Source organism: Heterodontus francisci, chromosome 1 (assembly GCF_036365525.1).
Source record: "Heterodontus francisci isolate sHetFra1 chromosome 1, sHetFra1.hap1, whole genome shotgun sequence".
In the NCBI taxonomy this organism is placed as follows: domain Eukaryota; kingdom Metazoa; phylum Chordata; class Chondrichthyes; order Heterodontiformes; family Heterodontidae; genus Heterodontus; species Heterodontus francisci.
In genome coordinates, this window is record NC_090371.1 from 172,678,746 (window position 1) to 172,730,606 (window position 51,861).

General features: G+C 45.9%; 1 long non-coding RNA gene and 1 pseudogene across 2 annotated transcripts; one reads left to right on the forward strand and one right to left on the reverse strand.

The window, feature by feature from the left end:
• Window positions 1-5,574: 5,574 nt before the first annotated feature.
• On the forward strand, window positions 5,575-36,133 carry LOC137349223 (uncharacterized). 2 transcript variants are annotated; one of them, XR_010969306.1, is made up of 4 exons: window positions 5,575-6,082; window positions 18,218-18,363; window positions 24,323-24,480; window positions 35,788-36,133. It is a non-coding gene; the product is annotated as an uncharacterized lncRNA (long non-coding RNA). The 2 variants fall into 2 exon arrangements; XR_010969302.1 differs by having other exon boundaries at window positions 5,575-6,034.
• Window positions 11,436-11,570, reverse strand: LOC137377771 (U2 spliceosomal RNA; annotated as a pseudogene).
• Window positions 36,134-51,861: the final 15,728 nt, after the last annotated feature.

Consider the following 51,861-nt stretch of genomic DNA (forward strand, 5'->3'; position numbering starts at 1 on the left):
TGTTGGCTGTTGCAGTGATTATGTAAATGTGAGGTCGTTTCCAGAAATGTTTAAAGTTGCTAAAGTCCTGAGTTCAAGGATTCTGCACAAAGCATTTGTGCCCAGATATGGGTTCAATTGTCAGTATTGCCCTTGGAGTTCAGCATGAAAGGGAAAATAAGCAGAGGTGACGCAGAGCAGGACAAGGGACTGGAAGAGGGAAGAGGAGGAGGAAGAGAAGGGCTCTCGGCAGGAAGCCATATCTGCCCAGGATGTTCAGATAGCAATTCTTCTACCTGAACCTCAGCTCAGAACAGCGTGCCAGATATCTCTGCTTCACTAAGGACAGCCTCACTGAAATCTGCCACCCTTTGCAGCCTCAAAGCAGCAGGAGGATGGTATTTCCAGTGGCAGCGAAGGTGATCATTTTAATGAGCTTTTATGCATTGGTCTCCTTCCAGGCTGGAGCAGGCGATATTTGCAACATCTCTCAGTTTGCTATCCACTGTGGCATATGGGAGGTCACTGAGGCTCTGAATTCCAAGAGAGCTGAATAGATTTTAGGTGGAGTGAGCATGTGGCTTTTTGAGGACTGTAGGCTCCCCATGGTGCAGGGTGCCCTCGATTGCACCTACATTCCTTTGCAGACATTGCACATCAACTCAGCTATACTGCAACCTGAATGTCCAGCTGGTATGTGACGTTATGCAGTGTATCATGCAGGTTGATGCCTGGCATCTTGGCAGCAGTCATGATGCCTTCATTCTGTGGCAGCCCACTGTGCCATTTTGGATTTGGAAATATGATAGCAGACTTTGGAGTGCTTAAACAACTCTTCCACTGCCTGGACCACTCTGGAGGAGTCCTGCAATACTCATCAGAGCGCCTGTCAAAATTTGTGGCACTCTGCTGCTTGGTACATAACCTCGCTATCACAAGGGCATAGCCCTTGCCACCAACTATATGGTGACCAGCTGAGGAAGAGGAGAGGTTATGGAAGGGAGGAGGTAATCAACATAGCTCCTTTCTTGCCATGCTATTGGTGATTGGCTCATCTGATTGCAGTAGCAGAGAATGCAACTCCAATTCACCAACAGTTCCACAACTTCCCTTCTCTCTGTTACTATCACAGCTTTTGCATGGCCATAGTGCAAAAATGAATATTCCAAACCAAATTTATTAATCAAACTATGCCATCTTACATGCAAATGCCAATTAATCACCCTTGTGCATTCCCTTAGTGCCTGTCTTCTTGTGCCTTTACCTACCTTAGTGCTCCTATGCAGTATTACCCTAGTGGCTGCAGCATGGCTGATGAAACATAAGTAGGCCAATTAGGCTCTTGAGCCTGTTCCGCCATTCAATGAAATTGAAGGTGGTTGACTTTTGAGTGGCAGCAGTCTGGGCTGGTTGGCTGAGGGGCAACAGCAAGGACACTAGTGGAATGGCAGTGGTATGAGGACGATTGCTGTCATCCTGCGAGTGGATTTGCAGAGCCACTGCTACACATCTGGGACAGTTCCTCAGCAACCCTAGTAATCTGTAAGGCCCTTTTGAACAGCGGTAGCCACAGTTATGGCAGCAACTGAGATTGCATGGGACAAGTCTGAACCTATATGGCAGCAAGCTGAACTTGCATGATTCAGTCTGAGCTTCCACTGCAGCATCCAGACATTGGGTGGTTTCTGCTTGTGCTGCAATGGAAAGGAGACATTGGCTATCAAATGCTGCATCATGATTGGGTCTACAAGTGTGCAAAAGGAGTTGACCACCATTTCAACACTGGAAAGGATAGACTGCAAGCTCTGAGCAAAACATTGTACCAAATTGATGCTGGACTCCTCCATGTTCCTTGGCATTGACTGGAACCTTTCTGGCAGGCATGTCAATTTACCAAGCATTTCATTGTGTATACTATCAGCCTTCTTCTGTAGGCCGCATCACTGAAGCCTTCATCTGAGTCCTCTGCAGCAGCACACGTATGCGACCTTGTCCTGCAATGTGCTGGCATCTCTGCTACCATTGTCCTCTGCCCTAGCTGCAGCGCACTTTTGCCTAGTGTCTCACCACATGCAGAGCCCATCTCTAAGCTGCCCTTTAAAGGATATGTAGTGTCAGCATCTGAGCTGGTGGCTGTGCGAGTGAGAGTGAGTGATGGTGTTTATTCATCACTGTGTTCACAGTCTTGCACCATTGACTGGCCAGGCTGCAGTTCTTGGGGACCTGAAAGGAGAAATGCACAAGGGGAGTGCTTTGGTGACGTGGGGGATGGGGGGAAGCAAAAGATGCATGCTGACATCATCTGCAGCTTGCAAATCAGAAGAGATTGTGGGATGAAGGGGAAGTGAGATGTGAGAAGAAGGACTAGGTGTGAGGATACCATCATCTTTGATGGTTTCAGACTACCACTGACCAAGGCCTCAGCCATGGCTGCTCCAATGGTGTTGCACCGTCTCCTCCTTCGGGATGAGAATATGCGGCTATGCCAGTTAGGTGCTGCTGCCTCTAGTTATATTCCACTTTGTCCTGCAAGAGAGAGGGAAGTGTGTCCGGGAGTGTGGGACAGTGTGTTTGGGTGATATCATGGCTGCACAGCTGGGAGTGTGAGCAAGCTGAGATGTGGGTGTGAGGCTTGCAGTAGTGTTAAGTGTGTGAGGGTGATGTGAGACTATGAATGTTAGGTTTGAGTTGTGATTGATAGAGATTGTTGGGAGGTGCATTGAGAAGTGTGTGAGGCTAGTGTTGCAGATGGTGGGATATGGCATTTGAAAATACATTCACTGACTTTGACCACTTGTGTGAGATCATTAAACTGCTGGCAGCACTGTGGGTCCTTGGGGCTAGACTCCTAGCATTGACCGTCAATCTATCTGCTCCTACTGGAGGGCCTCCTAGCCCCCTCTGGACAGATCACAACTCTCCTCCTCTGCATCTCCTGCACCAAGGCCACCCATGCAGCATTGGAAAATCTTGGAACCCACTCTCTGCCATGTTGTGCCATTCTTCTGCCTCTGCCAGATCAGAATTTGTTGTAAAATGACTTCTAGCACCTGCTCCAGCTACAGTGCACCTCCACTGTAAGAAGTACAGGCTAGCTTCTGACGATTTTGCACCCCCTGTTTAGGCATGCAGGCACTCAAAAGTGCGCTTAGTGCTGGCTGCATATTACAGTCATTTAAATGAGCAGGCAGCACTAAGTTTGCACGCTGCCTGCATTAGAAGCAATGGGTTCAGGTAATCCCACAATGCGATCCCTCTGCTTGTTTTCAGACCCTGTCCAATTTTGTGGCCTTTGTGTTTTTGATCAGGTTTCAAGCCAATGCAGGGTATTAGTGCAAAATAGATAGATAGTTTTCCGAAAACACTTTGGACTAAAGCTATCCAAAGTTACCATATAATCCGGGTTAGGATTTCATTGCAGTACTGAGGGTGTGCTGTGACGAGTCTTCAAACTATGTCCTGTCCGCCTATTTAGGTGAACGTGAAAGATTATTTGAAGGAAAGGTGAGTTCCCTTGGTGTCCTGGCTAATTTTTATCCCTCAACCCATTTACAGCCATCAGAGAGAGTAGACTTTGATGTCATCAATCTGGGACCCAAATATAAGGGCTGTGTGCTAATCCAAAGCATTGCCCAGATCTCTATTTCTTTGGTCATGAAGACACTACCTGCCACGAATGAGGCATATTAATTTCATCATATGAACATTAATTTTAAACTGTTGCTGGAAGGAAGAGATGACTTGTTTAAAGTGATCAGCAGTGGCTGGAAAACATTTGCATACTAAGAGGCAGTGTCTGGACACAATAGAACAGCTCCCTGATCCAATTAACGCAAATGGATTTTGATCACCAGACACTGAAAGCCAGCAATCCGCTAAGATGGAGAATCCACAAATGCAGAAGTTTGTTAAAACAGCTAGTCACATGACTTAACCTGCTGGCCCAAATTTTTGTTTGAACTGCTCACAGGACAGTTTGGGTCAGATTGCAACTGAACTCGGAAGAAGAGAGCCTCTCTCCTGGCTAGCTCTCTCTCTCACGAATCACTGGATCCACAGAGGTCACTTAAACCTCAAGAGAGAAAAGACTCCGAAATCGAAGCAAGTTTTAAAGCGTGCACTGGGCCCCAACAAAACAGCAAGACTTACTGGCAATCAAAGACTTTGCATCAAACTCAAAGGACCATAAATAAATCCCAGCTATTGCCTCAAACTTTTCCCCTTTATTCTTTCTACTTTTCTGTCTCTATCTGCATGTATGTTTATCACGCATGCATGCTAGCGTGGTCACATCACGTATTCGTAGTCATTAACTGAATTAGAGTTTAAGGTTAATAAACTTCCACCTTTCTGGTTGTTTTCTTTGCCTTACAATTGGAGAGCAGTGAACAAGGATTTACCTGGGGGTGGGGGGTGGAGAAGCTAAAAACAGTGTTTTTAAAATTAAACTCTGTTACAGTTAAACCAGGCAAAGGCTGAGAGGGAACCCCTGACCTTTCTCAACTGGTAGTAACACTTTATATATTTATGCTGCTGAATATTTATTACAACACAGAATAATAAGGCATACAGATAAAGTTATTTCCACTTGTGAGTGAGACCAAAACTAGGGGCCATAAACATAAGATAGTCACTAATAAATCCAATAAGGAATTCAGGAGAAACTTCTTTTCTCACAATGATGAGAATGTGGAATTTGTTGCCAAATGAAATAGTTGAAGCAAATAACATAGATGCATTTAAGGGGAAGCTAGATACATACATGAGAGTGAAAGGAATAGAAGGATGTCAATAGGGTTAGTTAAAGTAGGATGGGAGGAGGCTTGTGTGGAGTATAAACAGCAGCATAGACCAATTGGGCCGAATAGCCTGATTCTGTGTTGTAAATTCTGGGTAACCAACTGTAAAAGCTGATTATGTGGCCATTGCTTGTTTGTGGGACTTGGCTTTGTGCAACTGGCTGCCACTAAATAAACAGTGATTAACACTTCAAAAGTAAACGATTAAAATAAAAGCAAAATACTGCGGATGCTGGAAATCTGAAACAAAAACAAGAAATGCTGGATTCACTCAGCAGGTCTGGCAGCATCTGTGGAAAGAGAAGCAGAGTTAACGTTTCGGGTCAGTGACCGAAGAAGGGTCACTGACCCGAAACGTTAACTCTGCTTCTCTTTCCACAGATGCTGCCAGACCTGCTGAGTGAATCCAGCATTTCTTGTTTTTGTGTGTGAAAAGTAAACGATTGCCTGCTTTGGAATGGCCTGAAAAGACTACACGAGCTCAGAGTCTACCAGATTTAGGTTATGAGCAGAGGCTCAGGTGCTTTTCAACCTTTTGTATTTGAAAACCAATGCTAAAACTAAACTGCAGATACTGGAAATCTGAAATACAAACAGACAATGCTGCAAATGCTCAGCAGGTCAGGCAGCATCTGTGCAGAGTTCTGAAGAGAGATTATTGACCTGAAACATTAACTCTCTCTCTCTCTCTCTCTCTCCACAGTTGTTGGCTGACCTGAGTATTTCCTCATTTTCTGGGTTTGTACTGGAGCTGTGATTACAATGAACCCTAAAAATAAATACCAGCAGAACCTTCCAGTGCACTCACTGAACCTCTATCTGAAGTGAAAGACTTGCACACAGTATATCCACGGATTATACGTGCTTTTTATTTAACACAAAATTTAGCAACAGCTGCCCCCTAAACGTCACAGACACGGGTTTATTGCGTCTGCTTTGGTATTTGAGGCCAGTTATGGTGACCAGAAGCTGACTGCCAGCCTCAGATACCTCACCAGCTGATACCTGCTCACTTGTTACCCTGTGCGCACAAAACAGGTCGGTCCTGGAAAATGTTACAGACACTTCTCAAGTTGCTTAAATACAGGAACAAAAACTTTTCCATTTTCCAGCGGCGCCGGGGCGTGTTGAACAGGTCAGTGAGAAGGCCGAGAGACATGTTCATGCTGAGAGAGGAGATCCGAGTGTGAGCGGCGCCGACAGGAGCTGGTGTGGAGAGCGGGGATCAGATCAGACCAATCCGACACCGGGATAAGGTAGAGCTACCGTCCAAAGTTACATGAAAGAAGCCATTGACTTCTCTGGTGATTAAATAACTTTCTACTCAAAATGGAATAATGTCTAAACCAGTTGTGTCATTGTTATTCCGCTAGGGGTTAATGCTGGTGCCGCTGGAGAGTCGCACTTTGGCTCCAATAGCAATAGGGTGGGATTTGGTCTCTTGTACATCGCCCGTGTGGAGGCAACCATGATCAGTTCATAGGGGTTAAAAACAAACTTAATTTATTTTGATCTTTTTTTAATTTCCAAAATATACTTTATTCATAAAAATCTGTAAAAAAAAACACTACATTACCAAACAGCTTCAAACAGCACCAAGTCAAAAATTACAAACAGTGCAAAGGAGGTCCGTTCCCTTCAATACAATCATGAGTGCCTCACAACCCTTCCATTTCATTGTCATGCCAGATACATTTTTACATTTTACAGCACACAAAATTTTCCCGATACAGTTCGAGGGGTTTCCCATGGATCCAGCCCCTCGGTTCAGCTTGGTGGGAGGACCTTGCACTGTGGTCTTTCCCCATTGAGCCTTTGCTGCGGCTGCCCCAAGCTTTAGTGCGTCCCTCAGCACGTAGTCCAGGACCTTGGAATGTGCCAGTCTGCAACATTCGGTGGTGGACAACTCTTTGTGCTGGAAGACCAGCAAGTTTCAGGCAGACCAAAGGGCTTCTTTCACCGAATTGTTAGTCCTCCAGCAGCAGTTGATGTTTGTCTCAGTGTGCGTCCCTGGGAACAGCCCGTAGAGCACAGACTCCTGTGTTACAGAGCTGCTTGGGATGAACCGCGACAAAAACTACTGCATCTCTTTCCACATCTGCTTTGCAAAGACACATTCCAGAAGGAGGTGGGCAACCGTCCACAGCCACCTCGAGGGCACTGTGCGGAGGGGGTGAGACTTCGGGCGTGCAGGAAGGATCTGACAGGGAGGGCTCTTCTCACCACCAGCCAAGCTACATCTTGGTGCTTGCTTGAAAGTTCTGGTGATGAGGCATTCCGCCAAATAACTTTGGCGGTCTGCTCGGGGAACCATCCGACAGGATCCACCATCTCCTTTTCCCGGAGGGCCTTGAGGACGTTTCGTGCAGACCACTGCCTGATGGATCGGTGGTCAAAGGTGTTTTTCTGCAGAAACTGCTCCACGAAGGATAGGTGGTATGGCACGGTCCAACTGGATGGAGTGTTCCGCGGCAATGTGACTAGGCCCATCCTTCGCAGCACCGGAGACAGATAGAACCTCAGCATGTAGTGACACTTGGAGTTTGCGTACTGGAGGTCTACACACAGCTTGATGCAGCCGCACACAAAGGTGGTCATCAGGATTAGGGCCACGTTGGGTACATTTTTCCTGCCCTTATCCAGAGGTTTGAACATCGTGTCCCTCCGCACCCGGTCCATTTTGGATCCCTAGATGAAGCGGAAAATGGCTCGGGTGACCGCCACAGCGCAGGAGTGAGGTATGGGCCAGACCTGCACCACGTACAGCAACAACATGAGTGCCTCGCACCAGATGACCAGGTTCTTACCCACAATGGAGAGAGATCGCTGCTCCCACATGCTCAGCTTGTGTTGTACCCTGGCTACTCGCTCCTCCCAGGTTTTGGTGCACGCCCCGGCCCTTCCGAACCATATCCCCAACACCTTCAGGTAGTCTGACCTGACGGTGAAGGGGACAAAGGATCGGTCAGCCCAGTTCCCAAAGAACATAACCACAGCAAGAGCGAGGCCAACTTTGGCTCCCGAGGCCAGTTCGAACTGGTCGCAGATGCTCATCAGTCTGCGCAAGGACAGCGGATCCAAGCAGAAGACGGCGACGTCGTTCATGTACAGGGAGGTTTTAACCTGAGTGCCTCCACTGCCTGGGATTGTCACCCCTCTTATGTTCGCATCTTTCCTAATAGACTCAGCAAAGGGTTCAATACAGCAAACAAACAAGACAGGGGAGAGAGGACAGCCCTGTCTGACTCCAGATTGGATCGGGAAACTTTCCGATTCCCACCCATTGATTGAGACTGTGCTACTGATGTTTGTGTAGAGCAGTTTGATCCAATTGCAGATTCCCTCCCCAAACCCCATTTTGGAAAGCACGTCCATCATGTAGGTGTGTGATATCCTGTTAAAGACCTTCTCCTGGTCCAGGCTGATGAGGCAGGCGTCCACCCTCCTGTCCCGTACGTAGGCGATCGTATCCCTGAGTAGCGCGAGACTATCAGAGATCTTCCTGCCGGGTACAGTACAGGTCTGATCGGGGTGGATCACCAACTCCGGAGCAGGCTTGACTCAACTGGCTATGACTTTGGACAGAATCTTGTAGTCAACATTAAGCAGTGAGATGGGCCGCCAATTTCTGATTTCTGCCCTCTCCCCCTTCCGCTTGTAGATGAGGGCGATGATGCCTTTCCTCATGGATTCTGACATGCTGCCGGCCAGGAGCATACCCTCGTATACTTCCAGCAGGTCTGGGCCGACCCAGTCCCACAGGGCCGAATACAACTCAACCGGTAAGCCGGCGCTTCTGGGATTTTTACTCGTCTCGAAGGACTCGACGGCCTATGTCAGCTCGTTAGCGGCTTGTCCAGTCTCTCCCTCGTGCTGTCATCTAAGACCTCTGTGATAGATGACATGAAGGACTGGGAGGCTCTTCTGTCTGTGGGCTTCGCGTCGTACAGCCCAGCATAAAAGGATTTGCTGATCCTTAGTATGTCGGACTGTGAAGACGTTACCAAGCCATCCTCTTCCTTCAGGCTGCTGATCACAGAGCTCTCTCTGTGTACCTTTTGGAAGAAGTAACGCGAGCACGTCTCATCCTGCTCGATGGAGCTGACTCTGGACTGGAAGATGATCTTGGAGGCCTCTGTGGCAAAGAGTGAGGCCTGCTGGCTCTTCACTTCTTGGAGATCCTCCTTGACCTCGACCCCCATCGACTGCAGCCGGAGCAGATTTTGCATACTTTTCTGGAGTTGGGACATTTCCCTCTGTCTCTCTCTCGCCCTCTGAACACCTTTGAGGATAAAGAACCTCTTGATGTTCTCCTTGATCGCCTCCCACCAGTGAACTGGAGACTCAAAGAGGGGTTTCACGGTCCTCCAACCTTTGTAATCCCTTTTGAGTTCCTCTACGTTCTCTGGGGTTAGCAGTGTAGCATTGAGCTTCCATGTCCCTCTGCCAACCCGCTGGTCGTCCTGTAAGTGACAGTCGGCCAGTAAGAGGCAGTGGTCGGAGAAGAACACCGGCTTAATGTCGGTGGATCTGACCGTCACAGCACGGGACACAAACAGGAAGTCAATCCTGGAACGGGCAGACCCGTCCGATCTTGACTATGTGTATCTACGCTGCGCTCCATCTGCAGGTTTGCTGAAGACGTCATGCAGTTTGGCATCTTTAACTGTTTCTATTAGGAATCTGGACGTGGCGTCCAGTTTGCTGTCGTCTCTGCCGGATCGTCCAGCTGCATCGATGATGCAGTTGAAGTCACTGCCTAGGATGACCGGCCTGGATGTCGCCAGCAGCAGTTGGAGCAGCTGGAAGACGGTCAGCCGCTCGCTGCGTTGTACTGGGGCATACACGTTGATCAACCGGAGCGGAGCGTTGTTGTACATTACATCTGCTATGAGGAGGCGACCGCCCACCACCTCCTTAACTTCGGAGATGGTGAAGTTACCTCCCCGCAGCAGAATACCCAGGCCAGAGGAACAGCAATCATTACCTCCTGACCAGATTGATGGCCCCTGGGACCACCATCGCAACCACTGCCTGTAGGTGCTGAGGTGTGGTATTCCACACTCCTGCAGAAACAGTAGGTCGGCTTTGACTTAGCGAGGTAATCCAAAGTTGAAACTCATCGCGTAGTGGATTTAATGCTATGCACATTAATGGAAGCAATCCTTATACCCATTTTTTTAAAGTTAGTTGTTGCTTCCCATACCAATTGTCCTTGCTAGTCCCAGTCCTTCGGGATGTTCCTGCATACCCATAGTGTGCGCAAGCTGTTTCACATTTGTTGGGCTCAGAAACCCCTCCTGGTTTTTCATGTAGGGGTCGTTCCGCTGGGATGACATAGGGGGGGTCTTGTAGGCAGCAAGGATTGGGTTGTCTTCTGCTGTTCCCCTCTGTTTCTCCTCGAAAACATCACTGCTCCCGGTTTCCCGGAGCTGAGGTGCGCTGGCCATGTCGTTAGGTGTGGCACTTTGGGGTTGGGGCACGCCGGGCCCATCACAGCTTCTAGTGCCTGGGGGCTGGGGGGTTTTATCTTCCAGCTCTTTTGAGTTCTGCCGCCTCTTTTGAAGGGGCCGTCGTTCCAGCACTTCCCCGTCCAGTCAAGAGGAGCTGCTGTAGTCTGTCTCAGACGGTAACCTCCTCTTGCCACTGGTTTGGGTGGTGGTCTGTTCCGCTTTTGGAGGTCTTTTCTTTGTGGTTCTCCTTTGTACCACTTGCCGCTGACCTGTTTGTCCATCTGCTGCCTCCTCCTCCATTGTCTGTGGAGGAGGGGTTTCCGGGCGCAGGGTAGGTGCTGGGTCGCTGGTCTCGGCTACCTCCCCTTTCTTCTCCTTCTCAGGGATACTATCCTCGCTGCGGAGAAGGTTGCTTGTCTCCTTTCCAGCACCAGACGCCTTCGTCGAACCTTCTCCCGGCCTTTCCTTGGACCTTGCTGCCTGAGCATAACTGAGGCAGCGTTTGGGGCAGGTTTTGTAGAAGTGGCCTGCCCCACCGCACAAGTTGCAACACTTGCTCTGCTTACAGTCCTTGGCCTGATGGCCTTCCTCCTTGCAGTTCTTGCAAACAACCATGCTGCAGTTAGCTGCCACGTGACCAGATTTGCCACAGGTGCAACAAACTCTGGCTGCCCAGCGTAGACTAAGAAGCCTCGACTTCCCCCGATAGCGAAGCTGGAGGGAGGATGGATGATGCCTCTGTTGGCATCGACCTTCAAGGTCACCTCGACCTGCCGCTTGCCGGTCCAAATCCCAAAGGGGTCCTTGACATCAGTGCTGCTGCCGGCCACCTCGACGTACCTGGCGCGAATGGTGAGTCCATCCACCACCGGAACATGGGGGTTGTAGAGGTGAATCGTCATCACCCGGTCACGTTGTGACGGAAGCGTGAAGAGCGGCTCCGCTGTGAGGATCGACAGTGGCGCCCGGTCCCCTTTCTCCTTGAACACCTTCAGGAACTTGATGCATCCCGCCACGTTCCGGAACGTCACGTCGAAGTATCCACTGCTGGGAAAATACTGCAGGCAGAAGATGTCTGTAGCTTGAAATCCACAGCAATCGATGAGGATTTTCTTGATGAAGAAGGTGCGATCGACCGGTGCATCTCCTTCCTTGTCCTTCACCACCGCCCGAGTGGTGTTCCGCACTCCCTGGCCTGAAGCTCGAAGTTTGTTTATAGCCATTTCACTCAAAGCCGACCCAGGATCAAAAGCCACTGATCATGCTTTCTTCTCCACCAAGTAAGTACTGATAAGAACAGATACTACACTTGATCTTAGCCAAAAGGCCGAGAAGCGATAAAATCAAAACACTGCGTCTGCTGGAAATCTGAAATAAAAACAGAAGCACAGAAGAATCACAGAATTGTTACAGTGCAGAAGGCGATCATTCGGCCCATTGTGTCTGCACCGGCTCTCCAAAAGAGCAATTCACTCAATTCCATTCCCCCGCCTTCTCTTGAATGCTTCAATTGAACCTGCCTCCACCACACTCTCGGGCAGTGCATTCCAGACCCTAACCACTTGCTGCGTGAAAAAGTTTTTCCTCATATCACCTTTGCTTCTCTTACTAAATACTTTAAATCTGTGCCTTCGTGTTCTTGATCCTTTTACAAGTGGGAACAGTTTCTATCTACTCTGTCCAGACCCCTCATGATTTTGAATACCTCTATCAAATCACCTCTCAGCCTTCTCTTCAAGGAAAATAGTCCTAACTTCTCCAGTCTGTCTTCATAACTGAAATTCCTCATCGCTGAAATCATTCTCATGAATCTTTTCTGTACTCTCTCCAATGCCCTCACATCTTTCCTAAAGTGTGGCACCCAGAACTGGATGCAGTACTCCAGCTGATGTTAAACTATTGTCTTTTATAAGTTCAACTTCCATAACATAACACAGTGCATCGACCGTTCATCAGAACCTTTAACAGTTCTATTGAAAGGTCACAGTAAAGCCTGGCTACCCGACCCGAACCCGACTACATGTGTTGGGTTCGGGTCGGGTTGAAATTCTGAGTCCAGCATTCGGGCTCGGGTCAGGTCGGGCTGGACACTGCTTCCGGGAAGTCATGGGATCAGGCTTACCCATGATTCCCCACATCTCCAGCTGCAGGAATAGCCTGCTGCCGGAACACATGAAGGAGATTCGTGTCGGGTCGGGTGCAAAATAAAATTAAAGGGCTCGGGTTGGGTTCGGGTTGGCTGTGGTCGGGTCAGGCCCGGCTTGGGTTTTGATTTTATACCCAAGCCAGGCTTTAGGTCACAGACCTGAAACATTAACTCTGCTTCTCTCTGCACAGATGCTGCCAGACCTGCTGAGTATTTCCAGCACTTTCTGTTTATATTTCATTTATTTGGCCTTTCTTATGTTTGGAAATGGACATTTTCCATGGGAATACAAAGTATGAGTAATTTTTCTGCTCAAAAGTAGCTTTTCTTTGAATGAAGCTGAACTGCTAAACCACGTCAGAAATTATATTAGTCATACTGATTACATGCATCCCAACAGTATCTCCGTTGCCCTGGGTTGTAAAGCTGTTTGCATTTGCAGCTTGCTGAAATCATTGTGATTCAGTGTAGGATTTTCTGTTGACTAATTTGCATTTTGTGTTAATCATTTCCATCTGATCTTGTGTTTGCCAGGGCATTTACCACACGGACAGATGTTAGAATCATTGTCTTGTTTTCATTGACTTTTGACAAATCCCAAGATTTAAAGGAAATGAAGTCCTCTGTTTCTCCATATCTCCACATCCTTGCCAATGGTGTTACGTTTCTCTTTGGATGACAAGACAGTATGATCAGCGCACACATATTGGAGCCTCAGATAAGCTTTGGATCACTTATCCGCTCCATGACAAAGATGAGTCTAACATTCATCTTCGTAACATCATCTGATTCTGATCACTCCTCAGCTCATCTGCTGCTGAAACCCTCCTCCATGCCATTGGTGCCTCTATACTTAATTATTCCAATGTCCTCCTTTTCCGGCCTCCCATTTTCCACCCTGCATAAACTTGAGTGCATCCAAAGCTCTGCTGTTTGTATCTTGATTTGATCCAAGTCTCATGCAACCATTATCCAAGTGCTTGCTGATCTGGTTCCCGATCTGACAACATCTCAATTTTAGAAGCTTTATCTTTCCATGGCCTTGCCTGTCCCTTTCTCTGTAACCTCCTTTATCCCAAAACCCTCCGAGGTCTTTGCACTCCTCTGATTCTGGTCTCTTCCGCATTCCTGATTCACAAAGGGTTTTGGCGGGTTGGAAGAAGCCAATGCCGGATTTCAGCAGAAATTTCTCATCCTTGGTGGGCCGGATGGAAACCTTCGGTGGGCTGGATTCTGGCCTGCAGGCCGCATTTTGACAACCCTAATCTACAAGATGCACTGCAGTAATTCGCCACGCTTTCTGCAACAACACTTTTCAAGCATGTGGCCTCTACCACCTAGCACAATAAGGGCAGCAGATACATACACTACCACCTGCAAGTTCCTCTCCAAGTCACATAGCATCTTGACTTGGAATAAATCTGCGCTGCTTCACTGTTGCTGGGTCAAAATTGACTGCAGCTTCCAGAAACCCCACACAAAGTTAAGCTTTGTTTAATGAGATGTAACTGAGTTTCTAACAGTGATCTGAACAATGGATCTGGCCCTGAAAAAAATACTGAAATGTTGCTAAATTTCTGATAATTTACTAGATTTTTTAAAAAGTTTGATATTTCAGCTTCGACCTTAACCCCATGAGTATGACTCAATCTTTATTTTACTCCCTGTAGAAACATTTAAAAAAAGGGATCGATTATCGTGCTTTTCATTTTCTTGTTGGCTGGCTGTGAATATTTTTAACTGTGATTGGATGCTTAGACAGCTTGATAACATCACTGCAGCTGGATGCTGGGAATCCACATTAAACAACGCTACAATGAATTGGACGTTAGGAGAGGCAAAATTCTCACCACAGAGTTCGCTAGATCTCTCAGCACAGCTTTCGTGGAGGCTGGCAGCGATCTGTCACTTCGCCCCTGACCACAAATTATGGGCAATTCTTAGCATTTGTATTCTGTTCTAGCTGGCAGCCTCTTAGTGAACTGTACTGTACCCTTTATTGCCTTAAAATCCCATGTTATGGCCTTATCCACATAATGTCTTGTGAACCTCAACCACCAACCACACACCCTTCCCCATATTCCCCAACCACAATACCTCTGCTCTTGGAATCATAGCATGGTCACAGCCCAGGAGGCAATTAAGCCCATCATGTCTGCCGCTTCTCTACAAGAGTCACTCTGCTAGTTCCACTCCACCACCCTTTCCCCATAGCCCAGCAATTTTTTTTTTCTTTTCAGGTATTTATCCAATTCTCTTTCAAAGCAACCATTCAATCTGCCTCCAGCACACTCTCAGGCATTGCATTCCACTTGCTATCAACTCGCTGCGTAAAAAAGTTTTTCCTCATGTCGCCATTGCTTCTTTTGCCAGTCACCTTATATCAGTATCCTCTGGTTCTCGACCTTTCTGCCAACAGGAACAGTTTTTCCCTATCTATTCTGTCTCGACCCTCATGATTTCCAACACCTCTATCAAATCTCCTCTTGATCTTCTCTTCTCCGAGGAGAACAGCCCCAGTTTCTCCAATCTATCCACGTGACTGAAGTTCCTCATCCCTGGAACCATTCTCGTGAATCTTTTCTGCACCCACTTTTAAGCCTTCCTAAAGTGTGCTGCCCAGAATTGGACACAATTGAGGCTGAATCAATGTTTAATAAATGTTCTTCATAACTTCCTAAAGCCAAGCACACCATATACCTTTTTAACTACTGCCAACTTCAACGATTTGTGCACATATACCCCAAGTCCCTCTGCTGCTGCATCCCCTTTAGAGCTAGACCCTTGATTTTATATTGCTTTTCCTCATTCTTCCTACCAAAACGTATCACTTCACACTACTTTGCATTAAATTCCATCAGCAACCTGTCCTCCCATTCCACCAGCAATGTTTGCTGGAATACTATCACTATCCTCCTCACAGTTCACAATACTTCCAAGTTATACGTCATCTGCACATTTTGAAATTGTGGCCTGTACACCCAAGTCTAGGCCATTAATCTATCAAGAAAAGCAGTGGTCCTAGTACTGACCCCTGGGGAACCCCATTATATACTTTCTTCCGGTCTGAAAAACTGCCATTCACCGCTACTCTCTGTTCCCTGTGATTCATCCAATTGTCTGTTTTATTCCATGGGCTTCAACATTGCTGAGAAGCCTATTATCAGACATCTTTTGGAAGTCCATGCACACCTCACTAACCACATTGCCCTCATCAACCCTCTATGTTACCTCATCAAAAAACTCAATCAAGTACAATTTGCCTTTAACCAATGCAAATTAGCTGCGGATACTGGATATCTGAAACAAAAACAGAAATGTTGGACATACTCTGCAGGTAAGGCAGCATCTGTGGAGAGAGAAACAAAGGTTATCGACCTGAAACTCTGATACAAACAGTGTGAAGGACACAGAGGGGACAAAGTTCTTGAACTGTGTTCAAGAGAACTCTTTTTTAGCAAGCATGTAACAAGCCCAATGAGAGGGGGTGCAATTCTAGATTTAGTCTTCGGTAATGAAGCTGGGCAAGTGGATGTAGTAACAGCGGGTGGTCATTTTGGAAATAGTGATCATAATAGTTTTAGCATAATCATGGAAAATGACAAAGATAAAACAGGAGAAAAGGTTCTAAATTGGGGAAGGCAAATTTTACGAAACTGAGAGGTGACCTGGCAAAAGTGGACGGGATACAGCTACTTGAAGGAAAATCAGTGGCAAACCAGTGGGAAGCATTCAAGAGTGAGATACTACGGGCACAGTGTAGGCATGTCCCCTCAAAGATTAAGGGTGATACTGCCAAATCTAGAGCCCCTTGGTTATCTAAAAACTTACAGGGTAAGTTAAAGCAAATGATGATCACAAATATCTTAATACTTTAGAAAGCCTAGAGGAGTTTAGAAACTGCAGGGGTGAAGTAAGAAAGGAAATTAGAAAAGCAAAGAGAGGGCATAAATAATTATTGGCAGGTAAAATCAAGGAAAACCCGAAGATGTTTTATCAGTACATTAAGAGCAAGAGAATAACTAAGGAAAGGGTAGGGCCTATCAGAGATGTACAAGGGAACTTATGTGTGGATGCAGAAGATGTGGGCAGGGTTCTTAATGAGTTTTTTTGTCTCTGTCTTCACAAAGGAGAGGGTTGTTGCAGACATTGTAGTTAACGAGGAGCAGTGTGGAATATTAGATATGATAATCATAATGAGAGAGGAAGTACTGGAGGGTCTTACATCCCTGAAAGTAGATAAATCGGCAGGACTGAATGGATTGTATCCCAGGTTGTTAAAGGAAGCCAGGGAGGAAATAGCAGATGTGCTGAGGATCATCTTCAAATCCTCAGTAGATACAGGCGAGGTATCAGACGATTGGAGGTCTGCGCACTTGTACCATTGTTTAAAAAGGGTGCGAGGGATAAACCAGGTAATTATAGGCCGGTCAGTCTGACCTCGGTGGTGGGTAAATTGTTAGAATCTATTCTGAGGAATAGGATAAACTGTCACTTAGAAAGGCACAGATTAATCAGGGATAGTCAGCATGGATTTGTTAGGGGAAGGTCATGTCTTACTAACTTAATTGAGCTTTTTGAGGAAGTAACAAGGAGGATTGATGAGGGTAATGCAGTGGATGTGGTTTACATGGATTTTAGTAAGGCATTTGACAAAGTCCCACATGACAGACTGGTCAGTAAAATAAAAGTCCATGGGATACAGGGGAAGGTGGCAGGTTTGTCCAGAATCGGCTCAGTTTCAGGAAACAAAGGGTTGTAGTCGACGAATGTTTTTGCGAATGGAAAGTGATTTCCAGTGGCGTTTCACAGGTCTCAGTGTTGGTCCCTTGCTGTTTGTGGTATATATTAATGATTTGGACTTAAATGTGGGAGGCATAATTGGGAAATTTGCTGGTTACACAAAAAATGGCCATGTAGTTAATAGTGAGGAGGATAGCTGTAGACTCCAGAATGATATCAATGGTTTGGTTGAGTGGGCGGAAAAGTGACAAATGGAATTCAATCCAGAGAAGTGTGAGGTAATGCATTTGGGGAGGGCAAATAAAGCAAGGGAATACACAATAAACGGGAGGATATTGAGAGGAGTTGAAGAAATGAGAGACCTTGGAGTGCATGTCCACAGCTTCCTGAAGGTGGCAGGACTGGTAGATAGTGTAGAAGAAAGCATATAAATTGCTTTCCTTTATTGGCTGAGGTATAGAATACAAAAGTAGGGATGTGGTGCTGGAACTGTATAAAACGCTGGTTCGGCCACAGCTGGAGTATTGCATACAGTTCTGGTCACCACATTACAGAAAGGACATAATTGCTCTGGAGAGAGTACAGAGGAGATTTACAAGAATGTTGCCAGGGCTTGAAAGTTGCAGCTATGAGGAAAGATTGGATAGGCTAGGGTTTTTTTCCCTGAAACTGAGGAGGCTGAGGGGTGACTTGATTGAGATGTACATAATTATGAGGGGCCTAGATAGAGTAGACAGGAAGGACCCGTTTCTCCTGGTGGGGAGGTCAGTTCCCAGGGGACACAGATTTAAGGTGATTGGTAGAAGGATTAGAGGGGACATGAGGAGAAACTTTTTCACCCAGAGGGTGGTGGGTGTCTGGAATTCGCTGCCAGGAATGGTGGTGGAGGCAGAAACCCTTAATTCTTTTAAGAGGTACCTGGACATGCACCTGAAGTGCTGCAACCTGTGGGGCTATGGACCATGTGCTGTACTTTTTCTGTGGTTCTCTGAAATGTTGACTTTCATTGTTCTTTAATCAATAAGTCTTCTGATATTTAACAATAGAAGTGTTGAGATGCAGAGTTTCTCATCTTTGTTTTTAATATCTTTTAAAAGCAAGTGGCTGAAGAAAGTCAGAAACAAGCATTATCTGGCTGCAATTCGAGTCAGAATCAGCACTGCAGTCACACAATGGATTATGCACTTTGTTTGCAGCCATCTCGGACAAAAGGTGCCCTTTGTATATCTGATCATTTCAAATTGTAAGTAATAAATGGCATGAAAAATACATAAGGTAGAATAAATAAATATATCATGAAAAAAAAAGAGTTGTCCTTGACCAGACCAATTCAACTAATTTATACTGGTTATTGAGGAAAAATAGGACATGGAAGCAATTACTTCTGTAATGAGTGAAACACTGGAGTACTTGGAAAATTTCTCAACTTCACAGCATTACAGTTTTACTGTGGTCAGTAATAAGTTGAAGAAGTCCAAGTTTACCCTCTGATGGGGTCTTCCATCACTTGCTTAAATTTGATTTGGGAGACTTCAGGTTCAAATTATGGAACAGTTTGTATCTACTGTTTTGGATCATTGCACCAGTTAGGAAGCCTTGCACCACTTTTCATGTGTGGCCTGGGCTGCCAGCCACTTCCTGCATAGCCCTCATGGCATTCTTTGAGGATAAGGGTGCATGCAGATGTGCCCCTGCGTGCGCCGAAAGATGTTGATTTGGTGCTACCTTGAAGTCGCACAGCCCAACTGGCTGATGTGATGCCAGGATGCCAAATTTGGGCAACAAATGTACAGGCAACAAATTTGTTGTTCACTCGAAAAAATAAGCATGAAGCTGCAAGATGGGCCCTGCATGAATGGCTAAACACCCTAATTGCAGGTAAAATAATTTTTTTTGAAGTTTTTCTGTTGCAAAGTGGTGTGTTTTGGAGGTGTTGTGATAAGTTCTTGAAATGGCCAGAGTGTGTTGCCACATCCTCATGGGGAGAGTGGGTGGGGGGGGGGGTGGCAGGGCAGTATGTATGTAACCTGTCTGCATGAAGGCTGCAGCAGCTAGGGGGTGGCCCTGGCGGTGCCCCTTATTCTGCCTGATGAAAGGGAGATGGAGCAGAGGCTGCGGAGAGGGCAACCTCTGTGCTATTCCCTCTGCCAATTAGGAGTTGGACTCTTCCAAGCTCCTCATCAGTGACGGGAGGCTGTCTGGCAGACCAGCCAGTGTGCCCAGAATCTCGCTGTGTGGCCAATTCAGCACATTCCTGTATGCCACCCAATTGAGGTCCTCATCTGAGTCCTCTGCAACAGTACTCATCTGCAATCTCGCTTTCACTTGAGCTGACACATGAATTCGTGCCTGGATAATTCATCATGTGCAGATCCCAACTCTGTACTCACCTCCAAGGTACATGCAGTGCCAATATCAGAGCTGGTGGCTGTGAGTGTCAGATCAAGTGACAGGGTCTCTTTAGTAGTGCTGTGCTGTTGCTCTCTTTCCTGCTGCTAGGGCTTCTGTGGCTGGGTAGGCAGCAGTTCTTAGGTGCCTGAAAGCAGGAACCCAGGAGGGGAAGGTTGGTGTGAGGGAAGGAGAGTGGGATGGGAAGCAAGAGGACCATTGTCACACCATCTTCAGCTTGTTTGTCATGCCAGATAGCAGGGCCATAAGACAGGGAGATGCCACCATCTCAGCGGCGTCTGATGCCACAGGGCTTGTCATAGCCGGTCCCATGATGCTGAGAGCCATGTCCTCTATAGGGCTTTGGAGATGCAGGTGCCCTTGTCCCTCGCCGGTTCTGCTCTGCTCCCTTCTATTGTGCACCACCTTGTCCAGCATGAGAGAGAGAGTGGAATTTTAATGATTATGTAGCACTGTGTTTGAGTGATATGCCTGCCACAGCTGAATAGCTGGGGGTACATGTAGGCAGTGAGAGGTGGGTGTGAGGCTGGCAGCATTGGTAAGGGTGTGATGGTGAGGTGGAGTATCTAGATGTTAGGTGTGAGTCCTGAGTGCCAGGGATTGCAGCTGGTTGAGTGATGAAGCTATGGTGCATTGAGCAGTGAGAGAGGTTGGTGATGTAGTGGGTAGGGGATGTCATGTGAAGATGCATTCACTGATGGTGACCACCTGTGTGAGGTAATTCGACTTCTTGTGGCACTGCTGCCAGATCCTCGGGGGGTGCAGGGGTGGCCCTCCAAGTGACAGCCACTGGCAATGTTAGCCCAGCTGGCCCACTAGGAAGGAGGTCTGTTCCAGGAGGCTGCAGATATCAGCAAAAAATTGTCATGAAAGCATGAGGTCTCCAGCGGTACTGGTGTTCAGGCGTGTTGAGAAAGTTGATTCCCTCTGCCTGTAGACCTCATGTGTTGGGGGGGTCTCACCTCCTTGGAACAGGATCTCTGTGTCATTTCCCTCAGCCCTGGGGAGTGGCAGGTAACTGAGGAGAAGGCAGCTGTGCTGCTGTTGGTGTTGATGTTGCCGCACCTCTTGTTCTTCATCAAGGTGAGTAAAGTGCTGGACAGGTGAACTGACTTCCAAGAAGTTGGCAATCACCTATCATGCACTGACAACACTCTCTGGGAGGAGTGCAGAGCCTCTCACCTGACCATGACTGGAGCTCTTCAGGTTTGCTGAAGGTTTGCTTCCCAGCCTGTCATTTCACTGAAGAAACAATCCCCGTTACACATTCATCTGGTTGAACCTGCTGACAGCTTGGGAAATGGGTGCAGTAGCTGTTAATACCAGAATGGTTGGTTCAAATAGCAGTTAATTACCTATTTGCATATGACAATTAATTACCTGACAACTCCCTGCTTGCCTTCAATCCTGCCCCGGTGAAACTTAGAAGATGGCAGGATGATGTTGGAATCCCGACTAGACGTCACTGTTAGGGGATTTAACTTGTTACAGGCACCAAAACCCACCTCCTCTTGGCCATTAGAATCGACTCTAATGTCCCTCCCGGTTGTCAGTCAGAGAGAAGTTTGACTGTGCTGTGAGTACAGGTAGTGTTTCTTTCCACATCCAACTGAACACCCTAGTAATGGGCAAACTAAAAAGAAGCCGAGAGCAGACCTGGAGCTAGTAAAGTATAGAGCAACTGGAGTACTGCATCCAGTTCTGGTCGTAAGTTCGCAGATGACATGAAAATTGGTGTTGTAAATAGTGAGGAGGATAGCCTTAGATTACTGGACGATTTAAGAGCAGTGGTAAATGGAATTCAATCCTGTGAAGTGTGAGGTGATGCATTTTGGGAGGACTAACAAGGCAAGGGAATATACAATGGATGGTAGGGACCCTAGAAAGTACAGAGGGTCAGAGGGACCTTGGTGTTCTTGTCCATAGATCACTGAAGGCAGCAGTACAGGTAGATAAGTTGGTTAGAAAGGCATATGGGATACTTGCCTTTAATAGCCGAGGCATATAACGTAAGAGCTGGGAGGTTATGATGGAGCTATATAAAACACTAGTTTGGGCACCGCTGGAGAACTATGTACAGTTCTGGTCGCCACACTACAGGAAGGATTGCTCTGGAGAGGGTGCAGAGGAGATTCACCAGGATGTTGCCTGGGTTGGAGCATTTCAGCTATGAACAGAGACTGGATAAGCTAGGGTTGTTCTCCTTAGAGCAGAGAAGGCTGAGGGGGGACCTGATTGAGGTATACAGAATTATGAGGGGTGTAGATCGGAAGAAACTTTTTCCCTTCGCGGAGGTGTCAATGACCAGGGGGCATAGATTTAAGGTCAGGTGCAGGAGGTTTAGAGGGGATTTGAGGAAAAAAATTTCACCCAGAGGGTGGTTGGAATCTGGAACACACTGCCTGAAGGGGTGGTAGAGGCAGAAACCCTCAAAAAATTAAGAAGTATTTAGATGAGCACTTGAAATGCTATAGTACACAAGGCTACGGGCCAAGTGTTGGAAAATGGGATTAGAATAGATAGGCTTGATGGCCGGCGCGGACACGGTGGGCCGATGGGCCTGTTTCTGTGCTGTATAACTCTATGACTATATGACTCTATTGCACTTTAGGAAGGATATCAGGGCCCTTGAAAGGGTGCAGAGGAGATTTACCAGAAGAGTTCCAGAGATAGGGGATTTTAGCTACAAATTTAGGTTGGAGAAGCTGAGGTTGTTCTCCTTGGTGCAAAGGAGATTGAGGAGCGATAGAGTTGTTTGTATAAGATTATGACAGGTTTAGATAAGGTACAAGGTGACACAGATTTAAGGCTTTGGGCGAGCAATGCAGGGGGTATGTGAAAAAGAACTTTTTTACGCAGTGGTAATGACCTGGAACTTGCTAGTGGTGGAAACAGAGACGATGAAAGATTTCAAAAGGAAATTAGATAGGCACTTGAGAGAAATAAACTTGCAGAGCTATGGGGATAGAGCAGGGGAATGGGACTGATTGGAATTCTCCACAGAGAGCTGGCATGGATTCGATGGGCCACATGGCCTTTTTCTGTGTCGTTATGATTCTGTGTAGGAATTCAACAAATCAACAGTAATTGCATATCTTGGAACCCATCTGTCTGAAAATAGGGCCCCTTGGGTCATCAAGCAAATACTTTCTGATCTGTGTATGGACCTGAAAGAGGATGCGATCGTGAATTCCTACACTGCTACTCCTGATGAAAGTGGCCATTTCTATGCTACTTGTGCTTTTGAGATTGCAGCTAGAGTGATTTCTAACACCAAAAACAGCAAGGCCATAATGGTGGTACCGGATACCCACAATGCCCTATGCTGCTAAAACTGCTCTATTCTTTGAGCAGAGTGTCATGTATACACACAAGTTGGCTGAGGGAGCAGCTGCCCAGAGTCAGAAAGGAAATGGGGAAAAAATAAACTGCAGCAGCCGCCAGCCGAGCTTGACTTTATTTCTCCCAGGTTTCTCATGGAAGTCTCTGTGAATCAATTCTTTATTCCAGGGGACTCCTGGACAATCCAGGGTAGTTGACAACCCTATCTTTGACCTGGCTTCATGGATCAAAGTTCATCCAGTTTTTGTCAAGTGATCCTTGACACCAAGTGAGAGTCTACCATAGCGTGGCATTTAGAGGGGCAGAGGTGCCAGAAGATTGGCATATTGGCAGAGTAAGTGCAGCCAGGTGGTGGGAGCTGAAGCCAGTACAAAGCCCTGTGCCTCTATGGAGGGGACCTCAGGGCTGTTAATGCTGCCTTTCTTTTTACTTGTTCATTGGGATGTGGGCATTGCTGGCTAGGCCAGCATTTATTACCCATCCCTAATTGCCCTTGAGAAGGTGGCGGTGAGCTGCCTTCTTGAACTGCTGCAGTCCTTGGGGCTTTTTAAAAAAATTCTTGCAGCTGTGCAAAAAAACTTAAAGGTGCCATGCATTGAATAAGCTGTGCAAAACAAAGGAAATTTAGAGGAAATGCTGGCAGACAGTACTGAGCACTTCAATACAACTGAGCAACTTGCTCGGCCCCTTCAGAGGGAAGCTAAGAGGCAATCACTTTGGGACAGGAGCAACATAGAGACCAGACCGGGTAAAGGCGACAGCTTTCATTACCTAGAGGACATTAGTGAAGCAGCTGATTTTCTATGACATTTTACAGTACCACAGTACCATCACCCATTTACTGATGCCAGCTTTTACTTTCCTGATTTTAAAAAATTGAATTCAGATTCTCAAATTGCAGTGGTGGGATTTCAATTTGCATTCTCTGGATTACTTGTCTAGTAACAACCACTACATCACCCAACCCAGTACTTCAAGCCCCAACTGCCTTCCACCCAAGGTAGCCCCGTGGAGTGGTGGTATAATGGGTGATAGGGAAACCTGCCAGGGATCTCGTTTCCCACCCCCCCCCCCCCCCCCCACCTCCATACCATCACCACCACCATTTGCATTACGGGCATGGATGAGCAGCTAGTGGTGGTCCTGGCAATGGTGAGAAGAGGGGACTGTGGGAAAGTAGTGTTGCAGTAGCAGGCCTCACTGGTAAATTTTCTATCATTCTTTGCCGCTATCCTGCCCCATTTTAAATAGAATTCAGCCTGCATGCATCAGCAGTTTAACATTGAGTTTATCATTTTATTCTTCCTGTTCTACCTATTTGTTTTTCCCCTTTGCTTGTAATTCTGTAAATAATAAAATCCATTTTTGACGTCTCACTTGAATATTAGCTGATGCTGCATGTAGCTGGATTAATATCTGAAAACAATTTAGACTGTACAATTTTCTTGTAGTCAGAATCCCTGGAATTTGGCAATGACGACAAAGGCATTGAAAGATGCACAAAAGGCCAGGATGGAAGAATCAAAATTCCTAACCGAGATAAAATTGTTTAATAATTGCTCACTCAGACATGTGGAAAAGGTGGAAAAGCCCAGGATTCCTTTGCAAAGTAAGTTACAGAACTCTTCTGGATTGTTCCTGATATTAATAAATACATATATAAATACATTAATAAATACAATTAATAAATACAATCTGCCCTGCCACCTTCAATGATTTGTGCACATATACTCCACAGGTCCCTCTGCTCCTGCACCCCTTTTAGATTTGTATCCTTTATTGTATATTGCCTTTCCTCATTCTTTCCTTCACACTTTTCCTCATTAACTTTCATCTGCCCGTTCCGTCACCAGCCTATGTTCTCTTAAAGTCTATCACTATCCTGCTCTCAATTCACAATACTTCCAAGTTTTGTGTCATCTGCAAATTTTGAAACTGTGCCTTGCACACCCAAGCCTAGGTCATTAATATAAAGAAAAGCAGTGGTCCTAATACCGACCTGACCATATACCTTCTTCCAGTCCAAGAATCAACTGTTCACCACTACTGTTTCCTGTCACTCAGCCAACTTTATATCCATGCTGCCACTGTCCCTTGTAATCCATGGGCTTCAGCTTTGCTGACAAGCCTGTAATATGGCACTTCATCAAATGCCTTTTGGAAGTCCATGTAAACCTCATCAGCCCTCTCTGTTATCTGTTATTTCATCGATAAAGTCAATCAAATTAGTTAAACATGATTTGCATTCACAAATCCATGCTGGCTCTCCTTAATTAATCTACATTTGTCCAAGCGACTGTTAATTTTGTCCCAGTTTATCGTTTCTAAAAGCTTTCCTGAGGTACAACTGACTGGCCTGTAGTTCCTGGGTTATCCTTATCCTTCTTTTTGAATAAGGGTCTAACATTTGCAATTCTACAGTCCTCTGGCACCACCAATGTATCTAAGGAGGATTGAAAGATTATGGCCCTTGCCTCTGCAATTTCCACCCTTGCTTTCCTCACGTGCATCTGATCCGCTTTTGCTAAAGGCCTGCTCAGATTGGGGGAAAAGAACCCGACCCGAACCCGACCGAACCACAGTGGACCCGAGCCTGGCCCAGCCCGAGTGCCTCCAATTTTGCCCCATGCCCAACCCGACCCGACCCGAGCTCGAACCTGACCCAACCCGACCTTAACTTTACTTACCTTCCGACTCGGAACCTCCAGGAAGCTGCAGCATGTGCGTGATGACGTCATAGAGGCCTCACTCGCTCACTGCGCAGACTCCGTTTCCCTGCTTGACGTCCCGGACTTCCAGCTCAGGTAAGTTTTTTAAAAAATTTTAATACTTACCAGCAGAGCCCTTACCATGTGTGTCCGGCCCGACCCGACCCAAACCTGTTACATGTCGTCGGGTTTGGGTCGGGTAGCAGGCCTTTAGCTCCTGGTGACTTATCAACTTCTAAGTAATAGTCAGCAAAAGGGATTTGAATAATTACTTGAAGGAGATAATATTGCAGGGACATGGGGAAAGAGTGGGGGTAGGGGACTAACTGGATTGCTCTTCAAGAGAACTGGCATAGACTCGATAGGCGGAATGACCTCCTCTGTTCTGTACTATTCTATGATTCCAGTGGTCAGAAATTTTTGTGCAGCCTAACCAGTGGTTCTGTTGGGGGTTGATGACCTTGCCTGGTTTATTTTCTCTCCTCTTTAATTATACAAGTGTGTGCTGCTGTTGGTTTGCTACTTCACATGCTGTCAGATCTCCAATGATGACTGGAGCCATCATGCATCCTGTCTCCAATTCACAGGCCTCCCCACCACCCCCAACTGGATCTGGGCAGGCATGGGCATACCAGTTCGCTGTCTCTTGGGCCTCCAGATAGTACTTGAGATCCACTTCCCAGGCTTGATTCCTGCTGTCCTCAATATTCAACTGCTGGTTTACTGGCAAAGATAACACATTGCTAGTCAGCTGCACGGATCATTTGCCAAAAAAGGAGGGGCGAGTCCTCCTGCCACCTCCGGATCCTCAAATAGAAAAAGACAGGCAGAAAAAGACTAACTGGTCCATCAAGTCCTGTTATGACTCGGCCACACAGTACCAAATATTCCCCAACCCCATCAGCCATGAAATCTCCTGGGAGAGGAAAAATAACAGATATAAAAAAATCTAGGGCATTTCAGGAAAAAATTATTTCTGGGAAATTCCGCTCGGACTCCTGAAGTTGGTTGAGAATGAGTTTCAGGAGATAACCATGACTACGAAGTACAGTACATTGCATAACATTGATATAGAGAGGGCAGGCATTGAGGTCCTATGATCAGATTTTCAGGAGTTGGGAGAAGGTTTAAAAAGTAGGCCCTCAATGGTCTCTGGATTACTCCAAGTGCTGCGTGCTAGCAGGAGTAGAAATAGGAAGATGGAGTGAATCAATAAGTGGCTTGAGGCATGGTTCAGATTTGTGGGGCATTGGGACCGCTCTGGGGCAGGAGGCACCTATTCAAAAGGGACTGGTTGCGCTTCAACAGGATTGGGACCAGTGTCCTCGCAGGGAGGTTCACTAGTGTGACTGGGGAGGGTTAAATTAAATCGGTGGGGGATGGGCACCAGCTTATAGAAGTTGAAGAGGAAAAGGGTGCATAAAGGAGTGAGAGTGGTGGAGAGTACTACAGAAGGAGGTTGTATCATATTAGACAGGAGCAGGAATAGGAATACAAAGATGGGTTTAGAATGCACGTATGTAAACACAAAAAGTGTTGTGAATAAGGTTGGTATCGCCACGTGGAAACATGGCTTAAAAATGGTGAGGACTGAGCGCTTAATATTCAAGGATACAAAGTGTTCTGAAAAGATAGGGAAGGAAGGAAGGGAGGTGGCGTGGCATTACTGATTTAGAAAGACATTGTAGTGTTGGAAAGAGGTGTCCTTGAGGACACAAGAACAGAATCCTGTTGGTTAGAGCTGAGAAGCAAGAAAGGTATGGTGGCACTAGTGGGGATATTCTATAGGCCTTCGCATAGCGAGAGAGAGGAGCAAATCTGAAGGGAAATCAGAGATGTGTAAGAACTATAGAGTGGTAATATTGGGGAACTTTAATTAATCAAATAGCCATTGGGATAATGTTATAGTAAAGGGTAAGGAAGGGGAGGAATTTCTGCAATATACTCAGGAGAACTTCCTTGACCAGTATGGTCCAACTAGGAAGGAGGCATTTCTGGATCTGGTGCTGGGGAATGAGGTGGGCCAAGTGGACCAAGTGTCTGTGGGGGAGCACTTGAGTAAGAGTGATCATCATATTATAAGATTTAGATTAGTAATAGAGAAGAGAAAGGAACAATCTAAAGTAGAACTTCGAAATTGGAAGAGGGCTAATTTCAATGGGATGCAAAGGGATCTAGCCAGGGTAAAATGGAACCAAAGATTGACAGGAAAAACTGTTACGGAGCAATAGGTAATCTTTAAGGAGGAGATGTTTCATGTACAGGCTAGGTACATTCCAAGAAGGATGAAAAGTAGGGGAAGCAAAGACAGGGTTCCATGAATGGTGATGGAGATAGAGAATATGATGAAACAAAAAAAAGGATGTATGATGCATGTCAGGTGAATTCTTCAAGTGAGAACCAGGCCAAATACAATAAGTTGACAGGGGAGGTGAAGTGGAAAGTATGACTGGTAAAGAGAGAATATGAGAATAGAATGGCAGTCAACATAAAAGGGAACCCAAAAATCTCCTACCAGCATGTAAATAGTAACTGGGTAGTAATGGGTGGGATGCGGCTTATTATGAACAAAGAGGGTGATATATGCTTAGAAGTGCTGGGCAAGGCTAGAATACTTAATGAGTACTTTGTATAAGTGTTTATTAAGGAATAGGATGCTGACAAAATATCGGTTGAAGCGAGATTGGTGGGCATGAAAATTGATAGGCAGGATGTACTGGGAAGGCTAGCTATGCTTAGACTGGATAAGTTGCCTGGTCTAAATGGCATTTATCCCAGGTTGTTAAAGGAAGTGGGGGTGGAGATAGCAGAAGGGCTTGTCATACTCTTCTAAATTTATTAGATATGAGTGAGGTGCCAGAAAAGGTGTAAGGGCATTCCTAGTAACTACAGGCCAGTTAGTTTAACATCAGTGATGGGTAAGATTTTAGAAACGATAATCAGGGAAAAAAATGAACAGGCATTTGGAGAGCTTTTAGTTAATTAAGGAGAGCCAGCACGGATTTGTAAAAGACCAATCGTGCTTGACTAATCTAATTGAATATTCTGAAGAAGTAGCAGAGAAAGTTGATGAAAGGAATGCATTGGATGTTGTCAATATGGATTTTACGAAAGCGTTTGACAAAGTACCACATAAAGGCTAGTTAGCAAAATCAATGCTTATGGAATAGATGGGTCAGTGTCAGCTTGGATTAAAAAATTGGCTTAAGGGACAGTAAGCAGCACGTCGTGGTAAGTAGTTGTTTTTCAGACTCGAGGATGGTAGTCAGTGGTGTTCCCTAAAGTTCAGTGCTGGGACCACTGCTTTTTCTAGTATGTATAAATGACTTGGATATTGGAATACAGAGCAAAATTTCAAAATTTGCTGCTGAAACCAAACTGAGGGATTATAGCTACAAGGTTAGGTTGGAGAAATTGGGGTTGTTCGCCTTGGAGCAAAGGAGATTGAAGGGAGATTTGATAGAGTTGGAAAAGATTATGATCGGCTTAGATAAGGTAGACAAAGAAAAGTTGTTCCCATTAGCTGATGGTACAAGACTAGGGAACACAGATTTAAGGTTTTGGGCAAGAGATGCAGGGGGATGTGAGGAAAAACTTTACACAGTGAGTGGTAATGACGTGGAACTTGCTGCCAACAAGGGTGGTGGAAGGGGAGATGATCAATGATTTCAAAAGGAAATTGGATGGGAATTTGAGGGAAATAAACTTACAGGGCTAAGGGGATGGAGCCGGAGAATGGAAAAGACTGGATTGCTCTGCAGAAAGCTGGTCAAATGCCCTATTTCTATACTGTAATGACTTTCTTGCGAGTACATTTTATATGCAGTGATATCAGCCTGCAGGAATCTGACTGTCTCCCTTTTGAACATTTGAGGAACGTGTGTACCCTCTGCAAACACCAACAATTATTCAATGATCCTCTGATGTCTTACCTAGAGCTATATTTTTTTATTTTTTCATGTAACGTGGGTGTTGTTGCTGGCAGGCCAGCATTTTTGCCCATCCCCAATTGTCCTTGACAACTGAGTGGCTTGCTAGACCATTCAGAGGGCAGTTAAGAGTCATTCACATTGCTATTGGTCTGGAGTCACATTTAAGCCAGACCTTTCCTACAGGACTTTAGTGAACCAGATGGGTTTTTATGCCAATTGATAGTTTCAGTAATGGTGTCATAAAACTAGCTTTCAATTCCAGATTTTTAAAAATTAATTGCATTTTTTTTATTAATTGAATTTAACTTCCATCAGCTGCTGTGGTGGGATTTGAACCCATGTCCCATGGGCATTAGCCTGGGCCTCTAGATTAGTAGTTCAGTGACATTACCACTATGCCACCATCATCTTCCATATGCTTACATAACAAATGTGCATGCCCCCTCTGGAATAATTTGTTCAGTGTTCTCCATTTCTTTTTAATACTTCAGTCAAGTCTTTGTTTTTGGTGGTATTAGGTGAGAGAGGAACGTTGACCAGGACCCTGGGAAAATTCCCTACTCCCTTTCAAGTAGTACCATGGAAGTATTACTGTTCATCTGACTGGGTGGGTTGAATCTTAGGTTAATATCTCATGTGAAAGATGGAACTTCAAGCACTCTTCATTTAGAAACATAGAAAACTTACAGCACAGATGGTGGCCATTCGGCCCATCATGTCTGTGTCAACTAAAAAAGAGCTACCTAGCCTAATTCCACGTTCCACCTCTTGGTCCGTAACCCTGTAGCTGACGGAACTTCAAGTCCATATCCACGTATTTTTAAAATGCAGTGAGGATTTATGCCCTAGGCAGCGAGCTCCATGCCCACACCATTCTCTGGGTTAAAAGATTTCTCCTCAAATCCTCTCTAATTCTTCTATCAATCCTTTTAAATCAATGCCCCCTGGTTATTGACCTCTCTGCTAAGGAAAATAGATCCTTCTATCCACTCGATCATGGCTCTTCATAATTCTATACCCCTCAATTAAATTTAATTAAATACATTTAGTTAAAATAAATTACTCTCTTCATAATTGTAACTATGATCCTGATAATCCAAGCCAACATTTGTGAGTGTGATGATGGGTAATTAGATAAGGAATTTCTGAGATCCACACTCAACTCCAGGCAATGCCATTAACGCTTTCGAGAACTTTCTTCAGCAGCATCAATTCCCTCTACTTAAGAGTTGTTCTGGTCTGCCGTTCCATTATATCGTTTGCTTCATCCAATGCTTTAACAAAAAATGTTGTTCTTCCTTTCAGATGTCAAGGGAGAAATCTTAGTACCCAGTATCCTTCTGGATCCTTATTCCTTTTACTTTCCTCTGATCCCAATCCTCCTTCCAATCTCACACTTTGTCGAGTTTTCAGTATCTCCTCTGACCTGCCACTCTCTGACCCCGAACAATCAGTCTTTAGCCAAGGCCTTAGCTTCAATCCTTTAAAATGCCCTTTGTCATTTTAATCACACCTGCCTTCCGCTCTATCACAGACCTTGCTTTAGTTGTTTACCCTTTTCCCTGGTTTTGTACTTGCTTTTAAACTGTTAAATCTTTAACTTGTTTTAAATGTAGTTGTGCAACAGCTAATGTTTATGCTTCAGTGAACGGTGGAAATTCCCTAACACAGACTGTATTTCCCCCACTGTGAGATATTTACAATATGTGATTCAGTGCCACAACAATGAGGAGAAAAGGGAATAACATTTGGAATAAATGGTCACTTTTTTTTTTATGGCATTCTCTGTCACCACCGTCACATTCCTGTACACTACTCCAAGACCCTAGGTTGCCTCTCCCATTACGTGAATGTCCTGTGTTCCCACTCCCAATTCTCCTAGAATTATAAAATTCCTTCTGAGTTGTACAATTAAACTCTGAAACACATCCAATATCCCTGAATCCCCCTTCAATTTTTGAAAATGAATCTTCCAGTTAAATGCGATGTGGTAGAAATTAATCTATATACACAAAGTAACTGTTCTAATACCAATTACTTCCAGATTTTCTTGCATAGATCCTGCTTTATTCTAAACAATGATAAATAAACATTCAACACAATGGAGCAATCAGGTTGAAAAACCTTCACCGGGCTTTGTGGTGGCACAGGCATCAGTGACCTCTGCTCCTGACCCCACCAGAGTATCCAGTGTCAGACCTGATCCACATGCAAGTGATAGTTTCCCTACCGCTATAGGTGGAGGGGCGGTGGTCAGAAAGGTCGTGCAGGCAAATCACTCTTCAGCCAGGCTCCAAACCTTTTAATAAAGACAAAATACTGCAGATGTTGGAAATCTGAAATAAAAACAGGAAATGCTGGAAATACTCAGCAGGTCTGGCAGCATCTGTACAGAGAGGAGCAGAGTTAACGTTTCAGGTCAGAACCCTTCTTCAGAACTGACAAATATTAGAAATGTAAAAGGTTTTAAGCAATTAAAGCGGGGGTGGGGCAAGAGATAACAAAGGAGAAGGTGTTGATAGGACAAGGTCACAGAGAATAACTGACCAGAAGGTCATGGAACAAAGGCGAAAGGTATGTTAATGGCATGCTGAAAGACAAAGTGTTAGTACAGAGAGGGTGTGAATGACTGTAAAGTACAAAGCACTCCAAGCAAAAACATGAAAAAAACACACTAAAGAAACCAAAACAGTGGGTAAGCACAGTGGAAACAAACTAAACAAACTGAAGAACCTAAAATAAAATAACCAAATAAAAAGGAAAACGAAAAAAAGAAATAGCTAAGCATAAAAAGGGGGACCCCGTCATGCTCTGAAAAAGTGTTGTGAATAAGGTTGGTATCGCCACGTGGGAATATGATGTAATATCAATAATGGAAACATGGCTTTAAAATGGTGAGGACTGAGCGCTTAATATTCAAGGATACAAAGTGGTCTGAAAAGATAGGGAAGGGGAAAAAGGAAGGTGGCGTGGCATTACTGATTTAGAAAGACATTGTAGTGTTGGAAAGAGGTGTCCTTGAGGACGCAGGAACAGAATCCAGTTGGTTAGAGCTGAGAAGCAAGAAAGGTATGGTAGCGCTAGTGGGGATATTCTATAGGCCTTCGCATAGTGAGAGAGAGAGAAGCAATTCTGAAGGGAAATCAGAGAACTCAGAGTGTAAGAACTATAGAGTGGTAATATTGGGGAACTTTAATTAATCAAATATCAGAGCGTGACGGGGTCCCACTTTTTATGCTTAGTTATTCTTTTTTTCCTTTTTATTTGGTTATTTTATTTTAGGTTTTTCAGTTTGTTTAGTTTGTTTCCACTGTGCTTACCCACTGTTTTGGTTTCTTTAATGTGTTTTCTTTATGTTTAGTTTAGAGATACAGCACTGAAACAGGCCCTTCGGCCCACCGAGTCTGTGCCGACCATCAACCACCCATTTATACTAATCCTACACTAATTCCATATTCCTACCACATCCCCGCTTGTCCCCCTATATTTCCCTACCACCTACCTATACTAGGGGCAATTGCTAATGGCCAATTTACCTATCAACCTGCAAGTCTTTGGCATGTGGGAGGAAACCGGAGCACCCGGAGGAAACCCACGCAGACACAGGGAGAACTTGCAAACTCCACACAGGCAGTACCCAGAATTGAACCTGGGTCACTGGAGCTGTGAGGCTGCGGTGCTAACCACTGCGCCACTGTGCCGCCCTAATGTTTGTGCTTGGAGTGCTTTGTGCTTTACAGTTATTCATACCCTATCTGTACTAACACTTTGTCTTTCAGCACACCATTAACATACCGTTCGCCGTTGTTCCATGACCTTCTGGTCAGTTATTCTCTGTGACCTTGTCCTATCAACACCTTCTCCTTTGTTATCTCTTGCCCCAACCCCGCTTTACTTGCTTAAAACCTTTTACATTTCTAATATTTGTCAGTTCTGTAGAAGGGCCTCTGACCTGAAACGTTAACTCAGCTTCTCTCTCCACAGATGCTGCCAGACTGCTGAGTATTTCCAGCACTTCTTTGTTTTTATTCCAAACCTTTTAAGATAGCTGCCTAGTTGCCCTCTTTTATTTTAGCTCATGTAGCCAGAATTCTTCTGAGGGTTTGGGCTTGTACTGCATGTGAGCTTCACTTGTGCTGATGAGCAGACCTGTATGCAGAACTCCTTTTTGGCTGGTGGTTGTGGACCTAGCAGACTGCTGTCCAAAAAGAACTGCTGGAACATTTCAAGACCCAAAGAAGGTAGTCACTTTCTTCTGGGCTCCATCTCTTGCAGCTTTCCCCCTCTCAGATCCTCTTTTCAGATAAAGGCTGAGCAAAGGGCCTATGGCCACTTCTTCTGGATAACCCTCCAAGTGGGAGGTTGCCCAGTGGAATAACACTAAATGAGGTGGAAGAGCTGGTTGCTTCCCCTTGTTTCTCCCCCCCCCCCCCCCCACCCCTGCACCCCTCCACCACAGACAGATAGACAGACACACAGACTTGTATGGTTGTGCCTAATGTGGGTAAAGGGATTAAATTCCCTTGAAGGATGTCCCAGAAAATCCCTGGAAATTGTAAATGGTCAACACACCCCTTTTGTGTTCTGCTTTTCACCTGGAAACTGAGCATTCTTCTGGGGCAGAGCTGAATAAAAAAAGAACACATTTGAATGACTCATTGGTGCATGACAGTGTCATGAAGTTGTTGTGAAAATGAATCGGGTTCCTAAGATGTATAGCTAGGACAAGTAAATATAAAGCTAGAAGTACAATCATGACTTCGTACAAGGCCTTGGTCCCGTCGCATCTAGATTACTGTGTCCAATTTTGGCCTCCTTGCATAGGGAATGATATCAAGACTCTGGAACAGGTTCAAAGGAAGATCACTTGATTGATATCTTGTTTAAGGGCCCTTAGTTATCAGGACAGATTTGGAGAACTCAGGCTTTTTACTTTGAAAAGTGTTGATTTTAAGGGGATATGTTTGCAGTCTTAAAATAATGAAGGGATTAAATTCTGTCCATCTAGATAAGTTATTTGAGTTGAATAGGCAGAGATGGATTAAGGGGCATTAGTGTAAGTTACTAAAGTGTTGAGTTAGGTTAGATGCCAAGACAGCCATCTTTTTGCAGAGTTATCAATCTTTGAATTGGTTACCAGTATATGTGGTGAATGTGGATTTGCTACAAGCTTTCAAAAGGAAGATAGCCGAGTTCCTGCAATTGGATGATATCCTGAGTTATCGAAGGTAGGTAGGTTTGCTGAGATGTGTGATATCAGTCACTGTGGTCTCTTTCACACACTATGGTCTCTTTGCTTGATTGCCTTCAAGGGTCGATAAGGAACTGAGCAAAGGTTTTTTCAGATTATTAATCCATATTTTTTCAGTTTTCTTCTGGCTCTCCCAGGAGATTTTAACTGTTGGAAGACAGAGGGAGATGGAGTTGATGGTGTGTGTAGATTACAACACATCAAGATGGGACAGGCTTGATGGACGAGCTGTTTTATTTCTGTTTTCTTTGACATGTTCGTAAAAGGCCAGAGCATTGGTCCGGTGGTGATTGGGGAGCTGGGAGAAGAGGATTCTGATAGTGTGGCGTAGCTAGCCTGTTTATCCTGTTAAAGCAGTGGAGAACAGCAAAACATGATAATAACCTGTCACCTAAGGAGCACAGTTACATCTTGGTAGTGATTAGATTAGATTAGAGATACAGCACTGAAACAGGCCCTTCGGCCCACCGAGTCTGTGCCGAACATCAACCACCCATTTATACTAATCCTACACTAATCCCATATTCCTACCAAACATCCCCACCTGTCCCTATATTTCCCTACCACCTACCTATACTAGTGACAATTTATAATGGCCAATTTACCTATCAACCTGCAAGTCTTTTGGCTTGTGGGAGGAAACTGGAGCACCGGGAGAAAACCCACGCAGACACAGGGAGAACTTGCAAACTCCACACAGGCAGTACCCGGAATCGAACCCGGGTCCCTGGAGCTGTGAGGCTGCGGTGCTAACCACTGCGCCACTGTGCCGCCCCACAGTGTCATTGATCATTGGCACAATTTGTGTCACCAAGTCATAGTGTTTGTAAAACGTTTTTAAAGAGGCAATTGTTTCTTTGAGTATGTAGGATTTGATTTCAGCTCCAACCGGTTCTGCTTTTCAGGTGATTTGAGGTGTGTTGTAGTAGATGGCTTTATATCCAGTGACTGATAATAGTGCAGGCATGATGGGCAATACTGAGAACATATCCAAATGTAACTGGAAACATTTGTTTTATTATCAGCGATTGAAACCGAAAGAACCATTAACACCCTGAGACTGAAGAAGATTTTCGAAATGCGGAACAGACAGTGGATTGAATCCCCACCAGTAGCTGGAGAGGGGACAGTCACAAGACAGCCAAAATAAAAAAACAAAGTGAAGGAGAGTAACACTGCTGGAAACAAATGAACTACATACACGGCTTTAGTGAGTTGGCCCTTAGATTTTTGATGCCTTTACTGGAGCTGGAGAAGGACGAGCAGTCTCGAGGCAGAGCAGCTCTTCTAGCTGCAGATTCTTAACTGAACCAGCTGCTGTTTTAACTTTGTTTTGTATGTTTGGCTATTTTCCTCAATAAAACCCAGTACTAAGCTTGATTCCATGGCCTTTGATTCAGAGGCAAGACTGCTACCACTGAGCTTAAATTGTGACCTACCCAAATTCAACTTCATTTTGAGTGCAACATCTTGTCTTCATGGGCTGAATTTTACGTTGGGTGGATGAGAGGTGGCCACCGATGTACACGTTGGTGGTGGACCCGCTTCCGCCCAGCCTGGGGATCCGTCCCGCATTTTACGGGTCCCCGGGCTTTAATTGTTCTGAGGAGGGACTTCCACCCACTTGAGGGAGGAAGTCCTGCCTCATTGAGCTCTTAGTCCCAGCAGCATCACCTGGAGCAGTGGCCACTGCTGGGACTGCAGCTCATGCAAGGACATGGAGCCAGGACTACAGGTAAGTTAGGGTTGCGTCGCCAAGGTGATCTGTCGAGCCCCGGCGAGGCAAGGGTGGTCGTGTGTGTGGAAGACGGGTGTGCCTGGTCCTGGGGGTAAAGGCCTGCTACCCGACCCGAACCCGACGGGACCCGATGACGTGTTGGGTTCGGGTCGGGTCGCTCTTCCAGGTCCGGCTTTCGGGCTCGGGTCGGGCCAAGTCCGGGTCGGACACACACAAGTCTTGCATTTTGCTCTGCCGGTAAGTGTGAAAAGTTCAAAAATATATGAGCTGGGAGTCCGGGACGTGAGTCTGCGCAGTGAGCGAGTGAGCATCTCTACGACATCGTCACGCTCATGCTGCAACTTCCTGCAGATTCGGAGTTGCAAGGTAGGTAAAGGGAACATTCCAGTGGTCGGGTCGGGGTCGGGTTTTGGGCGGGTCGGGCGCTGGAAAAATTGAAGGGACTAGGGCCGGGTCGGGCTCTGATCCTATGTGGTCGTGTTGGGTTCGAGTCAGGTTTTTTTCCCCTGACCTGAGCAGGCCTTTACCTGGGGGTGGTTGGGGAAGCGGGGGCGGCCCTCATTCGGAGACTGTGCCCGTTAGTCAGGGCCCACCCCCGGGGCGCCAAGAGGCCAACTTTCACAGGGCGGCCTTTCACGTCTCCCGGATGCCCGCTTGCCACGGTTAAAATCCCCGTGGAGGCGGGCAAAGGCCCTTAAGTGGCCGTTAAGTGGCCTCTTACCGGCCTTGATTGGCCTGGATCAGGCAATCCGTTTCTTGCTCCCCGGCCCACGTAAAGTGGGGCGGAGGTGGGAGTGGGTCGGGAAGGCCTCCTGCTTAATTTTATGCCACCCTCCACCACCATCTGGCTCGCTGGGGTGGCGTAAAATTCTGGCCCATGTTTCATAAGGAATATTTTGAGGACGGTTTTTCGAGCTGTCAGATTTTCTGTGCCTGCATCAGCTTTTACTAATTTTCTTGTTTGGCATGCATAGGCTGAACAATATTTCATATTTAGAAAATCTGTTGAGACTTTTTTTAGCTGTTATGAAGACACAGGGCAAGTATTCATATTCTTCCGATACCAACCTCCTGCTTTAAAATCGTCACCCGGATTCCAAGCTCTCACGCTGTTTTCATATCTATGATGGTATATATTTTAGAGACTGTAATTTATGATGAAATTACCACGTATTTAGATAAAAACAAAATAGAAGTAAACAGCAGGGAATGTGGAAATGGACAGCAAACTTGATGGGGGAAATAGAGAAATTAGTGTTCACAGGCTTTAGGGAAAGCCTGGGAGATTTTTAGGGAAGATTAAAGGGATATAGAGTTAGGGGGAAAATAAAGAAAAAGGAATTAAAAATTAGTTAAAACTGAGAGACGAGAGAGTAGAGGCAATTTCAACCTTTGCCCGCCTGGCAGGAATGGTGCGGCAGGGGTGGTACAGGCACATGGTGGTGGTTCGTGCCATACTCGACACTCCCACATCCTCCACCACTTTTCTGGCCTGAGTTCAGTCTGCCTCAGCAGCAGCAGGGATTGTTAAATTGTCAGTGCATGTTCCAGTTACATCATCGGGACACCCAATGCCATTTTAACTCCAAGCCTGACTAAGTTCCCACATTCTCTTCAGCGAAAGCTGACAGCAGCAAACATTCTGGCGACAAGATGATTTAAAATTTTTTTTTACAAGTTCCATGGAGGCCAAGAGGCGCAGGAGAGTTCCTCCGGGCCTTACAAGGCTACCATGGACATCCCCTGCCTCAGGATTCATCCATTTCCCAATTGCAGACGAACACCCACCCGCATCAAATCTGTATTTATTTTGTCAAGGACTGTTTCCATGTTTCCCATGTGATTGCCTGAACCCCTCCTCCCCCCAAAAAAATCTACCGGGCTCCAAGCTCTAAGGGTATGGATAGTTCACCACCTACTTCGGCTCCACACTCCCAAATCCTACCTTGAGTTAAAATCCGCCTTTAGGAGTTATGGACAGTTTTTCGGAGTGCTTGGTATCGTATAGGGTTGAGGTCTGGGTCACTTACATTCAGAGCGATGACTTGGATATAGGGTGAAAGGGATGATGTTGAAATTTGTAGATATAGAATCATAGAATGATTCCAGCACAGAAGGAGGCCATTCGGCCCTTGTCTGCTCTCTGCAAGAGCTGTCCAGTTAGTTCAGCCCTTTCCCCAAATCTATGGAATTTTTCCCCCTCATGTGCCTATCTAATTCCCTTTAGAAAGCCTCAATTGAATCTACCTTCCACCACCCTCCCAGGCAGTGCATTCCTGATATTAACCACTTGCTGCGTAAAAATATTTTTCTTCATGTGATGAAGGCCCTGCCGTTGAGTGGCGGGCTGCTCCTGCAAGCATTTAATGGGTTCCCCTTGCCCCCGCCATGACCCCTGACAACGAGGGGCTGGTAAAATTCAGCCCAGAGTATTTCTTAAAGGCTTCATTTGCTGAAAATGCAACCACTAGGTGGCACAGCACTGGCACATGCACAAATGCAGCCTCATCGACTGAAATGCCACTGTCTGCGATGTCACAGCAACTGCCAGTAATAAAAATGGTGCCGCTCAGTTTGTCGCAAAAAACATATTAAACCCAAATCCCCTCAATGGCTGCAATCACCGCTTCCAGCCCATCCCCAACAGTATCCCGCTCCCTCCTGCGCCCGTCTGCTCGCCACTCACTCCCCATCTCGCCGCTGCCTTCCCTCAGCCACTCACTCCCTGCCTTGCTGATTTCCAGACTATTTTCCTTTGTGCTAGGTATGACCCCAACCAGTGGAGAGTTTTCCCCTTGATTCCCATTGACTTCAGTTTGGCGAGGGTGCCTTGATGCCACGCTCAGTCAAATGCTGCCTTGATATCCAGGGCAATCACTCGCACCTCACTTGTTGAATTCAATTCTTTTGTCAGTGTTGGACCAAGGCTGTAATGTGGTCAAGAGCCAGGTGGCCCTGGCGGAACCCAAACGAAGCATAGGTAAGTAGATTATTGTTGTTTAATTGGCACTTGATAGCACAGTCGAAAACACCTTCCATCACTTTGCTGATGATCGAGAGTAGACTGATGTGGCAGTAATTGGCCGGATTGGATTTGTCCTGTTTTTTGTGGATAGGACATACCTGGAAATTTTCCACATTGTTGGGTAAATGCCATACTGGAACAAAAATAAAAACGGTGCTGGAAATATTCAGCAGGTCTGGCAGCATCTGTGGAGAGAGAAACAGAGTTAATGTTTCAGGTCAGTGACCTTTCATCAGATGCTGCCAGACCTGCTGAGTATTTCCAGCACTTTATGTTTTTATTTCATATTTCCAGCATCTGCTGTATTTTGCTTTTAGCATACTAGAACTGCTTGGCTAGGGGCGTGGCTAGTTCTGTAGCACAAGTCTTCAGTACTATTGCCGGGATGTTGTCACAGCCCATAGCCTTTGCTGTGTCCAGTGCCTTCAGCTGTTTCTTAATATTAGGTGGAGTGAATAGGATTGACTGAAGACTGGCATCTGTGATGCTGGGGACCTCATCCACTCGGCGCTTCTACCTGAAGACGGCTGCAAATGCTTCAGCCTTGTTTTTTGCACTGATGTGCTGGGCCCCCCCATCATTGAGGATGGGGATTTTTGTGGAACAACCTCCTCCTAATAGTTGTTTAATTGTTCACCATTCGTAACTGAGCCGTTGGTTGTGGGATTGCTTAGCTTTGTCTATTGTATGCTGCTGCTGAGGATCCACAGCGCCTCATGGATGTCCCAGTTTTGAGCTCTCAGATTTGTTCTGAATCTATCCCATTTAGCACAATGGTAGTGCCACATAACATGGATGGTACCCTCAGCGTGAAGATGGGACTTCATTTTCACAAGGATTGTGCAGTGGTCACTCCTACCAATACAATCATGGACAGATGCATCTGCAACCGGTAGATTGGTGAGGACAAGGTCAAGTAGGTTTTTCTCTCATCACCTCAACTTGATCAGTGGTGGTGCGACCGAGCCGCTTTTGGTGATGGACATTGAGGTCCCCACCCAGAGGACATTTTGTGTCCTTACCACCCTCAGTGCATCTTCTAGATGGTGTTTAACATGGAGGAGTACTGATTCATCAGCTGAGGGAGGGCAGTAGTGGTGATCAGCAGAAGGTTTCCTTGCTCATGTTTGGCCTGATGCCATGAGACTTCATGGTGTCCAGAGTCAATGTTGAAGACTCCAAGGGCAACTCCCTCTCGACTGTATACCACTGTGCCGCAACCTCTGGCACAGGGATGGTGATGTCTAGGACATTGGATGTAAGGTATGTTTTCCTGAGTATGACTATGTCAGGCTGTTGCGTGACTAGTCTCTGGGACAGCTCTCCCAAATTTGGCACAAGTCCCCAGATGTTAGTAAAGAGGACTTTGCAGGGTCGACTGGGCTGGGTTTGCTGTTTTCAGTTCCAGTGCCTAGGTCAATGCCGGGTGTTCTATTCAATTTTATTCCTTTTCAACTTCTGTGTAGCAGTTTTGTACAACTGAGTAGCTTGCTAGGCCATTTCAGAGGGCAGCTAAGAGTCAATCACGTTGCAGAAGGTTAGGAGTCACATGTAGGCCAGACTAGGTAAGGACGGAAGATTTCCTTCCCTAAAGAGGCATTAGTGAACCATATGCGTTTTTATGACAATCAATGGTAGTTTCATGGTCAACATTGCTGACTAGCTTTTAATTCCAGATTTTCATAAATCAATTGAATTTTAATTCCACCAGCTGCCTTGGTGGGATTTAAACCCGTGTCCCCTGGGCGTCAAGATTATTAGTCCAGTGACATTACCACTATGCTATCATCTCCCTATTATGAAGAGAAACTTGAAAAGTTTTTTTTCTTTTGTTAAAATAATGCAGATTACATAGCAATTTAATATATCAGAGGCTAAGAATCCTGTGTCGAGTAACTCACCTCCTGCCTCCCCAAAGCCTGTCCACCATCTACAAGGCACAAGTCAGGAGTGTGATGGAATACTCTCCACTTGCCTGGATGGGTGCAGCTCCAACAACATTCAAAAAGCTCGACACCATCCAGAACAAAGCAACTTGCTTGATTGGCACCCCATTCACAAACATTCACTCACAAACACCACCGACGCACAGTGGCGGCAGTGTGTACCATCTACAAGATGCACTGCAGCAGCTCACCAAGGCTCCTTAGACAGCACTTTCCAAACCTCTACCACCTAGAAGGACAAGGACAGCATATGCATGGGAACACCACCATCTGCAAATTCTCCTCCAAGCCACACACCAACCTGACTTGGAACTATATCGCTGTTCCTTCATTGTCGCTGGGTTAAAACCCTGGAACTCCCTTCCTAACAGCACTGTGGGTGTACCTGCACCACATAGATTGCAGCGGTTCAAGAAGGCAGCTCACCACCACCTCCTCAAGGGCAATTAGGGATGAGCAATAAATGCTGGCCTAGCCAGGGACGCCCATAAACGAATAAATAAAAAAAGTGAAAGAATGGGATGGGACAGCATTCTGTCTAATTTTCTTTTGGCGTGCATGGTTGATTTGGTCAAGTGTATGGCCCCTTTAAATTTTTTGCGTGGCGGCGCATGTGTGGTAAATTAAAGGAGCTGATTTGTGCAAAGCCTGCATGGGGACTTTCGGGCTGCCATGCAGCCGCGCAGCTTAGAGGGATTAATACATAGATATTAGGACACAGACAGGCCATTTGGCTCAAGAAGCCCACATCAGTGTTTCCATTCCATACAAGTAAATAAATATAATCACACTTATCCACCCTGTTCACATATCCCTTTCAACCCTAGTAGAACTAAGCTGAGATGTGATTTGGCAAAAGTGAACTGTAAACAGCTATTTGAAGGTAAATCTGTGTCAGAGCATTTGCAGATATTCAAGGAGATAGGGTTCAGAACAAATATGTTCCCAGTAAGATAAAGGGTGGGACGCCCAAATATAGTCTCCCCTGATATCCAAGAGCATGTAGAGTAGGATAGAGGAAAGAAAGGAAGCTAATGTCATGCTGCAGAAAGTCTAGACGAGTATAGAAAGTGCAGGGGTGAGACGAAAAGGGCATTAGGAAAGCAAAGTGAGGGCATGAAAAAATATTGACAAGTGAAATCAAGGAAAACCAAAAATGTTGTATGAATACATAAACAACAAGCCAACAATTAAGGAAAGCAGAGACCAAAAATATATTTAGTGTGTGGAGGCAGAAGATGTGTGCATGATTTTTAATGAATACTTTGCATCTTTTTTCACAAAAGATGGAGATCCTGGTGCCAGGCACTTAGGTTCCAGAACAAGGTAGGATTGCACCGGGGTGGGGGGGTGCGTGGTGTGCTGGTGTCATAGAGTGATACAGCACTGAAACAGGCACACCGGGTTTGTGCCGACCAACAGCCACCCATTTATACTAAGCCTACATTTAATCCCATATTCCCTACCACATCCCCACCTTCCCTCAATTCTCCTACCACCTACCTACACTAGGGGTAATTTATAATGGCCAATTTACCTATCAACCTGAAAGTCTTTGGCTGTGGGAGGAAACCAGAGCACCCGGCAGAAACCCACACGGTCACAGGGAGAACTTGCAAATTCCACACAGACAGTACCCGGAACCGTACCCGGGTCACTGGAACTGTGAGGCTGCGGTGCTAACCACTGCGCCGCCCCGGTGCTTGAAAAGGCCGCGATAGGGGAACCCGACCTTTTTAGCCCGGCGTTGGGAGCCCCGCAGTGCCACAAAGTCCAGCCCACAGACTATGCCCCCTATTCCTAGACTCACCAGTTAGTGGAAACTGTTTCTCCCAATTTACCCTGTCCCTCTTAATATCTTGAAAATGTCAATCAAATCACACCTTAACCTTCTAAATTCCAGGAAATACAACCCTAGTTTGTTTAATCTCTCCTCGTAGCTTAACCCTTAGAATCCAAATATCATTTTATTAAATCTACGCTGCACTCCCTCCAAGGTCAATATATCCTACATAAGGTATAGGGCTCAGAACTGTTCACAGTACTCCAGGTGTGCTCTGACCAGGGCTTTGTGTAGCTGAAGCATGAACTCTACCCCTTGTATTCTATTCCTCTAGATAGAAAGGCCATCATTCTATTAGCCGTTTTGATTATTTTCTGTACCTGTTCATGACATTTCAATGATCCATGTACCTGGACCACAACGGCTCTTTGGACCTCCACTGTTTCCACCTTTTCACCATTTAGAAAGTACCCTGTTCTATGCTTTTTAGGTCCAAGGTGGATGACCTCACATTGCCTACACTGAAATCCATTTGCCACAGTTTTTCTCATTCACTTAATCTGTCAATATCTCTGTAATTTTATGCTTCCATCTATATTGCTTACAATAATGTTTATCTTTGTGTCATCAGCAAACTTGGATATGTGGTTCTCTATTCCATCATCCAGGTCATTGATAAATCGGTGAGTATTTCAGACCCTAACAAAGATCCTTTTGGGACACCACGAGTCACATCCTGCCAAATAGAATACCTGCTCATAATCCCTACTCTCTGGCTGGAATTTTTCATTGGCAGGAGGCCCCCGTCCACTGGCCAAAAAGTCGGTGGCGAGCCCCACCCGCTGAGCCTGGGGAGCCAGACTGGGATTTTTTGCTCCCGGGCCTTTATATGGACTTGGGCAGCACTTCCACCTCCTTGAGGCAGGAAGTCCCACCTAATGGAGTTGCCGACCAATCAGCAGGCAGGCAGCTCTTAGTCCCACCAGAGCTATTGGGAGAGTGGCTGCTGCTGGGACTATACCCAGGCAACAGAAGAAGATGAAGGATGGTCCCGGAATTAAGGTAAGTTTTAGGGCCTCACTGGGGGCAATTGGTCAAGCCCCAGCACGGCAAAGGGGGGTCGGTTAGGGGGGGTTGGGGGAAGTGTAGTGCGTTGGGGGCAGTTTGTGCTTCGGGGGTGGCCCTCCGTGGGGCACAGAATGCCCGATCAGGAGGACCCCCACCCCACAAGAAGGCTGCCTTGTTTCATCAGGTGGGTTTTTGAGGCCTCTGCCGCTCACCAGCCAAGGGTAAAATACCCACAGCGGCAGGAGGAGGCCCTTAAGTAGCAGTTAATTGGCCACTTAAGGGCCTTGATTGGCCTGGGGCGGGCGGCTGTTTCTCACCGCCACCATTCTGCATAAATTGGCAATGGGGGTGGGAGGGGGTTGGGAACGTCCCCACCCCCCCCACCTCCCATTCAATTTTACACCCCAGGCCCCCCATCCCACCCCCCCCCCCCCCCCCTTCTGTCTCCTGCTCAGCTAATTTCCTAACCAGGTCAATAATTTGCCTTCAATTCCAGGAGCTTCAACTTCAGCTAACAATCTCTTATGAGAGACATTATCAAATGCCTTCTGGAATTCCATATAAATAGAATCCATGGACATTCCATTGTCCACTACTTTAGTCACCTCTTCAACAAAATCAAGCGTGACACACCTACTCTTTACAAGTCTATACTGACTTTCTCATCAGCTGAAAATTTTCAACCTGTGCAGTTACCTTATATTTAATTGTAGACTCAAGCAATTTCTTGACAACAGATGTTAGGCTAACTGGTCCACAATTCCTGGGTTTCCCTCTGTCACCTTTCTTAAATAGCAGAGTGACATGCACAATTTTCCAATCTAAAGGAACAGATCCCAAATCGAGACAATTTTGGAAGGCTATGGTTAGAGGATCTGCAGTGTTCTCACCAACTTCCATTAAAACCCTGGAACTGAAGCTATCTGTTCCTGGGAATTTGTTGCTGTTTCGTGCCATTAATGCCTCCATTACTTACTGTTATCTTGCTTATGTTAATTCTGTTGAATTTCTGTCCCTGATTCAGTCATAGTTTCCTTGGGATTTCCAGCATGCTAACCGCTTCCTCTACTTAAATACTGAAGCAAAGTAATTATTCAGCATTTCCTTGTTTTTATTAACAGTATCACCACAATCAGTTTTCAAGGGGCCCACATTGCTTCTGACCACACTCTTTTTCCTAATTGTAAAAGCTTTGTTTTGTGTTGATTTTGATATCCCTTACAAGTTTCTTTCCATACTTCCTTTTTGTAGCTCTTACGATCTGCGTGGTCACCCTTTGCTGGTCTTGATATCTTTCCCATTCGCCAAGATCTGTGCTATTTTTTGCATTTGTTTGCTTTTTCTGTTAGTTTTATGTTGTCTCTTACCTATTTGGTTGTCCATGGCTGCCTTTTGTGGCAAGTAGAGCTTCCGGGTGCCGTTGCCTGGTCTAGCGCCCCTATGCAGTGCTACCCCAGTGGCCACAGCCTGTTTGGTGGAAGGCTACTGACTTTCACTGGGGGAGACTGCAGACGGCTGTGCAGGACAACCTTGAGCAATCCTGGGCCTTGAGGGCCTGGCTTCAGACTGTCCCACTTCAGCATGGTGCAGCAATCTGGGCTGGCTGGGGAAAGGCAACACCAAGGGCACTGGTGGAGTGGCAATTGTGGGAGCACAAATGCTGTCATACTGAAAGAAGACAGCAGGTTCGTGCTCCATGGTGCCTCTGCCACTCCCATGCCACAATCTTAGTAATCTGTTGGAGGATAGATGGCTGGACTGTTAGAGATTGCATGCCCCTTTGAGCATTGAGAACTGCAACCATGATGGCTGTAGTTTCAGTCTGCATGGCAACAAGCATGGATCCCATGACCTAAGTCTGAGCTTCTACTGCAGCACTGAGATTTTGCCTGGCTTCCATCTGTGCTGCAGTGATGAAGATGAGACAGCGACCACCAGACGCTTGATCTGTTTGGGACTGCAAGTGTTGTCATGGAGTTGGTCACCATTTCGTCCTCCAGTGAGCTGGCACATGAACTATCCTTTTCCTTGGCTGCAGCTTACTTGTACTCGGAGACTCACCACATGCAGATCCCGACTATGTACTAGCCTCTAATGATTTGCAGCACCATCTCCTCTGTTGGGCTCAGTGGATGAGGTTATGCCAGCCCCACCACTAGTTCTCTGGTTCTCGCTCCTGTTATGGGCAAACTTGTTCTGCAAGGCAGAGAGCAGAATGTCAGTGATTATGTAGCACTGTGTTTAGGTGATGTCCCCTCCATTGCTGAATAGCTGGAAGTATATAGAGGCAGCAAGAGGTGGGTGTGAGGCTGGTGTCTTTGGAAGGTGTGGGTGTGTGTGTGTGTGTATGTGTGTGTGTGTGTGGCTCTGCTATTCGGATGGGCGGGAAAAAGAGTGGAAGGGCTATAGTCATCGGGGATTCGATTGTAAGGGGAGTAGATAGGCGGTACTGTGGTCGACAACGAGACTCCCGAATGGTATGTTGCCTCCCAGGTGCACGGGTCAGGGATGTCTCACATCGGCTGCAGAACATTCTGAAAGGGGAGGGTGAACAGCCAGTTGTCGTTGTGCACATAGGCACCAATGATATAGGTAAAAAACGGGATGAGGTCCTACAAGCAGAATTTAGGGAGTTAGGAGCCAAGTTAAAAAGTAGGACCTCAGAGGTAGTAATCTCAGGATTGCTACCAGTGCCACGTGATAGTCAGAGTAGAAATGAAAGAATAGTCAGGATGAATGCGTGACTTGAGAGATGGTGCAGGAGGGAGGGGTTCAGATTTTTAGGACATTGGGACTGGTTCTGGGGGAGGTGGGACTATTACAAATTGGATGGTCTACACCTGGGCCGGACTGGAACCAATGTCCTTGGGGGTGCTTTTGCTAACGCTGTTGGGGAGGGTTTAAACTAATGTGGCAGGGGGATGGGAACCAAATGAGGTCAGTGGACAGTAAGCAGGTAGTAACGAAAGCCTGTAAGGAACTAGATAATGAAATCAGCGTGACTAAGGGGAAGAGTAGACAGGGAGCAGATGATGAACGCAAAGGGACTGGTGGTCTGAGGTGCATTTGTTTTAATGCAAGAAGTGTAGTAGGTAAGGCAGATGAACTTAGGGCTTGGATTAGTACCTGGGAGTATGATGTTATTGCTATTACTGAGACTTGGTTGAGGGAAGGGCATGATTGGCAACTAAATATCCAGGATATCGATGCTTCAGGCGGGATAGAGAGGGAGGTAAAAGTGGTGGAGGAGTTGCATTACTGGTCAAAGAGGATATCACAGCTGTGCTGAAGGAGGGCACTATTGAGGACTCGAGCAGTGAGGCAATATGGGGAGAACTCAGAAATAGGAAGGGTGCGGTAACAATGTTGGGGCTGTACTACAGGCCTCCCAACAGTGAGCGTGAGATAGAGGTACAAATATGTAAACAGATTATGGAAAGATGTAGGAGCAACAGGGTGGTGGTAGGAGATTTTAATTTTCCCAACATTGACTGGGATTCACTTAGTGTTAGAGGTCGAGATGGAGCAGAATTTGTAAGGAGCATCCAGGAGGGTTTTCCAGAGCAGTATGTAAATAGTCCAACTCGGGAAGGGGCCATACTGGACCTGGTGTTGGGGAATGAGCCCGGCCAGGTGGTTGAAGTTTCAGTCGGGGACTACTTTGGGAATAGTGATCACAATTCCGTAAGTTTTAGAATACTCATGGACAAAGACGAGAGTGGTCCCAAAGGAAGAGTGCTAAATTGGGGGAAGGCCAACTATCCCAAAATTCGGCAGGAGCTGGGGAATGTAGATTGCGAGCAGCTGTTTGAAGGTAAATCCACATTTGATATGTGGGAGGCTTTTAAAGAGAGGTTGATTAGCGTGCAGGAGAGACATGTTCCTGTGAAAATGAGGGATAGAAATGGCAAGATTAGGGAACCATGGATGACAGGTGAAATTGTGAGACTAGCTAAGAGGAAAAAGGAAGCATACATAAGGTCTAGGAGGCTGAAGAAAGATGAAGCTTTGAAAGAATATCGGGAATGTAGGACCAATCTGAAACGAGGAATTAAGAGGGCTAAAAGGGGTCATGAAATATCTTTAGCAAACAGGGTTAAGGAAAATCCAAAAGCCTTTTATTCATATATAAGGAGCAAGAGGGTAACTAGAGAAAGGATTGGCCCACTCAAGGACAAAGGAGGAAAGTTATGCGTGGAGTCAGAGAAAATGGGTGAGATTCTAAATGAGTACTTTGCATCGGTATTCACCGAGGAGAGGGACATGACGGATGTTGAGGTTAGGGACAGATGTTTGATTACTCTAGGTCAAGTCGGCATAAGGAGGGAGGAATTGTTGGGTATTCTAAAAGGCATTAAGGTGGACAAGTCCCCAGGTCCGGATGGGATCTATCCATCCTGAGGGAAGCGAGAGAGGAAATAGCTGGGGCCTTAACAGATATCTTTGCAGCATCCTTAAACACGGGTGAGGTCCCGGAGGACTGGAGAATTGCTAATGTTGTCCCCTTGTTTAAGAAGGGTAGCAGGGAAAATCCAGGTAATTATAGACCGGTGAGCCTGACGTCAGTGGTAGGGAAGCTGCTGGAGAAGATACTGAGGGATAGGATCTATTCCCATTTGGAAGAAAATGGGCTTATCAGTGATGGGCAACATGGTTTTGTGCAGGGAAGGTCATGTCTTACCAACTTAATAGAATTCTTTGAGGAAGTGACAAAGTTGATTGATGAGGGAAGGGCTGTAGATGTCATATACATGGACTTCAGTAAGGCGTTTGATAAGGTTTCCCATGGTAGGCTGATGGAGAAAGTGAAGTCGCATGGGGTCCAGGATGTACTAGCTAGATGGATAAAGAACTGGCTGGGCAACAGGAGACAGAGAGTAGCAGTGGAAGGGAGTTTCTCAAAATGGAGACGTGTGACTAGTGGTGTTCCACAGGGATCCGTGCTGGGACCACTGTTGTTTGTGATATACATAAACGATTTGGAGGAAAGTATAGGTGGTCTGATTAGCAAGTTTGCAGACGACACTAAGATTGGTGGAGTAGCAGATAGTGAAGGGGACTGTCAGAGAATACAGCAGAATATAAATAGATTGGAGAGTTGGGCAGAGAAATGGCAGATGGAGTTCAATCAGGGCAAATGCGAGGTGATGCATTTTGGAAGACCCAATTCAAGAGTGAATTATACAGTAAATGGAAAAGTCCTGGGGAAAATTGATGTCCAGAGAGATTTGGGTGTTCAGATTCATTGTTCCCTGAAGGTGGCAACGCAGGTCAATAGAGTGGTCAAGAAGGCATACGGCATGCTTTCCTTCATCGGACGGAGTATTGAGTACAAGGGTTGGCAGGTCATGTTACAGTTGTATAAGACTTTGGTTCGGCCACATTTGGAATACTGCGTGCAGTTCTGGTCGCCACATTACCAAAAGGATGTAGATGCTTTGGAGAGGGTGCAGAGGAGGTTCACCAGGATGTTGCATGGTGTGGAGGGCGCTAGCTATGAAGAGAGGTTGAGCAGATTAGGATTATTTTCATTAGAAAGACAGAGGTTGAGGGGGGACCTGATTGAGGTGTACAAAATCATGAGAGGTATAGACAGGGTGGATAGCAAGAAGCTTTTTTCCAGAGTGGGGGATTCAATTACTAGGGGTCACGAGTTCAAAGTGAGAGGGGAAAAGTTTAGGGGGGATATGCGTGGAAAGTTCTTTACGCAGAGGGTGGTGGGTGCCTGGAATGCGTTGCCAGCGGAGGTGGTAGACGCGGGCACGATAGCGTCTTTTAAGATTTATCTAGACAGATACATGAATGGGCAGGAAGCAAAGAGATACAGACCCTTAGAAAATAGGCGACATGTTTAGATAGAGGATCTGGATCGGCGCAGGCTTGGAGGGCCGAAGGGCCTGTTCCTGTGCTGTAATTTTCTTTGTTCTTTGTTCTGTTTTTCCAGTACAGCTTCTATTTAAGCGGGGAAGACTCCCTTTAAGAGCTGAAGGCAATCTGGAATACGTGTTAGCCTCACATTCTGTTAAGAATCACTGTTGTGCAAGTTACACTGGGCTGCACATCACAATCGTGAATGAGGAGGCAGCACAAAACATACATGTTGCCTACTTCTACAGTAACAGGCACAGGCAGGTTGCAAATTGAGACCCCTGCAACCAAATAATGGTACGGCCCAAATTCTTGCCTCTGGAATCTGGGTGCATTGGGGTGACTTGGCTCTGGCAACAGTTGGGGGGTGGCCAAGAGGATGATGAATACCGAGAGGGGGAGTTCTGGAATATTGCAGCAGGTGACGGGAAGTCCTAGGGTACGGGATCAAGGAGGATTGGGGAAGAGATCTAGGGGTTTTGAGAGGCCATGTTCTGACAGTACTGGGGAGTTTACTGAGGTCTGTTGAAAACCCCAGAGAAACAGCATCAAAGGCCGTTTACACTTTTTCTGGGGTTTTCACCAATCATTTGCCAAACATTGGGAGAACTTGGGGTAAAATTCTACAAAGACTTTAATTGAAAACCTATTTTTCGCAGTGAAAAAATTGAAGAGGATTGCCGTTGATTTACCCAAGTGGATTATACATTTTGGAAGCTAAATTTGAATTATTGGGTTCCTCCTTGATTGGCAGCTGCCCACATAAAAGACAGTTCATGACGTCTTGCCTTCTGAAGTAGAAATTGAGATGTTTATAATAAAAAAGGAAGCAGTTGCTTTTATTTAAAATGTAAAGTCCTTGACGTCAAGCTTTGAGAATTCAATCTTCAGTTTTATCAGTGTCCTCGAAACTCCTCGGTCATGATCTGAGCACTGACATGGGGCTTGTGACCAGCTGTTCTTTCAAGTACTGACAGTGGGAGAGCATCTCATGAGCATGGGAAAGGAAAGTACAAAGAATGCTTTGGTGTTGCTCCCTCTAACAGGACTGGGACTAACATTCTCGCTGGGAGATTTGCGAGTGCTGTTGGAGGGAGTGGAGGGGGGGCGTTTAAACTAAACTATCGGGGCTGGGAACCTAAGAGGGATCTCAGATTGGAGGGAAGTAAAACTGGTAACAGGAAGTAGAAAAGCAGTAAGCGAAATTGGAAGGCAGATGAGATGAAGACAACATCAAATAGGATTGAATGAGGAATAATGGTAAGACAAAGTTAAAGGCACTTTATCTGAATTCATACAGCATTCGCAATAAGGTAGGTGATTTGAAGGCACAAATAGAGGTAAATGGGTGTAATTTAATTGCCATTACAAAGACGTGGTTACAGGGTGACCAGGACTGGGAACTGGATAGTCAGGGATATTCGTCATTTAGGAGGGATAGGCAGAGGGGAAAAGGAAGGTGGATAAGGGAGGATCAGTAAATTAGTGAGAGAGGATCTTAGAACAAAGGAGCAAGATGTAGAATCAGTTTGGATGGAGCTAAGAACAGCAAGGGGTCGCAAACATTGGTGAGAGTTGTTTATAGACCACCAAACTGTAGTGGTAGTGTTGAGCACGATATAAATCAGGAAATTAGAGCTGCATGTAGCATGGACAATACAGTAATAATGG